The sequence below is a fragment of the Macadamia integrifolia genome, unplaced genomic scaffold (assembly GCF_013358625.1).
Source record: "Macadamia integrifolia cultivar HAES 741 unplaced genomic scaffold, SCU_Mint_v3 scaffold1661, whole genome shotgun sequence".
In the NCBI taxonomy this organism is placed as follows: Eukaryota; Viridiplantae; Streptophyta; class Magnoliopsida; order Proteales; family Proteaceae; genus Macadamia; species Macadamia integrifolia.
Window position 1 is genome coordinate 1 of NW_024868294.1, and position 67,009 is coordinate 67,009.

The window sequence follows — 67,009 nt, forward strand, 5'->3', positions numbered from 1 at the left end:
TTAGAGATATTAGTTATGTTTCTCTAAGGGTATTTTAGTAATTTATCTTGTTATGTTTTATTTCTTTTTCCTCCTTAGGGAGGTATTTGTAATTTCCCTCTTTAGGGAGGTATGTGTAATATCTTGTAAATATATTAGTGAAGTAATATATTGGTGCATAGTTTTTAAGGCGCTATTAAGGCGACGCCTTACTAGCGCCTTGGTGTTGATGCGGTCTAGAGATGGTAAGGCAGTGCTCCGCCTTATGTGAAGTGACGCCTTGTGGGGTTTTTTTTTTTTAAACACATTTTAAAATTACTTGATGAAGATTCCAAATATAGATTTTTTATTGGTAGGTGTATGATTTTATTAACACTTGAAATGTATAGGATCAACTTTACTCCACCAAAAATAACCAAAACAAACAAAACAAAAACACGATTCACAAACAGGGTTTGGATTTCGTCAAGGGTTTTAAGAAAAGGCTTTGAGAAGGAATCAAGGAACAAGGAAGAAGGAAGAACCACTTATCTAGGTGACCATTTTGCTTTGGCAGCGGTGAGTTTGCTCCAACAATGGTGAGCTTCATTATTCATTGACAGGAGTAGAAATATAGCGGATGATCTTAGGGCTTAGGCACTCATTTTGGCATCATAGAGGTAAGTATAATAAATACTTATATTTTTTATGTCTTCTTTTCTTTATTTTTATAATCTTGCTTCATAATTATGTATTTATATTATATGTTAATATGTTATGATGATTGATGATTGATGATTGATGAAGATGCACTTAGTTTATTCACTTTATTGATTTGTTTTCTTGATGAATATCTTACATTGGTATGAATATGACCTTTAATATTTATTTAACATATGAGTAATAGGATTCAACTAGGATTTGAGCCAAATAGATTGGTTTTATAAAAAAATTACACAGAAACGCTTTAGTCAATAAGGCAACGCTTTATGCCCGTCTTATCGCTAAGGCGCTCCGAAAGACCCTCAAACGCCTCCGTCGCCTTACTGCCTTAAAAACTATGTATTGGTGTTAGTGAGACTTTACTCACAACACATTATTCCACCATACCACCGATTCTCTTCTTCTCTCTCTTCTACTTCTCCATCTTCTTCCTCATCCCTCATCTTATTGTTCTTCCCTCATCCTTATATTCTAACTGTTAATAGATGTATCGTATTGGAGAGACGCAAGATACGCTAAATATACACATGGATATGCTCAAGATACACACTAAATATACACAAGCCATGATGGAAGTACCAAGTTAATACTCTTTGGAAAGAATGCATATGGTGCATGTCATCAAAGAATTTGATTTATGTGAGGAAAAGTGGCATTGTGTTTGCACTATTTATCATTGAACTTCTAACATATTCTGTGAGGATTTTATAAAGCAATATCTTTGTTGATGGATTTCTTTTTTCCTCATTGTAATAGGACTCAATGTTTCTTCAAGTAAGTGCTAGTGAAGGAAAAGACGAAAATTTATTTGCCAATGGAGATATAAGATACAATAGTTTCCATTTATTCTTATCAGGCGATGACTGTTCACCTGTTGGAATGACACCAACTTCTGAAAATGTAAGTTCGTCATCCTGTTTATGAAAATGAATATTATCTAATTTATGATTTTGTTGGTCAATCCATTCCTCATTTTCAATGAATGAAAAGTTCATCATTAAATGTGATTTTCATTTTTCTTCCTTTCTTATTTGTTAAGTTATGAGTCACAGTTGGGGTTTCTCACAACGTGATGTAGCTATTATTCTGTTTCCTTTTCAAGTTAGACAAGGTTGTTTACTTTCCTAGTTAGAGTAGGTTTCTATTTTCTAGTTATATTGCTGTAAAAGGTACTATTTACCTTATTTGTTTGTAACTCTTTGGTTTATATATAATACAGTGGAGGGAGGAAGCAACACACAATTGGCTGCTCCTGTCCTTGCAGTCTCTCTTCTTCTCTCAATTTCTTTCTCTCCTCTCCGGTTACTGGTTACAGATCTTAGATTTATTTACATTATCTATTCATGCTATCTGGTCATATAAATTGATGTTTATGTAGAATTATAAGAATGGAACTTTTTTGCAGAAACATGAAGTTTGATAGGTGGTAAGCCTCCCAGCATGATAAAAACATTTCTCAAGGATCCTGATTACTAACTACTATTGCTGCTTTTTGAGATATGTCAGCTGTTACTGGTACTGAGAATTTCTTTTTTTATCTTCTTGTAAATGGTTTTCAGTTTATTGGAGAAAAATGAGATGGTTGCACCACAAAGCACGCTGCCCAAAGAGAGGCATTGCGAATCTATGTTACTTGGACACAGCGGTCACCAAAAAATATCTCTTTAGTGCAGCAAAGATTCCATTTCTTACATTCTAGAATTCCATTAGGTCTTCTTGTATACTTTTCTTACATAGTATAGCCTCTAATGGACCCCTTTGCTTCTAGGGTTCCAAGAGAGACTTGAAGAATGGAACCGGGATGCTTTGATTGACTCTCAAACCCTTGTACAAGCTCTGATACCAAGTTAGAAATAAGGAAGACTAGGGTTAGAGATGAGGGAAGAAGAGAGAAGAGAGGAAGGAAGAAGGAGAGGAGATGAGAGAAGGAGAAGAGGAAATGAGAGCAAAACGTGAATGAGCTCTTTGCTCATCTAACCAATATTAGATTCAAATAATGTTTTAGGGAATTACATATTCCTCCTTAAGGGACGTGAAGAGAAATAAAAGAAATTACGTATAAGGACAACTTAACATGGGACAGTTTTTAATGTACCCCTAATACATATATTCTAACAAAGAGTGGGGGATTTGGCATTGATTTTCCCTCAGTTGACGCCTTTTTCCTATATTGAAGACTGGCCTCGACAGCCTCAGATGGTCTGGCATCAAGCTTTCTTGGCACAATAAAAGGTCTGGTCCCAGCAACATCGCCTGTAAGCTTGACCGCATCCTAGTTAATGAAGCCTGGCTCTCCTCCTTCCCTTCCTCCCATGCTAATTTTGAGCCTCCAAGCTTTTCAGACCATTACCCCATATCCCTATTCATCCAACCCCTTATCTCCTTTGGTCCCAAGCCCTTCAAATTCTTTAATATGTGGATGTCCCACTGGGCTTTCTCTCTATTGTCCAATCTACCTGGGGTAATCGAGTCCCTCCTAGCCTCCCCCTCTTCATTCCTTTGCCCTCAAGCTTAAAAATGTTAAGCTTGCCCTTAAGGAATGGAATGCCTCTACCTTTGGCATCATTTCCAACAGGGTCTCCGATTGTAGATCAGCTCAACTCTTCTCTCGCCCTTGAAGAGAAAGAGGTTGCCTTGGGGCTGGCTTCCCTTCTTGCCCAGGAAGAAAGTTTCTCAAGCAAAAGTCCCGTATTAACTGGCTTAACCTTGGGGACTCGAACTCCCCCTACTTCCGTAAATACCTAAAAGCCAGAACAACCTTAACTCTTCATTCCCCTCCTCATTGATAGCAATGGTTCTACCTTGAGTTCCCCTGCTGCCATTAAGTTGGAATGCGAGTCCTACTTCAAAGGCATCTTCTGCTCTCCTGTCACCCCACTCCCTTCCCTCCTTCCCCTCTTCTCCTTAACAAATTCATCCCCGACCATCTCATCCCCTCCGATCTGGAAATCCAAGAGGCCATCCACTCCCATAAATCTAGCAAAGCCCCTAGTCTTAATGGGTTCAATATGCGGTTCTTCTCCTCTTGCTGGGACATCATTGGTGATGATCTCACCAAAGTAATCAAGAGTTTCTTCTTTAGTCCTTCCCAAGTCAGCCGCATCAATCACACCTTCCTTTGCCTCATTCTTAAGAAAGAAGGTGCCTCCTCTCTAGCCGACTTTCGACCCATCTCTCTATGCAACCTCTTGTATAAGTTCATTGCCAAAGTCCTTGCCAACTGCATTCAAAAAGTCATTGATTCCTTTGTCATTGCGAATCAATCTGCCTTCATTGCAGGTCAGAGCATCTTTGACAACATCATTCTCTGCCATGAGATTGTTTAAGGATTTGACAAGAAATCCCATTTCCTTGCCGCCCTTCTCAAGATTGACATCCATCAGGCTTTTGACTCCATCAGATGGGACTTCATCTCTAGAGTCCTCCTATCCATGTCCTTTCCCCCTTTGTTCACTGGATCCATGCCTGCATCTCCTCCCCCAAATTCTCGGTCCTCGTAAATGGTTCCCCAACGGGTTTCTTCTCCTCTTTTGTTGGCATCCACCAGGGCTGCCCCCTCTCCCCCTTCTTATTCTGTCTTTCCCTTGAGGTCGTCTCCAGATTCATTCAATTCAAGACGGATAATCTGCTCATCTCCCCCCATCCCTAAATCAAAGCTTCCAATCTTACCCATCTACATTTTGCTGATGATCTTATAATCTTCTCTAAAGCTGATGAGAGCTCCATCTCTTCCATCATGGCTTCCCTTTATCTCTTTGAATCTCTCTCGAACCTCCATATCAATCTGCCTAAATCCCACCTCTTCCTTATGGGCGTCTCAGACTCTTTTAAAGCCCATCTTCTTGAGATCACTGGCTTCTCCATTGGTTCTCTTCCTATTAAATACCTTGGCCTTCCCCCCTTCTCCTCCAGGCTTACTACTCATCACTGTGCCCCTATGCTTTCCCAAATCCACAAGGGGCTCCAGCTTTGAAAGGCAGACTATTGTCTTACGTGGGTCGTCTGCTTCTCATCCGATCAGTTCTCCAATCTTCCTATGTTTACTGGTCTGGAGTCTTCCAGCTCCTTGTGGAAGGGCTCAGATTCTTCCAAATTTTTCTCCACCCCATCCGTTGGTCCTTTGTTTGCCTTCCCAAAAGAGAAGGAGGCCTTGGTTTTAGGCATATCAAGGATGTCATTTCGGCGGTTATCCTCAAATTGTCTTGGAAAGTAGTCTCCAAGCTCCCAGGAATCTGGGTGTCCTGGGTTTACTCTTCCCTCCTTCGCAATGATTCCCTGTGGACTTGTCGCATCAATCCCAACTCCTCTTGGGTATGGCGTAAGATCCTCCTTGCTAGGCCTCTTGCCTTAACTGCTATCAAATCCATCATCAGTTGTGGGGCTAATACTTTCTTCTGGTTAGATAACTGCATCCTGCGGGTGTGCTTTCCCTTATTGTGAGTCATAGAGAGGTTTACTCTTCTGGTATCCCCAGAGACGCATTAGTATCCTCGATCATCTCCAATGGATCCTGGTCCATCCCTATTATTCCCTCCCTTCCCAACATCCATCTTTCCATCAACACCATTCCCCCCCCTCTTCTAGTGCTGATAGAATCATCTGGTCCCCTTCCCCCTCGGGCCACTTCTCCTCCTCAGCTTGAAACCACTCCCGGTCCCCCAACCCCACTACCCCCTGGTATAAGGTTGTTTGGTTCCATGGCCACATCCCCCGCCACAGCCTTACTGTCTGGAGAACCCTCTCCAACTGCCTCCCCACCCAATCCTTCCTCATTTATCGCCATATTCCGGTTTCCCGGGCTTGTTGCCTTTGTTGGAATGGCATGGAAGACGCCAACCATATCTTCATTGATTGCCCTTTCTCCCCTCATATTTGGAAGCATGTCCTCTCCAAATGTTAGCCTGCTCGAAGACTTCCCCTCCCTCTTCAGAGAGAGTGAACTGGATTGACATGACCTTCTCTGGTAATTCTATTTGCGACGTTGCCGGCAAGTTGGCGTTCGGAGCTTCTATCTCCCATGTTTGGATGGAGCGTAACCTTCGTAGATGGTCTTCCAACTCTAGATCCTTTGACAAGATTTGGAGGGCCATCTACTTTGACGTCTCCTCCAAGCTGGCCTCTTTCCCCCATAGGACTATTGCGGATTTGTCGAGAAACAGGCTTATTGTTGTTTCGTGGGGTCTCCCTATTTCTAATTTATGCTTTCCCTCCCTCGCCCCCTCTTTTCCCTGTTTTATAGATTATCCATTCATCCAAAAATAAAACTTAGGGCAGTTGTTTGGTATGTGCCTGTCCATATTTGCAGGTTGTGATATGTTGGTTGGCTGGTTACTGGAAGATGGGAGTCTAAGTCCAAGAGGAAAAAGAACTCCACAACCTGTACAAGGAATGTTGGAAGGAGCAGGAAGTAGATGGAATATGGAGAATGAATATATGATCTGGACTGTCGAATATTGTTGTAGTTAGCTTTGTTGTGAAGCTGCTTCCTTTAAAAACTTGTGACCTAGGTCATATGGTTAGTTAATATCGAAAGAGAAACAAAAGAACAAATGAAGAAGCTTACTTGAGGCCTCCTTATTTTAACGTATGCCTAGATTGTCGAGCTCTACCATAAGCCTCAGCCTGTATTTACACCTGAAAACTAGTAACCAGGTTCTTAGATTCTTCATCTTGCCTCTAATTGTGTTGGTCTACACAAGTTTTTGTAGTTTATGTTCTATCCAAGTTTAGAGCCGGAGTTAACAACCTAGAAGATCCTACCATATCTTTCCTTCTCCATTATTCCTTCTGAGCATTTATGAGGACTTCTAAACTAATAATTTAGGTTGTCACACCTACCATTCTATGAAGCTGTAAATGGATGATTGATGGTGATCTTTTCTCTCTCTCTCTCTCTCTCTCTCTTTTTTTCTGATACTCAGGGTGTCCGGATCTTTGACCCGACTAATCCCTAGGGTCATTGTGATACCGCTTACATAGGACTGGGTCAGTCCGAGACGGAAACTCTCGTGCAGTGGCCCCAAGAAGTTAGGTGCAGCGGTGAAGGTTTGATCACGGGACCTCGCTTCCTGAGGCGGAGTACCGTGTCCCCTCCAAGCCAACTACGCTAAACCCTTGGGGTTGATCGATGGTGATCTTCATTGAAGAGAAAATTCAGATTTTTAAAACTAATCTCTTTATCAGAGTATATGAAGTTAGTCTTTGGTCCATTTGTTTTATATTTTCATATTTCTGATTCGTCTAATTTGGATATGTTTGTGTTGTTATTACTTGTCTTGGTTTCACATGATGATTTGGATGCTTTTTCTCGTTTCTTTTTATTGTTTCTCACATAAGCTTACCATATTTAAGAATATAGTTGGTTAGTTACTTGGAAGCATTGTTTTTCTAAGATGAACCTTTCAGATATATGGGTACGCTTTAGATGTCCTGAAATTTCATGCCCAGTTGGAAAATACATTAGCCACCATATTACTGTATGTATGTGAATAACCACCACGTGGGATGTAGAGTTCTTGATTTGATCTTTCTCCAGAAGGAAACAGCCTTTCCCCAAAGCAGGTGTAAGGCTGCATACATCTGCCCCTCCCCAGACCCTGCAGTAGTGGGAGCCTTGTGCACTGGGACACCCTTTTTATTACCTAAATTCTGGAGTCTGTTAAGTCTTTATTACAGAGGGTCAAATGTTAATAGGCATATGTGTGGCTGTTAAGAATAGCTTCTAATTTTGGCATTGTGTTTCATATAGTTAGAAGAATGACAACTGCATGAAATTGTAAGTGATCCCTCTGCTACATTCGCAAGGATATTTTCACTGAGCAGTGAGCACACAAAAAAAAAATGTTCACTCTCAAACTGGAGCTGATCTTTGATGAACGGAGATTTGTTGCACTTAAGCTCCTTCTAGTGCAACAATTTATTCTTTTGCTTGAATTTCATTTCATTTGGGAGAAGGTGTTATCTGGTAGTTTGTATTCTATCAATCCCAAAAGTCAATGTCCGGGTTGTGAAAGTGGTTTTCAGCTGACCTCTTTATGGTGTACTAAAAGTGCTGAATTTGAATATTAAGATCCCTTTTTGTTTTGCTTCTCTTTTCACTTCTACCTTTTGCTAGATGAAAGAATGTTAGTACTTTCCACTTCCAATAACACGATATGAAAATAGTATCCTTGATTCCTTATCACCCTTAACTTCAAGAACCTTTTTTTCCCTTCTGAAAAGTGATTTGACCACTAAAAGTAATTTGTATGTTATAGGCTCCTAATGTTTATTCTTATTTTTCTTAATTTTGTTTCCAAGATCTGGTAACCCAGGATGATTTTTATGCTTTCTATGGGGATGATTTTCTTGGATTCTTTTATGCTTATCTGTCACTAATCCTTGCCATCTCTTCTCTCTCTCTCTCTCTCTGTGTCTGTGTGTTAAGGCTTATGTTATTTTTGTTTTGTGGTTACTCATGCTTATTCCTGTGCTTATTTCCCTTTTCATATGAATACTCTTAAATACCTACAGAAGAGATTTTTTCCATTATTTTTCTTTCCATTCTCTCTCTTCTGCATACTGCATATAAGGTGAATGAGAGGAGATTTATTTATAAACTACTTTGTCAGAAAATAATACTATGCTTTGCAGCCACAAGGGTCTTCAATATTTCATTTACCTGCTGGTGATCATCAGGAATTGTGAAGAAAACCCTTACGAGCATTTTCCTGGGTGCATGCATAGCTTGACCATTTCTCACTGAAATGAGAAACTATGAAGTGGTATATATATATATATATGTGTGTGTGTGTGTGTGTGTGTGATTACCGACCTCCCAAAGCTGACCTCTTATGATCTCCAGAGATGAACTGGTCTTATGCTTGTGAATATGAGTTTATGATTCTTTTACCACTGTCTTCACTTTTCTATTGTATCAAATCCTCATTATAATATGAAGTTATGAACTATGTAACTCTTTCAAATCCTTATAATATGAGGTTATGAACTATATGACTCTTTCAAATCTTTATTTTATATAACAGAACATGAATTATATCTCTTTTGGCAGTTACCTCATTTCCATTTGCACCTCTCCTCGGATGGTATTTCAGAAAACATCGAAAGTCCCGCTGCTGATATATTTCAGTCAGAGAAGCATGAATCAAACAATAACTTGCCTCAGCAAATACTTCCTCAAACCGAAGTTCTTATAGATGACCAAGCATGCCATTATAAAATAGATGATATCACTTGCATAAACAATTTAATTCCCCCAATACCCAAGGCGAGGATGTCCCAGACTTCCGAACTTCAATCCTGCACCAAATATAACAGGAATGGTGGGAGAAAAGATGAGAAAAAGTTTCATGCTAGACAGCTTAGAAATGCTGATATTAAAGATGCAGTTGAACACTCTATTGCAGCATCTGAAGCATTGGTTATATCAGAGTTGATTGGGAGTGGCTCACCATCAGAAATTCTACCAGCTGCTGCAGTACTTGAAGTTGCACTTCAGGTAAAACAAGCTCGGAACCACTTGCGCCTAGATAGGTTAGATGAGGCCTCTGTTTGCTCAACTGAAAATGTTGATGAAACTGATCTGCTCTTGAACTTGGATGATGACTATATGGCGGATGCATTCAATGATGTAGGCTTATCATTTATGAAAGGTTTTGGTGCTTCTGATGATATGTGTGGCTGCAGTTCAGCTATAAAACAGGCGACCAGCTCATCTAGATTGTTTTCTCATGTTCTAGAGACACCGATCTCAGAAAATAATTATACATGTAATTATGAAGTCCAGAGGATAGAGGTTAGACCTCAAGAAGTTGATTTCAATGGCATTTCTGGACAGAAATTTGAAGACACTCTACCAGTGGATTTAAGAGAATCAAAGAATTCACCATTGGAATCCACTGGTGATGCATTGGAGAAGTATCATTATCGTAACCCTCCATTGGGCCCTTCAAGCATACAGGATAACTTGAAACCCCACCTGCATCAGTCAATCCATGGAGATTTAGATCTTTCCATAACAATCCAGGTAAGGGCCTCCGTAAGGCATCTTTCAACATAGAAGATTAAATTCCATAAATTTTTTTTAGGGACAATGTGTTCCAAAAACGAAGAAATTGAAGCACAATGATAAGAGTACACAATATGTTTCTACCCATGTGTTAACCTAAACTTGTTTTGCTTGCAGGGAGTTGACCATGGTATTGCTGATATAGACTTGTCTCAGGATCTGAAGTCAGGAAAACTTGGTGCTGTTTTGCTTTCCATCTACTTGTGAACTTTATCTATCTAATGATGTATGTCTGCAATATTCACCTTTCCTTTTCTATATTAGGAACTGGAAGCGAAATACTTGATGTAGCACCTGACAAATTCAGAAGCCGCTGGTTAGGTGGTTGGACAGGAAAGGTGGGAGACATCCTGTTAGGATTAAGACTGTTAAATTACTCTTATCTTCATTTTTCCACCTTCTTTTTTTCTTTCCAGTTTTTCTAAAGCAGTTTTTCCAAACTTTATAACATATATTGTCATATTAGGTGTTAGCTAAGGGAGTTCAATACATTTCTGAATTTGTGTTTTTTTTTTTTTCATCATCTGCTGGTGTGAGTGTGTGTTTCTGTATCCCTCTATGTCTATGCATGTGGATGTTTGTGTGGGTGGGTAGCTAAGAATCACTGTGCATGGGTTGCATAAGGAAAATCCATCTAATAACTTCCAGGAAGCTCCGGAAATATGGCACAGCAAGTCATATGGGATGGTTAAAGCATATCATGATGCTGTCACTTTGCCTGTTATAAGAATCTATTAGGTGGAACCCAAATAGCAATGGATCTTATATCCTGCTTCTCCAAAGATGAGCCATTCAATGTTATATGAGACAGTCATGCCGTGAATTATTTTGTGGAAAATTTCAAAAATATTTATCTCTTCTCCTCTACCACTACAATTTATGAGGTTTCATTTTTCTGGGATTTGTTCCTCACTGTGCCAGGTATTATATTGGTGTATTTCAGCAGCATAATCCTCTGTTTTTCTCCCCATAAGTGAGTGTTCTTTCCCCCTCTTTCTCACCCTGAATAGTTCATGCCCATTTTGCAGTTAAGTAAGGTGTGCTGATCCCAGTAAAGTTTTCACACCCACATAAAAATAAATCTTTCACAGAAAACCATACGCATGCACACACAGTTTTTCAAATTCATCCTAGCTTTTATCTTCGCCAGACATCAGCCTGATTGATTTGCAACTCTTGAAGGATGATTGTGCGTCTATGAACTTGGAGAGGAATAAACTGACAAAAATATGTGAACCCTTCGTTGGGGAAACCAGCTTTTTGTCTGAATCTGCTGATATTGCCCCAGATGAGAGTTCTTGTGTGCAGAAGCTGGAAACAGCTCCCAGCGTAGCTTCATTTTCAAGCATACCTTTTGAAGTAACGTGTAACACAGCGAATGAAGGAACATTACTTTCTCAAGATCTTGTGATATCTAGTTCGTCCTTGGTGGATCCTCTTTGTTCGATTGTTCCATGCAGTATATCTTCGGAAAAGGCTGATGTTATTCTAGCTGAAGATAAGGAAGATGGAGGAAATCAAGCTGGGAAGTGCTTGAATCCCTCATCAGGAACTGGGTTGGGGAATTCACAAGGGACACCAAAGACAAATGTTGAGAATGTGGAGTTTGCATACCAAGAAGGGCTTATATCCAAAGTAAACAGTGAAGGCTTATGGGATACGAGTTCTAGGAGGTTGACCTCTCTCAAAACTTATAGCATGGTAGTGCCTGCTCAGAATGTCAGTTCAATAAATGAGAATATTTATAGTAAGAAGCCATTCTCACTTGAAGGCATCATGGGGTTTCCACCGTTTGAGGAGAATGTAGATTGCCTCAACTATCATAATGATGAATCCACTCCACTCCTACCTTCAAAACCAAAAACTAAATATACTGGGGAAGATATGAGGGATCCTGCCAGTGTGAAGCTAATCAAGGAAACTGAAGGTCAAAGAGGTGACAGTAATGAGATTACAAATGAAGACAGAAATAAGATTACAAATGATGGGCTGGACTTGCAGGTTCACCCACAAGAGGCGAGGGCCTCACCTATTATTTTAAACTATGGATATTGCGGTCATCTACAAGCTTCCAAATTTATCACAAGAAATATCATTGAAGAAGTGAATTTCAAAAGCGTTTCAATACCAGAAGGGACAGAACCACAGAATTTAGTTGGCAGTGGAGATCAAAGTAATTTTATACCGATAGTGCATACGAAACCTCACAAAGATCATGTTTTGACAAGGAAGAGAGTTCGGTTCTTTGAAGCTGAAGTTGAGTTTCAACGGAGCAAAAGCAGTCCAAAGCTACATTCTGGAAACCGAAACCGTAAGACTGACACCTTGATTCAGTAATTAATCAGTTGAGTTATCCAACATGTGGAACTTCCTGACCATATTTTAGTGATTAACTGTATGCAGGTTCGACTACCAGAGCAGGTAAAAGATGGAATAGTTACAGCCCGAAGTTGGATGCTAAGGCTCGAGAGAGAAATAAACTTTTTACAGATATCCATATCAAATACAGAAGGATAATGATATTTCATGGATTAGAGTTCCTGCTGACTGGATTTGGTAGTCAAAAGGAAAAGGAACTTGAAACGTTGATTAGGAACCATGGAGGTGTTGTTCTCTCTGATATTCCTGTACCATGCCTGAACTTAAGGAGAAACAGAAGAGCAAGATGTAAGCTTCAACAGCTTCCTGTTGTGCTGTCGCCAAAGAAGGTTGTTTTTTCTATGGTCACCATTTATGAATTTGCTGATTATAGAAGTGCTATAGTGTCATCAGGATTCAGGATTAATTTAATGGAAAAGGCACTTGCTTGGATGAAGATACTCTAGGATAAAAAGGACACAATTTGGTTAAAAATATGAAAAAAAGTATTGATACAAAACTGGTGAGTAGAAGCTGACTATTCAGTAAAAATATGACTGCTTCAACGTTCTTATATGCTTTATTTTTCCTCCACTTCTTTAATAGGTTTGAAAGAGGGTCAGAACGTTGAATGTGAATGGTTGGTTATTTTCCATAGGATTTGAGAAATAGACAATAATCATTGGATTTTATTTTCTCTTTGACAGTGGTTAAATTCATTAATCTGACTATCTGACAAGATGTTATGTTATTCTTAGATATGTAATTTGAATTGATTGTTTGTATAAGTAATTGATACTGTTTACTTCTAGAACAGCATGTTCTTGCTTTGCCAGATTCAAATTAGATGCCCGTTTTTCTTTTAGTAATCTTTCTCTAAGTCACCTTTTTTCTTTTCCAACCTTTAAACATGTGAATGGTTCACAGCCTAAAACTAAATGCTAGTAATTTCTGTTGTAATAATGAGTTTTAAGGAAAGCGTTAGTTTCCAAACAGGTCCTTTGGTCCTTTGGTCCTTGTAATATTTTAGAACTTCCTCTCCGTTATTATAAATAAAGAGGGCTGGTGTCATACTAGACATAAAGTCATCACCCCATCCAACAGGTTATTAGATCCTTTGGATCCAATACCTTATGGGTTTCCTCCCTTCTCCATCTGTCTCCCTTTCTCCCTTTTGCTCTCTCCCAGTGCCTCCCTTCGTCCGTGCCTTCCTCCATCTCTCTTCTTTTGCTTCTCTCTCTCTCATTAGGGTTCCTTAAACCACCAAGAGACCCACTAGCTTCCATCCCTTATCTCCCTTAGGCACTTAGACTCTCTTCTATAATGATATGAGAAACCCAACTCCTTCTCCATTGATTTTTTTCAGAGTTTTTCCCCCTGAAATCGATTTTTCCTTGTCAAGGTGCTTTTTCCTTGCTCGATGCTCCGATTATCTTAATGTTTGTTGCAATTGGTGCTCCTTATCCTTGTAGTGATAATGTGGTATGCACTAGCCACTTTACCATCTTAGGACTCTGTTCTAGAGTTATCCCCAAAATCGATTTGTCAGGGTTTTCACCCTTTATCTTTTTTTGGGTTTTTAGCCTTTTTCCTATTTTTTGGTGCTTTTTCTACCTCCGGCTGGTGCCTCTTCCATTAGCACATCCCCCTTGAGTTGCAACTATGTCTACCAACTCTTCTGCTTCTACTGGTGGTGGCACTTCAACTCTTCCCACCTTTCATCATGCCATCAAGCTTGATGGCACAAACTACCTTATGTGGTCACGCTCGATCTGTATCTCCATCGAATCCTGTGGCTATTACAGGTATCTCATTGGAACCACTAAGCGTCTGATCATTGGTCTTGAGATTGACAAGTGGGAGTGTGCCAACTCTTTGGTTATAGCTTTCCTTGTCAACTCCATACCAACCATAACTTTCACATGGCTATCTCATTTTCGACTTTGCTGCAAAGATCTAGAAGTCTGTCTAGGATATCTATTCCCAGGAAGGGAAATGATGCTCAAGTCTTTGAACTGTGCCAGTTGGTTCGTGACTTAAGGCAGAGGGCTCACATTATCACAGTACTACTATGGGCTGCTCATATTGTGGACTGAGCTAGACATCTTTGAGGAGTATACTCCTTCCATCCCTGCAGATGTCACTGGTTTTCAGAAACGAGAGGACAAGATCTGGGTTTATGACTTTCTGGCAAGTCTGAATGTGGAGTTTGATTAGCTGTGGTCCCAGCCTCTTAAGTTTTGAGTCGTATTCCCTTTCCTAGATTAGATCAAGTGCACAGTCTTCATACCACTATGCTCCACATCTTATTGCCACTCCCACTAAGAGATCTGCACTTGTCTCTGGCACTTAGTCCCTCAGTGTAGCCCCACAGTTTGGTGGCTCCTCTATAAGATCTCCAGTAAAGTGCGATACTATGGGAAGGAGCGTCACACCAAAGAGCTCTATTGGAACCTTCATTGCCATCATGCTGATACATTTGGCAAAGGGCTAGGGAAGGGTCATCCCAGTACTCTTGACCAGGCCAACCATACTAAGGTCCCAGACTCTGATTCTGCTCCTAGCATCTCTGCAGCATCACTATCATCTGATGAGCTCATTGCCATCTGGCGCCTTCTAACATGTCCGAACTCTCTTGCACTAGCTATTGCGAGCTTTTGCTCATTCCACCCCTTTTGGGTCAGGTATCTCGTTTGTGGCAATACTATGTCTTTCCCTTCTACCCCCTGGATTATAGACTCTGGGCTTCCGATCATATGATAGGTTGCTTATCTCTTTTCTCCCAGTACACTACTAGTCCTAGTAATTGTAAGGTTAAGTTGGCTAACGGGATTTATTCCACTATTTTGGGAAAGGGCTCCATAGTTGTAATTTTTCTTTAGCCCTCTTTATTGTATTGCATGTTCCCTCTTTTCCTACTAACTTATTGTCCATTAGTAGTCTTACTTTTAGTCTTAATTGCAAAGTCACCGTTTTTCCGTCTCATTATGTTTTTCAGGATCTAGTTTCAGGGGCAACGATTGTCTCTGATAGGGTATATAGTGGTCTGTATCTGCTTGATTATAACTTGGCATTGGTCTCTGGCCAAGCTCTTCAGACATTCTCTACGTCACCTCCCATCTCTAAGTTATTACACTGGCATCGTTGGTTGGGATATCCTCCTTTGGGAACTTTAGTTAGGCTTTTTCCTTCTTTTAAAAATTGTAATTCGAGTCATCTTTTTGTGAGGTATGTGTATTGACCAAATAAATTCGGATCATTTACTCTATTTCAAGAAATAAAAGTGCCACTTCTTTTTCGTTGATGCATTCTTATATTTGGTGTCCATCCCACTATGTGTCTATCAATGGGTATCGGTGGTTTGTCTCTTTTATTGATGGTCATTCTCAAACCACTTGGGTTTATATAATGTGAACCAAGGGCGAGACCTTCCATTGCTTTTAGCAATTTCACCGCATGGTTCATACTTAGTTCGGTGTTACCATCAAAATCCTTTGAAGCAACAATAGCTATGAATATTTCGAAGGGTCCTTTCAGGTATACCTTTCTGAGCATAGGACGATCCAACAGACTAATTGTGTAGATACCTCGGCACAGAATGGAGTTGCTGAGCAGAAGACTCGCCACCTTTGTGAGGTAGCAGGCTCTTTTATCTTTGAGATGCATAATCCTCCCTAAAACTGGAGTGATGTGATTCTCGCTATTGCCTTTTTGTTCAACCCAATGCCTTCTTGGGTTCATTCCTTCTGCTTCCCTTTGGATTATTAGTAGGGTTTTGTTGCTTTTCCTATTCCTCCCAAGGTATTCGTCATGTATGCTATGCTCATAATCATCATCCTCACGGAAAGTTTGATCTTCATGGTCTTCGGTGCCTTTTGCTGGGGTATGTTCATACTCATAAAGGCTATCGGTGTTTTTGTCCTCCTACTCGGCATTGATTTGTGACTATGAATGTTGTCTTTCACGAATCTGCGTTATACTATACTGTGTCACCTCTTCAAGGGGAGTCTCCTTCTACTGTGGAAGATGTGCCGCCTCTTAAACTTGCTATCCTTGCTAATATCCTGTTTCAGGGGAGAGTAACACTCCTCCTTTGCCTTGGCCAAAGATACATATTTATAGTCTTAGACAATAGACTTAAACCACTACACATCCTGCATCTACCCTACCATGCAAGTTCTCTTGAGCCTGATCTTGTCCCCTTAAAACCAGGTAATTCTCCTTCTCCTTCTATTGAGCTGTCTCTTGAGTTTCCTATTGCTATTCATAAAGGCACTAGGTCTTATACTTACATTCTATTGCTAAAATTGTTTCTTATGAATCACTTTTTCCTTCTTACTATAGTTTTGTGTCTTCTTTATCCTCTGTGTCCATTCCCTATACCTGGTAGGAAGCGAGTGCAGACTCATAATGGTAAGCAGCTATGGTTGAAGAGATGTATGCTCTAAAGAACAATGACACTATGTGATCTAGTGTGTCTTCCCTCATAAAAGAAGACAGTTGGTTCTAAGTGGGTCTTCATAGTGAACCATAAGGTTGATGGTACAGTGGATCGGTACAAGGCTAGACTTGTTGCCAAAGGCTTCACTTAGACCTATGGGATCGACTACCAGGAGATTTTTGCTCTAGTTGCTAAGATAAATCCAATCCGTGTTATCTTAGCTTGTGCAGCCAACTTAGATTGGGATCTCCAGCAGCTAGATGCGCAAAATGCCTTTCTTCATGGGGGACTTGAGGCAGAATTGCATATAGACATTCCTCCTGGGTTCACTTGCTCTAAAACTCAAGGGAAGATATGCAAGTTGAAGAATGCATTGTATGGGCTGAAGCAATCCCCTCATGCTTGGTTCGAGCGTTTCCACTAGGCTATGATTGCTACAGGCTACTCTGAAAGCAATGCCTACCACACTCTAGTTAAAAGCTTCAATCAAACTTCAATTCTTCAAAATTCAAAAACTGAAATCTCCATTGTCTTACATGACTACTTAAAGGAAAATAACATCAATTCATAGAAACTAATTTAAAATATAAATTAACCTAAATTAGCAACTGAAATCTAAAATTGAATCTCCCTACTAACTTGACCACACCCTATACTAACAATAAAGGAAACAAATCAATTTACTAAGTTAATCCCAAATCTTCCCATGCCCAACTGCATCAACTTCAATAAAGCATCTGGTCTGTGTTGAAAGGAATTGTTCTCAATCATGCACTGATTCTTTTTAATTTAATTTTTACACAGTTGCAAACAACGAAGTTCTTGTATGGATGTGCGGTAAATGCCTTCCTGCTAAAATCTAGATGGCTTACTGCTTCAATTAAAGCGGGTTCCATATTACGCCCTGACAAGTGAGTAAAGGCTTTTTATATTTATTTTAATATTGTTTATCTACATAATAAATTTTTTAATATGTAGTTTTGCTTCTTCATTTAAATTTCATTTTGTGTATTTAGAATTATGTATGAACTAATGTTGCATTGCTAGTGGTAGTTCTTTTTGAAGGGTTTATGGTGGAGGGCCAGTGAGAGAGGGGAAGCTATCTGAGAAAGGACTCAGAATTCTAGGGGAGAAAGAGCTTTTTTTTTTCACCTCGAGTAAAAACCCAATACCAGGTTTCTATTTTCAAATCTGTTCCTTTCATTGGGTGCATGCAATTATATAAAGGAAAAAAATAAGGACTCCTAATCAGACCCTAAAACTGAAACTAACTTGCAATTAAAGTCTTTCTCTTATTCCTACCTACGTATCCAACTCAAGCAAAGCATGATGAAAAGACATAAAAATTAACTAAACTACTACCAACCCCAATAGACCAAAAACCTGGATTGGGCTGGTTCCATCTAGGTTTGGGTTTTCAAACTCGGTCATATTGGTCCAGCTAGTTGAGTCTACTGCATCAATTCTGCTCCTCAAGAAAGAACATGACTATATTGAGTTTAGTTAAGGACCAAAGAGACCATCTAAATCAACACACTTAAGGAGGAATGATCCTGCTATCTTCTTGAGCTTAATGTCTAGGAGATCTTAAGCGGGGAAGAAACTTCATTTCTTTGTCGCCATGCTTGAAAGAGTAGGTATTTGCATACCCACAATGTTGTGCCTTCTTATCAAACAACCATGTTTGACTAAGAAGAATATGACACCTTCAAAGGTAGGACGTCATATTATATAGTATCCATGAATCCAACCATAAAGTATATGAGAAAGCACATATTAGTGATCTTACGATTAGTGTTCACCCGTGCAACTTTATAGGGATTTAGACATGGTCTGCAATCATATCTTAGGAACAATGCCTTCAGAGACGACATTAGTGAAACTACCTCCATTGATCGCCATACTACATAATTGGTCATTGATTGCACTTCACGCTGGCCTGGAAGATACTATTGAGGCAGCAATCTTCATCCTCAGATTCTGTATGAGTGGCCAAAATAGGACGAAGAATATAACAGGGGTGGTGCTCCTCATCACTTTCATCGTCGTGGATGTCACCCGACTCACACTCTACTTCCAAATTAATTATCTCAATATCCAGGTGCTCTTCTGGGACAGAAGGTATAAAATGATCCTTATCAATATAAGCTACCAAATAATTGGGACACTGAGCACTAATATGACTGTACCGGCGTACCCTTTGCATGTAAAATGCTGAATGGCAACTTTGGCACCACAGGAGGTCTTTTAGAACGACATTGAGGTGGAGAATATGGTCAGTTAGATCGTGAAGATGCTATAAATGAGCCACTAGCATGTGGTTTGTTGAATGACTCTTCCTGGGGAGAAGACTGCTGGCAACTAGAACTATCACCCCTAAGATTTTCTAAATCTAGATAACAAATGAGGCCTTTAAAATTGCAACAAATTCTAAAATTTCCCTTACGTCATTTTTTTTGCCTAATTAAAATTTTATATTTTAAAAAATTGTAATAATTAATAATTCATTAATCAACAAAAATTAATTAAAGAACATCACATTATTAATCAATTTCGGATGAAACAAAGTTTCAATACCTTCACTCCCCTACGCTCACCTCATATTTAAAGCCCCTACCTGGAATTTCTTTTTTGATTCCCCCCAGAAAGAAGTTCCACCTCTCCTCCCCCTGATATTTTTAAATTCTTAAATTAACCTTCCGTCCTGGTAAATCTGTCGTTAACAATTGTCTAGTGCAGTTGGTGAGGTTGTGGTGTGTAAAACCTACTCACTCACCAGGAGGTTTGGAGTTTGAATCTAAAAATATTGCATTAACCCCAAGGGGGTAGCCAAGTTGGCAAGGGACCTTCGCCTCAGGAAGCTTTGAGTTCGACTCCTCTTACCTCCTTGGGGCCACTCACATGGGGGTGTTTAGTGCTCTTCATTACTTTCAGTGAAAGTTGAATGGTTCTAATTCAATCTCAGTATGACCCAATTCATGTGGTTGTGGGGTTAGTATGGACCCGCAGTAATAGTTATGCCAAAGGCCTAGATACCCTTCGTTACCAAAAGAAAAATAAAATAAAAGTTAAATTTGTTGCCCTTTACTGGCTGCCTCCCCCACCCCTCACCCCTTGTCTCTATCCTAGTCTTCCATCCCCCGCCCCTCCTCTGGAACTCCCTCTGCACCCCACCCCCTCTCCTCCCTAGCCCCCCATCCTGCAACTCACCTCCCACCCGCCATAGCCTCTATTCCCCACCTCTGTTCCCCCACCTCACCCCCACCAACCCCTTGCCTCCCTACCCTACACCCACCCCCACCTTCCCCCACCTCCGACATTTCAAACCAATTAGAAACCAATAAACCAAATAAACCGATTAAAACTTGTTTATACATTAAAATAATAATATTTTAATGTCTCGAGTATTCCATAGTTTTCCTTTCTGATTCTCTCTCTCTCTCCTCTCTCACTCAGCGTTATTCCCCTGAAAGAATCGTCGGTCATGATACTGCTAGAACTCAAGGCCATAATGGGATGAATTATGAAACTACAACATCAGAGTGGTGATAACTAGGGGCTTGAGGAATTGAACAGAAATATGGGTTTTGGACTTTTGGGGAAGCATCAGTGGCCATTAGGAGGGACTAAGTATGGAAGGCTTGGGAACAGAGGGAGATTTGGAGAAGGTTGTGCTTAGAAGAAAGTTTGGACTCTGGAGAATTAAGGGCTTGGAGATCTCTTTCAGATTGGGTTGAGATGGGTTGTCTTTTGGGAAGAAAGGATGGAAAGAGAAGGTTGGGTCACATCTGAAAAAAAAGATTTATGGGAAGACTCAAAAGCAGTGCTGGTGGAAGGAGCTTTCTTTGTTTACCCCTCTCTCACAGTCTTTCTCTCTCTCTCTCTCTCGGATACTTGTATGTGTCTTTGTGGAACCCAAAAAAAAAAAAAGTAGTTTATAAAAATACTGTTCATCTATAACCTTTCAGAAGTTATATCTTCTCTCCTCATTTTTCCTTTCTTGATGAGATTTGAAGGTGAAAGAGAGACTTCTCGAAATTGTAAAATGGCGTGCAGTTTTGATCGCTCAACCTCTAACCTTCTCTGTGCTGGAGAAAACAGCAGTATCATGATTGCAGATGTTGGGTATGATGGGGTTGTGGAGGAGTTGGGTGGTGGGGATGCTTGGCTGTTACAGGACCATTGTACACTGAACCAAAACCAGAGCTTTCATGGAGGGGATTTCTCGATTGAACTTCCCTTGCAAACTGAGGAGTGTTTCAGTTTGATGTTTGGGAAGGAATGCCAGCATTTACCAAGAGATTATTACATGAAGAGGTTGCAGAGTGGGGACATGGATATGGGTTTTAAAGGAGAGGCTATCAATTGGATTTGAAAGGAAGGTGGGTTGCAGCATTTTTTCTTAAATGAAGCTGCTGTGTTATGGTTTCTTATTTTCTTCTGTTTTTTTCCCCCATGCTTTTATCGTCATTTTGTCTTATCGAATGGTCAATGTCTTTAGTACGAGCCATAAACTCGGATGTCCTAAGTTCGACTCCCACTAGGCACACCTTGGGCCACTCACATGGGGGGTATTTAGTGCTCTTCATTGCTTTCAGTGAAAGTTAAATGATTCTCATTCAATCTCGTTATGACCCGGAGAGAGGGTGGGGTGGGTGGTGCACAGAGGGGTGGAGCGGGAGTTACGCAGAGGGCTGGAGCGGGAGTTGCAGAGAGTGGGGTGGGACGAGGATGGAACAAGTGGTGAGGGGGCATCCAGTTTGGGGTGATGAGTTATCTGGACAGAGGGGTAATATGGAAATTTTAAAATCAGGGGAGAGGTGGAACTTTACTTTGTGGATAAACCAGAAAAGAAGTCCAAGCTCGGGGACTTTGAGTAAATATAGGATGAGTGTAGGGGAGTGATAACAATTGCCCCTATTTTGTATGTTTTAATATGTTGCAAAGTCAATTTACCATCCTCATAAATCTACGCTTCGGTTATATTTTTTTTTTTTTTTGGGGGGGAGGGGGGGGGAGTGGGAAATTATCTTATTCAAAATTTTCTTGTTACCTTTTATAGTTCTACTCCTAAGTCTTTTGAATTAAATATTATTCTTTTTTTAATAAGAATGCTTGACTTGAGGCTCATGTTATTTTGATTCTTCAGCATGAATCCAAACTGAATGAAAAAAAAAAAAAATTGTTTAAAGGGGCCTCATTAAATGTTTGATGTTTTTTATTTCAGTTAATGAGTTGTGCTGGAAATCTGTATTTGAAAATTTTAGCATATTTCAGTCTCAAAACCTCCACTTGTGCTGCATTTTGATGGAAGTAAGCCAGGAAAATGACTTGAGAATGTTCCCAACTCAGTTCTCCTCTCACATTAACCACACAATCACTTCTACGACAGTTTATAATTGTATAGACATTTATTTATGTAGTAAGATGTTTTAATATGAATAAAGTAGGTTTGTCATATGTGGAGCTATGTTTGTCATCTACTGATGTCCATCTGTTTTTCATTGCCAGCCGAAATATTTTATTTGGAATACAGATCTGCAAAGTCAATTTACCATCCTCATAAATCTATGCTTCAGTTCTTTTTTTTTGCTTGTGTGTGTGTGTGTGTGTGTGTGGTGGGGGATGTTAAATTGTATACTTTAATTCAGTTTTTTTATGTTTTGTTGCTTTTTGACAGATACATGGTTCTATCATATCAAGCCAATGTAAGGAGCAAGAGAATTGGTCAGCCAATCTATTGGAATAACATTACCTACATATTTGACAAAGTGGGGATTATGCTCCATGGAAAGCACAGTTTCTGCACCAAATTGGAAAAGATTGTTAAGGTGAGGACAGACATGGAATTTGGGATAGGGAAAATTCTTATTGTTTGATCTTAGTAACTTTGGCTCATCTCGTGCTTGAGCTTCTTCCCTCCCCTCCCCTCTTTATGATGACTATTTATTTCTATAGAATTTACTTCAATTTGTGCTGCAGAACTACAGTTCTACAGTTTGTCTGTAACAGCCCCATTTCCCCTAGACCTGGTGGGGTCCACAACACCGGGTGTCCAACTGGGATCGCACATGGAAAGACATACATTGTCAAATCATGATCCATGTCATAACATAGTCACAGATCCTTCTAAATTAAAACTTTTCATTCAAGTAGAAATGATATGGATCGTTGCCCTCAGCAGAAGACTTAAAACCTTACAAAAAGGGAAATAACATACTACCAATAGACATTACGAAAATAAGTTTTCCATTATCAAAGAGACATTGTTAGAAAACTAGAACTGTCTAGACATAATAGAAAACTTGAGTCATCAAATACATTCATCCATTCCTCAAAATAAAAAGCTTCCATAATACATAATCATTAAACTTCAAAATTAAAAATTAAGGGCGGCTGCTCTTGAAGTCCTTCCTAGTTGTGGATTGCAATCCCCTGCCCTTGTCCTTCTTTACTTGATCTATATAACATTCATATTGGAAGAAATGAGCTATAAGGCTCAGTGAGCAGTAAACCACTACCATGCTACATCATAAACATAATAACATAATAGACTATAATAGGAATTAGATTATAGCATTGGATCTATTGTTCAATCAACCATTCCATAAACACAATAATCGCGGTTTTGCATGTTTAGTCATATAGTCAATATGGCATACATTACATGTCACACCTTGTCCTCAATATGGCACAGGTATGCCGGCACTGGACACCTCACCGCATCCAGCCAGCTTGTTTTCCCTCAAGATCCAGACTCCGAGTAATCCACAACACCACATAATACAACTACAGATCAAAGGTCTCACATATATCACAGTCACAAAATAAAATCCATCTATGGTCTCTAAGTGATACCATATTTACAGTTATCCATATATTACAGTCATCCAGAATAATTTATAGCCAAAAGAATATGTACACAAAAATATAACGAATCCTATGTAACTTATCCATTAGTGAACTCAAACTAGCAAAAAGTGAAGTCCTTGCAAAAGCACGTATATACACCAAAGAATAGTCAGTGGTAGATCTACTCCTCAGAAATACTGGCCTCCGTAGGCACAGTCATCACAGTCACAGTCACAGGCGGGTCCGTGGTCGAATTCATCTTCTTGAATATAGGCCAAGTGATCCATGGCCACTACCTCATGATCATTGCCAGGAGTCGGAAAAATACCGCCTTCATCATCGAGAGGATCAAAGTAAAAGGGGGTGAACACGTCATGCTCAGTGACAGGATGGGGCAAGCAAGCACACGCAATACAAATGATACAATGCATGTTCCACACAGTCAAATGATGTTCATTAATCCATTTATTTATTTTACTACTTCCTAGTCCATTACTAAGTCTGATGATAATAGGTATAGTGCTACGCAACGTAAGTGGTATTCCCTACCCTATACGTTGGGCCTCCTCAGGAATACAAGCTCATTGCAAGCAGGAGCTAGTCAGTCCCAGTAAGAGCTTCGATCCCCCGGCTAACCCCTAATTAGTAACCCTGTAAAAATATACTCACCAGGCATACAGTACATCATATCCTATCCACATCTGTCTCAGGTACAATACGTCTTACCATGGAAAAATGCACTGCTGATCAGGCAACCACATATGTCGGGATTAGTCCATACCTAACCCCCTACGGACAAGGGGTTGTAGCACTTAGGGTGGTGATACCTAGCCTAGCATACTACATGATGCACATCCATTCACCACATTCATACAAAATCATGGGCACTTGCACGTATCCCATCTTACCTGACTTACCTTTCACATCTCAAGTCCACCAATCATTGAATAAAAATATAATGCACATCCAAAAACAAATTATGCATGAACATACAACGCAGGAAAAAAGGAAAAATGTAAGAAACACTCTAAAAAAATAAGTCAAGGCACCCACTCACTTTCGTATTTTGAATTATGTAACTTCCCTTCTAGTACTGAACAAGCTCCCACACTACTAATCAGATTTCCTAAAACCAGAGAATATATAGAGTATTAAAAATAAAACTAAATTGAAATGAATTTACTTCCCATAGGGTCATTTCTGGCTTCCTTTATTTGTTTTATAGATCCTCTATAAGTCCAACAGGTTTCAGATCAAATCTGGAACCAATTCGGTCTCTAGAAACCTAACCGGCTGGAGACATTGGAGCCAACTGGCCGGCCGGAGGTATCCCACCGGTTGTCCCAATTTTGCAAAATCCAATTCTGTTGGTGCCCTACTGAACTTTACTTCTGTATTTTGGTTCTCATATCCCCTTCATGAGGTCTAAATCACTAAATAAAAATGTGAAAACTTAAATTGGGTCTTCTTTTAACCCATCCCTGAATTTCCATTGTCCAATTCTTGGGCTGCATATGAAATTGATAGAAACATACATCTTCTATTTTTCCATAAAACTCTTTACCCACCTAGCTCAAGTTAGCTGGTACAAATGGGGACGGGGGCCATATAACTACATTTACAGCCACAGTTTTATAAACCATGAACATGCTTTTGATTGTTCTTCACACTGAGATGGTATTGAATTTGGGGATGGAGGGTGGGGTTGATTTATAACATTAAGTATCTTCTATATGGTTGCCTAATTTAACATGATGAGAGAAATTGGTAAGTGGGAAACATACCAGCCAAATCTACTTCTTCCTTACTAGAAAGTCTGACAAATTGTTATGTAAGGATTGCAAGGTTATGCCTAGAGAGAGCTTAACATCTCAACATAGATTGTTGATCCTGGATATGTACCACAATGTGTCGAAGCTTAAGTCAAGGAAACTTATCTGCCCTAGGGTAAAATGGTGGAGATTGAAAGAAGAGCCATTGATGTCCTTTACTGATAAAGTACTGAAGCTCGGAAAATGGGATTTTGAAGGGGATGATAACACGATGTGGACTGAGATGATAAATTGCATGAAAATGTTGCTAAAGAGGTTTTAGGGGTGTGTAAGGGTACTCGGCTAGCCCCTAGAGAGACTTGGTGGTGGGATGAGGAAGTGCAAACAACCATTAAGCTCAAGAAAAATAGTTTTAAGATTTGGCAAAGGACTATGGAAGCCGAAGATTAAGAGAGAGATAAGGCTGCCAAAAGTGAGGCAAGAAATATTGTGGGGAAAGCACAGGCGAAGAAATATGAGGACTTTTACAACAATCTAAACACTAAGGAAGGGGAAAAAGATATTTACAAGATAGCTAAAATTTGAGACAGGAAGAGCAGAGATTTTGATAATGTTCAATGTATTAAGGGTGATGATGGTAGAGTACTTGTAAAGGATGCATACATTAATAGGGGATGGGTTGAGTATTTTTGCATCTTACTAAATGAAGACAACACATGGAGGAATAATGAGAGTATACATTATAACAACACGCATCATAGATATATTCGTAAGATAGGAGTGACTGAGGTTAAAGACGTCCTAAGTAAAATGAAAGTAGGTAAGACACGAGTCCCAAATGAGTTAGCAATCAAAGTGTGGAAGGGTTTGGGAGTGTGTGGGGTTGCTTGGTGTGACATACCTCGCACATTGCCCTTCATATGGCACAGGCATGTCGGCACTGGATACCTTACCATACCCAGTTAGCCTGCTTACCCCAGAATCCTACTCTAGAAGTCCACAACACCACATCCAAATGATATACATAATCGGAATAAGAAGAATTTGCAGCGGATAATATAAAATCAAGTAAGGATAATACTCACCCAATGCATCTAAGTGGTATCTGATAATGTGTACAAAAATTTCAAAATTTACTTACAGTGATCCGTTATAATACAATAAACCAAGTATCAAAATATATGTACACAAAAAGAATTCTTCCACCTATCATACCATCAAAAAATGGTCTCTTCCTCCATCCTCATAGATACACAAAATAATCATAATATCATATCTCAAGAAAACTACCCACTATATACACAATCATCGCACTCGCAATTAGGTCCATGACTGAAATCATCAAAATCCGAAGTACATGCCAACTGATCCGTAACCATAGCATCATGCTCAGTACCAATAGCCTATAGGTGACTTCTCTCCTCATCTATAGATCAAAGGAAAATGGGGGGTGAGCACTGGTAATGCTTAGTGAGGGGTAGGGTAGAACAAAAACACACATCCATATGCAATGCATGCTCCACATATAAAGATGATGCTCATGAATCCATTTATTTAACTATACAATTTCCCTAGTCCTTTACTAAGTCTCATCACCTATGGGTATAGTGATACGCAACAGAGGTGGCATTCCCTACCCTGTATGTTGGGCCCTCAGGAATACAAGCTCATTACAGGTAGGAGCCAGTCGGTCCCGATTAGAGCCTCAGTCCCCCCAGCTAACCCCTAGATGGTAACCCCATATAATAATATCCACCAGGCATACAGTACGTCATATCCTGTCCAAATCCACAACTGATATCACACATCTCATCACAAAGTGCACTGCTGATCAGGCAGCCACATATGTCGAGATTAGTCCGTACCTAACCCCCTACGGACAAGGGGTGTAGCACTTGGGTTGTGATACCTAGCCAGCATACAAAATGATGCACAACCAATCATCTAAACCACGCATGCATACATGGGCACCTGCTCGTGACCCATCTCACTTGGCTTACCTTCTACATTACCATCACTATCAATTTTCATCACACCACAAACTTGAAAGTAGATGCAAATGAAGAAAATAAATGCATATGTACAAACACAACAGGTAAATCATGAACAACATAAATAAACATACCAAAAGAAGTAAGGTAGAGGGGCACCCACTCACCTGGACAATTTGAATCAGTTTCCACTTTTCCAGGTGCTGAACTTGTTCCCTCACAGTTAATTTGAATTCCTAAAAATCAAAATTATATATATATATATTTATTAAAATAGACTTTAAGTTAATTTACACCCTAATTGAGTCACTTTATATTCCCCTATAAGCCCTATAGGTTCCATCTCCGACCCACACTTTGCTGTCAAAAACTGGGCAAAATGGTCTCTGGAAGCCTAACTGGCTGGAGACCCTTACCCGACCGGTCGGCCGGATGTCTCCTACCGGTCGTGCCTTTTCTGCAGAATTTCAATTTTGTTAGCTCTCCTTGCAGATTTCTCAATAATTCTGGTCATTTTTGCCTTGTTTCTGTACTGAACTTCCACAACAGTAATACATTACTTAATTTCTATCACTTTATTAATCAATTCATTAATCCACTAATTAATTTTGATTAATTATACAATTCAGCAGGAATCTCCAAAATCATACCTCATATTTCCATAATCTCATTCACAAGTATGGATTAGAGTAAAAACTTCATAATCATACCTAAATCTAAGGTTACATGCATGAAATTGATCTCTAATTTCACTTTGCATGTAAGAAATAAAACCTCAATCATCATGCATGAACTCTTACAACCTTAGAACAGAAATTTAAGGTAGAATTCCTCTAAATCCACATGTATTATTTCTGTTTTAAGAATCTGAGTGAGAATCCTCACTCTCAAGTCCCAATCGGCCATGGTTAGTGTGCATCCTTACACATCTTCCAAATCAGTTCTTCAAATCAGGAAATCAAACTTCATAAGATGCGGATTCTGCTGAAATTTTTCCAGAATTCCTTCCTTACAACAGAGTTCAGTCCTACCCCTCTCTATTTCTAAATTCTTTCTTACTACAGGTTCCTATAAGGGAGAAGTACCTACCTCTTTGCTGAATTCTGCAGTAGCTTTCCAAGTAAGTCAATCAATTCTCCAATCTTCTTCTCTTCTCTTCTCTTCTCTTCTCTTCTTCTCTTCTCTTCTCTTCTCTTCTCTTTCTTCTTTCTTCTTCTTTTCTTCTTCTTCATTCTTCTTTCTTCTTTCTTCCTCTTGCTGTCCAACTGATTTGTGTGAGAATGTGGTCAGTGGTGGCTCTTATATAGCCCCACTAACCCATATTATATATCATACATGTATATATATATATATATTTATATTACTTATACAATATGATGTATATATACATAATTACATAATTAAAACTAATTATGTTCTGAAATTAAATTAATTTTATGATTTTACTAATTAACTCACTTAATCATGTCAAACTCATGAGAATAGGTCCACATGTCAAATTTCTAAGGGTGGGACCCATTTCAGCCAATTCTGGCCATTCTGTTCACATGACAAGCAGGCCTGTCATATCCAGAACTCTCTAGCTAGTTGAGCCAGAGTTGCTCCCCTTTGAGTCTGTTGTATACCCTATCATATCCAATCTATCTTAAGGGTTAGTAATCACCTGTTGGCCCACTTTGCTCGTTGACTCTTCCAACTATTGGCAGGAGGCACAGGTATATGTTGGGTCATCCTTCCCTTCTTGGCATTCCACTGCTACCAGCCAAGCTAGTATTGGGCTCTCCAACCTGCTACTCTTGCTTGTTCGCAGTCAATGTAAAGAAGTAAGATTCGGGGTGTTACACTTGGCTAACCAGGTTGTTTAACAAGATTATGAATACGAGAAAGATGCTTGATGAATGGAGAAGTATTGTAGCTCCAGTCTACAAAAATAAAGGCGATAAATAAAGCTACAATAACTATATAGGCATAAAACTTATGAGTCATATTATGAAACTATGGGAGAAGGTCGTCGAAGTCTACATAAGAAGAGAATCTAGGGTCTCGAGGAACCAATTTGGTTTTATGCCCGAGAGATCCATAACAGAAGCGATAAACCTTCTACGGAAACTCATGGAAAAATCAAGAAGCTACAAAAGGATCTTCATATGGTCTTCATCAACCTAGAGAAGGCCTATGATAGAGTCCCCAGAGAGCTAATCTGGCATGCATTGGAGAAGAAAGGGGCGTCTAGTATGTATGTGGACATAATTAAAGACATGTATAAGGGTGTGCTAACTAGTGTGAGATCTGTGGGAGGGCATAGTAATGAGTTCCCAATTACCATTGGGTTACATCAACGATCCAGTTTATGTCCCTATCTATTTATGCTTATCATGGAAGATTTAACAAAGAACATTCAAGGAGAGGTTTTGTGGTGTATGCTTTTTGCTGATGATGTAGTTTTAGTGGATGAGACAGTAGCGGGGGTTAATGATAAGTTGGAGTTAGGGAGATCTACCTTGGAATCAAGAGGTCGTAAGATAAGTAGAACAAAGACTGAGTATATTGTGTGCAACTTTAATAGCTCAAAGGCTGATATTGATGTGGTGAAACTGAGGAGAGAGATTCCGTAAAGTAACTGTTTTTAAATATTTGGGGTTAAATTTTAATAAAGATGACGAGATAGATGATGATGTCTCTCACAGAATTAAAGCATGATGGATGAAGTAGAGAGGCGCATCTTGAGTGTTGTGCGCATAGTTATTAAGGCGTCGCCAAGGCACTGCTAAGGCGACACCAAGGCGTTAAGGCGGTATAGGTAGGCTAAGGTGGTCTTGCGCTTTATGGGTTTCACATAAGGCGATCGCCTTAATGGCCAAAGTGACGCCTTAGGATGCCTTATTGCGCCTTACGACACCTTACAACGAAGGCAGACACCTTTTATGTTTTTGTTTGTTATTTTTCTTTAATGTTTTACCCATAGGTTCCATATCTTTTGTTGTGATTGGCAAGTCTATGGGGCTTCTATACACTTGGGAACTATGGGATCAAATCTATATAAAGTCAAAAATCATATTTTGTGGTTAAACAAATCACAAATTGGAAAATCCTTTTGGGTATTTTCTTCTTTGTTTGGGAGACCTAGGCATCGGTGTTCCTTCCTCCATCAATTTCAGCTCTTGCAACTCTCCTCCGACGATCCTCAGGCCATTCCGGCTCTGGCAAAGTACTCTTCTTCTTCTTCTTCTTCTTTTTTTTTTCCAGTTCTCTGTTACTGAACGGAGATCTCTTTCTCATCTGTTTTTTCTTCTTCTTTCTTTCTGTTCCTATTCCCTTAATCCCTTCTTCTGCTTCCCATTCCAACTAGACTTCCCTTCTCTTCTTTCACTCTTCTTCTTTCTTGGTTTTCTTTTCCCATTCCAACGATACTGACCTTAGTTGCAACCCTAATTAGACTAACAGGAGTAGAAATATAGTAGATGACCTTAGGCTCATTTTGGCATCATAGAGGTATGCATAATAAATGCTTACATATTTTAACCGCCCGTTTTTCTTTATAAATGTTATTTCATAGTTATATTAAATGCTATGATAAATATGAACTTAGTTAGTTCTTTACTTTATTATTATTATTATTATTTTTTTTTTTTATGAATATCCTGCATTGGTATGAATCTTTAACCTTTATTTAGCATATAAGTAGAATTATATAATTTTTACTATGCTATTTGTGCCAAATAAAATGGTTACATAAAAAAACAACACTACAACGCTTTATTCGCTAAGGCGATGCCTTATGCCCACCCTATGCCAAAGCGCTTCAGAAGACCCTCAAACGCCTCAGTCGCCTTCCCGCCTTAATGACTATGGTTGTGCGATCAACATATTCCTCTCTAGCTTAAAAGAAAATTCTATAGGATTGTCGTAAAATCGGCTATGTTGTATGAGACAGAATGTTGGACAGTCAAGAAACGTAACACAAATAAGTTGAGTGTTGTAGAGATCCGGATGTTGAGATGGATGTGCGGCAAAACTAGGAGAGATAGAGTGAGAAATGACAAGGTAAGATCTGAGTTGAGAGTAGCCCTGATTCAAGACAAGCTTCGAAAATGTCGCTTAAAGTGGTATGGCCATGTTCAGAGGAGGCCTTGGGATGCTTCAGTATGGAGTGATCAGATCCAATGGGAAGGTATTAGAAGAGCTAGGGGCAGACCTAAAATGACCATTGATGAGTTGGTAAGGAAAGACATGCAGAAGCTAGGCCTTGACCTAGTATGACATCAAATAGAACTGTCTGGAGGGCAAAGATCCATGTTGCCGACTGCTTTTAGGTGGGCGGGCCTGGAGGTATTGCATTGCCTTTGTTTCATTTCTTTTCTTTATCTTTTCCCCTTTCCCTCTTCTTTCTTTTATCTTTCTCTTTGATTGTTCCATGTAGCTGACACCATTCAGTCGGGAAAAGGTTTAGTTGTTGTTGTTGAGAGAAATTCGTAAGTAGCATAAATAAATTGGCACAGAGGTAGTCATCCATCTTTGTATACATAAGCTAATTTCTGACGATGAATTGTATAAGCAATGGCAGAATAACTACTCCGAAAACCTCCTTTTACCTCCTACTTTTGATATAGCTGTTACCCTTTGTTGCTAATTCTCATGTACTTCCTTTTAATATGATGAATACCATATTCGTCTTTGGTTCTCTTTCAGCATGGGGGTGGACAGGTTTTCAAAACTCTACAGTGGTTGGTCCAGAGTTTGAAGACTGGAAAAAATTCTGTTGGGGCAATTGTTGCTGAGGATGAAGGAAGGGCATCTCGTCACTTGAGACACTGTGCATTGGAGGAAAAGCTACCTATGGTGGTTAGTATTTGTATTCACTGAATAAAGTTTTTTCTTCTCTTCTTGGCCTGTTTAGACACAAATATCTTATGATTTATTTGGTTTTTTTTCCACAAATCCGCACAATATCGTGGGGTTTTTTATTTTATTTTTATTTTTTTTATATACTTATTTACCGATTCAATTCACTTGTTGCAGCCGGCAAGCTGGATAATAAAAAGCTTACATTTAGGAAAGTTGCTTCCTTTCACAGAGGATGACCAATCTTCTGCTTGGTCTACTATTAAGATTCCAGACTATCGCACTGCAGTAGAGTTCAGTGAAGAAATATGATATTTGCTTCTTTTCTAAAGCCTCTTGAAGGAATAATTAGTATGTTGATGGTATCCTTGGACAATTTCACATTTTTGTTTGCTTTTGCTTATAAAAGTGAAATAGAAATGAATGCTAACTTGTTCTGATGAAGATTTTATGCAGGTGAATCTATTACAAGCATTGAAGTTGAATGACATTTCCTGAAGATTTTTGCATTCTCCTTTCATCAAGTTGGAGGTGAATATGCATTTGGTTTGTGTTAAAGCTGATTCCTCAAATTAGTCTGATCGTCTAACATTATCCTTATCATCTTTGGTTTGGATCTTATCCAATTGACAATCACCAATACATCTCATAAATATTTTTCGTCCTAAATAGTGTTTTATCTTCTACAGATTTTGATTAAACAAAGACGGAACAAGATTTTGAACAAGCTGCTGAAACTTTGGTATAGATATTTTAAGAGGAACAAATGACTTACAGATGCCAAATTATTGCTGCTGCTGCTTGGTTGGAGAACTGGAGCCACAGTTGCTCCATGTCAAAGCAATAGTATTGAAAAACTACTATAATTGTAGTTCGCATCCTGAAGAAAGATCTCAGTCAAATCGATATGAAACAGAGGACTAAGTATGAAAGTGTGAGAAGATGTACATAAGGAGACATCAGAAGCTCTCTTGAGTTACCTTCAGTCGGTATTGAGTTCCAGTTCAAATCTAGTGGTCATCAACAAATAGCAGCAATCCTGAGACATTTTCAAGTATATTATAATCTTGTTTCATGTCTGAAAAAATTATGTAATATCAAGATCTTCCTGGCTTTTCCTGTCATTGGATTTCAAGGCTGCCTTCATCATAGTTCTAGTCACTGCTATGGCCTAGAACTATGGAGGAGCTCCGCGGATATTCAGAGGCTGCTGTCCCAACATCAACTGTGGCCAAGACTTGGAACCTTCAAGGACAAAGTACCAAAACTGCTGGAATGAGTACAGTGGTGGGTCATTTGTAAGGGGACTGTAATTAGATATGGAATCTTATGTAAAATATGATCATGTATGTTGAAAATGTTAGATGAAAAAAGCATCTTTATACATTACACCTTGTCAATAGAGGTTATTTGAGCTTTGAAAATAGGAGGTTCTTGGGCGATAGTGCTTTTAGTCTTTCCTGTTGGATGGGAAAAAAAAGTTCAATATATATATATATATATATTATAACGGCCTATGAACGTAAATATATTCTTTATCAAAAAAAAAAGAACGTAAATATATTGAGAAACTATATGGAATTTAGTAATGTTTTTTTATTATTTTTGTTGGAATACTTTTCCAGTCGAGAATCATATTTGCGTTTTAGGTCATGTTTGGTGTCACTTTATTATTTTATTTTACTTTTTCATTCCAGGAGCAAAATCGATCGTGTGATGACCCTCACTTGCTCCACTTTAAGCGACGAAGCTTAGGTACATTACGCTATGGCTCTCAGTCCTCGCTCTCCCCTCTGATTACCACCAAACGTTCTCCTTTCTTGCAGTACTTCGTTAGAGTAGAATTTGTAGAAGTTTCCTTGGCACGTTTTGGCAGATTTTTTGCTTCAGCCAAACATGGCCTGATTGCCATATGTTATCTTGTATTTTAGGGTAAATCCAAATACCATCTTGTGTCGTGTTTTAATTTGGGGAAAAGGATAGGCACAACACTCTCTACCTCTCTCTTCCCCCTTTGGAAAAATCACCCTTTCCCCTCCCCCACCCCCTTCCAGCCCCCCATTGGTTGAGCCACTAGTGTGCCCAACCTACTTCATTTAATTTTTTATTTTTTATTTTTATTTTTATTTTTATTTATTTTTTTTTTTTTTTTGGGGGAGGTGGGGTGTGGGAGTGGGTAGGGTTTGTATTCGGGGATGATCTTATTGTAACCAAACTTGGTGAAAAAATTGTGAACTTATATTTTTGCTTTATTAGTATAACACTTCTTTTTTTTAATGAGGTTAAATCCTATCATTTTACAGGGCAATTACAACCCTTGAATTTTTTTTTTTTTTTATTCAAGTCTGAAAAATGACATCATGAGAAGTTGTTTTTAAATTAAACATAAATTAATTTTGAGAATAAGACAATGGACAATCAAAAGATCCAAGGTTACAATATCTCACTTCACCACATTGGTAACAACAAGGTGCATCTAGGAGTGTCAATTGCAGGCCAGCACCGATAGACCCAACTGAGCCCAACATGTTTATGGCCCGATTAATAAACGTGTCAGGCTTGAGCTCGACACATGTATAAGCAGGTAGTGCACGGTGCAGCCACCTAGCCCGACGGGCACCTGACCGGCCCGACACATTTATAAGCTAGATTTGAACTGACTCCTTTAAGCCCGACTAAGCCTAACCCTTTTATAAGTATTTTTTTATTTTTTTAATATTATTTGCATTTAATGCTAAGGTTATGTGATATTTACAATTAAGATGGTGATGATTTTTATTTGAACATTCATCTTTTTTATACATTGTTTAATTAATTTGAACTTACTAAACTTGGGTTGTGTAGGCATAGTTTAATTGATTAGAGTTTTGTGGTGTTAAAGATCGAATACCTTAGTAACTTAGTTGTTTAGCTATCTTTGGCTTAATCCATTTTAATTATGGGATCTTTTTTGCTATGCCCATCTTTGCCTCATTTTATTGGTATTCCTCTTCAAGCACATTTAAAAGATTAATTTAAAAGAGAATCCATTTAAAGCTCGTTTAAATTTAAATAGGTCTATAGCTTAGTTAATGCCTATTTATGGCAGCCCAATTAAAGTCCGAGACCGACCGGCCCGATTATTAACAATACCATGCTCGTGCTAACTAAGCCCTTTTAGTTAAAAGGGCGTTCATGGCGTAGCCCTTGAAATTGGCTAGCCGAGACGGGCCCAGCCTGACCATTTGACACCCCTAGGTGCATCCATTAATTTAAAGGTTGATAAAAAATAATTTTGAATTTTTGTACTAGGCAAGATGCTTCTCCACTAGAGCAGTGGAAACACAACTTCAGCACAAAGCTTTTAAAGATATGGGTATTGTTGATGTAGATTCCCGTTTAGTGAAGATCTACAATCAACAGAGTAACTATGCCTCGAGGGGTGCTCCAGAAGGAGTCTTCTATGCCTAAGTCAATAATGTAATTGGGAAAGGAAGAAGGAGAAGTAGAGTTCAGAGTGTTTTGGTTGTGCACACCCTCAATTTGGCTAACTTTCCCTTTAAATATTGGTCGGTGGTCGTGCCTATTTGATGGTTGGTCACTTTCTCCTTTGATGTAGACCCAACCGCTATTGGTGGACAGGTCACTGTCCTGGTTGAAGTATCCAATCTCATAACAGTTAACTTGACCATAGTTACTTTTAGATCTGATAACTACCAACTCGACCATGGTTGGGTCAGTGAATCATTATTATGCTTACAAACTGTTATGGTTGTCACTATCCTATAAAGGGGAGAGGTATCTTGGTGACACGTGGTCAGTGGGGATAAGTTTCATAGGTGGGACACGTGGTCGTTACAGATGGCATTCTTTAGATAGATCGGTGGTCGTGAGGCTTTGGTCAAGGCAGATTTGAGGAGCAACCTTGTTCTTGGGGGACCAATTGGCTTCAACTGTGTGGGGATAACCAATGCCGTAGGGTGGCAGTAATAGTCCTTGGCTGGCTTCTGCCAACCAAATGTGGTTGGTGACATAACTACCTTATATTCGGCATATGTGTCCACTTCCTATTGGTTGACAGTATTTTGGTATATAATATGCCCCCCACTCCCTTGGGCATTAGTTAGAGGTCAAGGGAGTAGATCGAAGAGATGCTCTTAGTTTGGGTTGATTCGTCTTCTCGGTTTCGTGAGTGCTTCCCCTTATAGTGTGATCGTCTACCTTGATGATTGTCTATTAAGGTGATTCCTTGGCTCTTCTTGGTGCTTTGGTGTTAAAATTTCAAAATTAAGAAGGTTCCTTAAGGGTTTGTGGCTTATTTAATGCTGATTGATGTCACTTATAGTCAACCATGCCTCGAGACATGAGTTGTCATGTCATAGCAGTGGGAATCATTAACCCCCTCGATTCCCCTAATTACCAACTATACCTTGGGGAGATTCCGATTATATGGTATTGAGGACGTACACCTACCAAATCCATAGGGCGTGGATGGCCATCCTGAGGATTGATGGCCTTCCCTCATCCTAGTCGTTGCTGCCTGTTGGTCTTCTATGGTGTAGATGCAATATATGTTTCTTCATTGGTATAAGTGTATGGAGAGGAAGGGTTCTTATGATCTCTCACTATTCTCTGTTGGTTGCTCTCATCTTCTTTGTCTCTACAACTCTTTTTAGTAGTGCTGTTCCGCAAGTTCACCGTTGCTCTTCCCTGAGTTCTTCCATTGCCGTTCAATTCTTGCCTCTCGTATTTGCCACCTTCTCTATCACTTGAATCAGTAAGTTCCTTCTTTTTCTCTCTTTATAAAAGATTTCCTATTTCTTTCTACTCTTGGTATGGAATCCTCCTTGACCGCCTCTACCTCCTTTAATTTCGGCGACCATTCAAATTCCCACGCCGAAACCTCAATTCTAAGGTCCTCCCCAGGTATAAGACCTCCGCCCTATAGGCCTTGCACCAAGAAGATCCTTGCTTAGGGAAGTTCTAGGTTCAGTCTTGGATATACCGCAAGATTGGACCTACCATTGGATTGTCTGTGGATTAGGTGGCGTTTAGAATGTCTGCTAGGGAGTTAGAGAAGTTCAGGGAAAATTACCAAATTCGTGACTCGGTGGATTTGAGGCTCCCTGATGAGGGAGAGAAGGAAAATGGTAGTCGGGAAGGGGAAGCTTTCTTCTATGATTACTCATTTATGTTCAGCCCCCACTTCCCAATCCATGAATTTTTGTGTTGGGTGCTCTGATATTACCACATTGTCCTTACTCAATTCATCTCTGATTCTTAGGGTGCATATTGGGCTTCTATGTTAGGTGCATTAGCATAAAGAGAAGTCCAACCTTGAAGTTTTTTGTGAACGTCTTCATTTTGACTGGACACCCCAATTTTCTGTGATGGTTCTACTTCAACCATCGGGATAGAAAGCACCAGATCTTGGATTTCATGCCTACGTCTATTATGGGCCGAAGGACGAGTTCATTTTTGTAAATGACTCTAAGCCATTTAGTTTCCCCACTGTCTGATCGGTGGTGAACACAAGAGCGGCCCATGTGGTTCCTACCATGGGGGCCTAGGATTCGGACAACCAAGAGCGGTTGAAGATACCTATTCATGTAGTCATTGATTCTTAGCTTTCGGATCACTAGGTTTTGGCCAAGTATAGTCTTAGTCCTGGTGAACTCTGCTACAAGCTCTACTCTACTCTTCTTTTCTAAGTCATATTATTGACTTATCTCACTCTCTTCTTTTCTTGTTGTGTTTTCATAGTAGTGCCTATAGAGTGAAGCCTCCTCCTCTAGGCAATGGAAAATATTGGCCCGAAGTGGGCCAGAATGGAAAAGGGGTTGCTACCTTAGTGGCCTAAAAGGACGACCACACTATGTCCTCTGTCCTCCAATAGAAGGGCTTCGATCTCTCCTCTAATAAGCAACCCCTACTCATACGAAAGCATAAGCTTGATGAGAAAGATGTTGGCTCAAAGAAGAAGGGGACTATAAGTGGTGAAGGAGAAGGCTCTCGAGGGAACCTTCCCCCGAAGGGAGCTCATGGTGGTTCTACTACTCCTCCCACTGATTATGATTCCAAGATGTTGTTGTCTCCAGGGGAAGTGACAACAGACGAAGTCACTATTGTCTCTTCCCCTGATGTGGGTCGTGTGGACCCGAAGGTGGGGACGAAAGGGAAGGCTACTCCCCTTACTATGGGGCTACGTGTAAGCAATCCATTTTCAATGATGCCACCATGACCTGAGTAGTGGTGGTTGAGGGGGCTATGCCCAAGGATAAAACATATCTTTTGGGCATAAAGTTTGGTACTCTACTAGAGATGGGCTATGCCTAATTGGTAGGATTGAGTTTGGTCATTATCTTGTTGGGAAAATGTAAGGGTAATGATCGGGATTCAGCCCCCTTTCGGGCACATCTGTAGGCCCCACATCATCGCATCCCCTCCCAGAGATACGTGGGGGCCTATTTCATAGACGACCTCTTTCACTTAGGGGTTTGTAAATGAAATATTAGTAACGGTCCAATATCAAGAATTAGGAAACATAAGATATGGAGTTTCCTCCTAGGATTAGGGCCTAGGACCTAATAGATGAGCTCAATCCATTGAAAATTGCCCTAAAAGATTGGTCTGGTCTAGAGATGAGGGTAAGTGTCAAGTTACGAAGTTGGGAAGGTGTTAGGCACCTACTCCACCTGGTCGAACCGATCTTCCTACCAGATGCTTAGAAAATGAATATTCTCCCTATGTAATCCTTTGCCGCACGTAATTGCTAAGCTATCACTACACTTCCATGTACATTACGACATATGAGTTGAAAGTCAACATTTTGTCTACTGAATTAAGAGTTTATACCTGCACTTGACCCCTATTTCGGGTCAAGAGGGGTGGGCCCTTACTATTGCAGACACGATCTATAGTGAGTGTTCTCTCGGCTCAGGAAAAAGTGGTCTTGACCCTTAGCTTTCCTTCTTTGGAGAATTTGGTCTTCTCACAAGTCACAACCCTTTAAAGTTCCTATCAGAATTTTGGTAGAGTTCCGAGATTCTTGGATGATATTGATGGAATTTCCAAGGATCATGAAGGGAAATGACCTTTTAAGGCATTCCTAAAAGTTGGGGATTTTCCTGGATGTTTGGTATTTTTTTTATTTTTTGGATTTTGGCACACAAATAGAGGTAATTTGACTACCGAGTCTTTTGGCATATCTTCGGCTTGCAAAGGTTAAGATTGGAAAAAATAAAGGCTAAAAGGCTTTTCTCCACAGCTTAGGGCACTTCGGTAGTAGGGCAGCTCACTAGGAGAAGGGTAAGTAGGTAGGTGAAGATTCCTCTCTTTGGGATGAGTGCATACTCCCCTTTTTATAGATTTTTGAACCCAAAATGGGGTATTTTCATGGGGCCACCACTTTTTGGCCAAAACTGTGCAGGGTTGCCACTTGTTGGGCCCCACCACTTTTTCACAAGGCCACTAGATTTTCGTGGGGCCATGAGAAATGGAATATTCTCTGAATCAATCAAATGTTGACCAACCTTCCACAAGACTTCTGACTTTTGGGTGTGATCCCAGGAGATCTAGTAGTCTGATTTTGGCATACCATACGTTATTGGAATCGTATTTTCACGCACTATCCATCAGTACGGGTTTCAAGCCTCTTTTTGGCTTAAAATGGTTAAGAACTCACAAGGAAAGGCTTCTACCTATTACACCATGGGGATGTTCGGAAATCTTTTTTCATACGGTTCCTGCACTTTTGAAGAGTACTTGGACTCGACTCCTTAACGTATAATGTGTTACTACCGAATGCCACAATATTAGATTTGTACAGGTTAGAGTTTTGGGTTTTAGATGGATGAGTTTCCAAGCTGGGCCTAGTTGCTTTAAAAGGTTGACTTCTCCATTGATTGAAAGCATAGATCGTGTCCATATCCTATAAATCATCATAGCCGGGTGTGGATGGTAAAATTGGGTGTCTATAGATAAATATAATTGTTTCCTTTCTCTTATTATTTGGTATGCTTTCTTTCTTTAACAGGGGCAAGTCATGCTCGGTGAGGTGCTTATACGTCTAGAGTATTATCAACGGATGGGCAACAGTCATGAGAAGAAGTTTTAGAAGCCTAAGTATGAGAAGAAGTTTTAGAAGCCTAAGGCTAAGGCCAACGACTATGTACTCCCTATTGGACAACAATGAAAAATTTCAACAAACACACACTCCCAGTGAAATTTCAACAAACACACACTCAAAACCTGAACAAAATACATCTCTAATGGAGTTGCTAATAATAACCCTGGCCCCTATGCCTAGATGGGTCTACCAAGCACTAGTCAAATTTAATCTCTATTGGAGATAATGGTAAGACACTAGTCGTAACCCGCGCAGCCTATGCAACGACAACTTAAGCATTCAAACCCAATTTAAGCATTCAAATGGTGGTCTCGTATAGGTATGTCCCTATGATATTTAAAACCCTGAGGTTCCAAAGCCATGTAGCTGGCAACGGGAATTTTCAAAATTTTATCATTAAACCGTAAGGTTCTAAAGCCATACGGTTGCCAGTAGGGGCTTTCAATATTTTCTCTTCAAAACCTCAAGGTTAAAGCCATACGGATACCAATAAAGATTCCTCAAAATTTTATCCTCCAATAAGGTTCCGTAGCTATATGGCTGCCAGTAGAGATTATTGTTGTTTTTATATAATAGCCTGGTCTAATCTAGTTTCTATTTCTACTGATCAGGCAAAGAGTTGGAAGTGAGAAGCACCTCTAAAGGTTAGTTGGTGGTGGGAGAGTGCTTGGAGGTCAAAGATGACCTAATTTGCCAATGCACCTCCTGCCGAATTTACTAGAAAACCTTCCATGAGTAATGAAATCAAAGGTAAGTAGTCAATGAATGCTGATTATAGGAGCCTGACACAGAGTGTGGGCAGCTCGGATTGTTTAGCAGGCCACCGACAGGTCACCATAGGCTGGAGTGGAGTTGAAAAAATTGTATTGAATCTCTGTTGTCCATACTGTATCTATTATGTCAGATTTCAGTGGGCTCCACCAATTGAAATTAACAATTAATTTTATTTTTCAGTTTTAAGCTAGCTCAGCCAAACAGGCCTTAACGACCCTTTTGGGCTACACCATAGAAACCGAATTCAAGCTACTATTACCATTTTAAGTTGGGGTCTGTGCACGGGGTACTGTGGATTTGTACAGTTCAGTATAAGGGTTGTACAGAGGTGTATGCCTAGGGGTATACTATGTTTTTATTTGACTGATTGGTATACAACTGAATTTGGAACTTAACTTAGCCAGCGAGGATGCGCCGCTGAAGGGAATTTACCAAACACAGTTGAATTAGGTACTAGGTGAGTGGGTGTTGATTTTATCTAGTGGGTGTGAAATTAAGATGATAGAATTTGGCCAATAGTGTAGGGTTAGCGTAGAATTAATTTGGAAGAAGGGAAATAGCTTTAGGGATCCAATTCAGCTCCCTATAGCTGAAGTCCTAATTTTGAGACCCGAATTGAGACCCAATTGGTAGTAAGATTGTCCCAATAACCCTAGACTAATGGGCTTTTGCCAATTGGGAAAAATTGACTGAAATTGAAAGTGGGTTAATACCACACATATCCCCAATTTTGTTTGGGAATGGGCAAACAATGTAACTGGGTCATCTAGCCTGGAAAATTGAGAAATTGGGACCCAATTGGTTCTGTACCCTATGAATAGATTCAAATTGGAACTGTACAAAGGTTCCATTAAGTTTAATAAATCCAATTAAAGGGTAATTGTGTAGTGAATTGAGTGGGACAAATCTCTGTCTGCTCAATTGGACAGTAATCCCAATAAATTCCTAGAAAACCTAATTGGTACTAAATGAACGCAATTATCATTTAGAGGGGCTATAATCAGTCAAATTGACACCTCACCCATGTGGTACATAATATGAAGGAATTGTGGAACATAAATTCAGGACCGGAACCCGGGATTTGGTAGTGGGAGATTCGGACCATGGAGAAGGCAGAACTCTATTTTTTGCAGACCAATTTCGGCAGGTGGCTGTGGCTAGACAGTGGACATAGTCCAAACCTGTCGATGGGGGGTCCAAAAGCACTGCTGGAAACCCTTGTTGTTGCTATGTGATTTTTACTGCCCCGAACATGCATAAAGGACATATGGCAGAATTGAATCGCACAAGAAAGGGGGATATTTTGAAAAGGAAAGAATGGAGAGAGAGATTGTTTGTAGGGATCTCATATGTGTAAGGAACTCAACTTGGTCAGGCAAGGGCTGAAGAAAGTTATAGATTACCTTAACTTGGTATCGGGAGACCAATATTTAGTATCTTGATCATATTAGGGAGGTAGATAACTTATAGTTATGTGAGTTAGGTCAGATACCTACATAGGAGATAGAAAGCTAAATTGACCAATTAGGTTAATTGGGTGAGAGAGAGATACTAAACTAGGGTCAGTGCCTCTACTCAACAGTTGCTTCAGATTCCGATGAGGGAAGGATTTTAGGAGTGAAGCTGTCCTTGGACAATAAAAGAATAGAATTAACTCTAAAATATTGAATTTCTAAATTAGAAATCTAAGATACTCGACAAGGATATGCATTATTGAGAATCCAGCGGAAGGACATCTTCGGGTATCAAGGTGAGTGATTATTTGATTTATTTTACAAAGTGTTTCTATAATTTCATTTCAGTTTGCCCACGTGTAATGTGCTAGAATCCTTGTTTTGGATGTATTTTCTATTTTAAGTATATATATATATATAGTGCCATAGTTGAGTGATAATGATTGTAACATTGACGGTCTAAGGCATGGTGTGGCTGATGGAGGATTCTGATACATGGGTTCAGAGGCCGGTATTATAATTATGGTCGCACTTAGATGATTGGGTGCTATGGATTGCTGTGGATGCATGTAGATTGCATATAGTTTAGAACACAACCCAGTGCTATAACCCTTTACTAATAAGAGTTAAGGTATTGGTTAATCTCACTTGGTGGTAGGTCATGGAGGACTAATATGCCAAGATACGACATACTGTATCCTTAGAGGGCACAACATGGTACGATGTACAGTACACATGATTATCGGACAACATAAGAGACCGATGGCGGTGTAGGATTTTGGGACCATGGCTACCAGGGATATTACTATTTAAGGGTTGGTTAGGGGACTGAGGTTTTTCCTTGGACTGGCTGACTCTTGCTTGTAACTAGTTTGTATCTTTGGAGCCCAACGTACTAAAAAAGGGGATACCACCTTCTTATACCACTTATACCCATCATTGAGACCTAGTACTTATAATAGATATAATATCAGTAAATTAATCATGTGGTTATGCATATGTGACATCATGGTATGGTTGCTTTTGTGAACCTGTGTTTAGCATCATGATTGGATGTGTGTGCTTGCCTGTTCACCTCTCATTGGGCTTGTGAAGTTCACCCCAAGTGAATTTATGTTTTCAGATGGTGGAACCGGAGCTAAAGCGGACAAGTGATCAACAATGATTGTGAGGCCGTGTCTATGAGACACAATGGAGAAGATTGTGATTATTATTGAAATGATTGTAAGGTTTATTTACTTATGTAACCTATAGGAATAAATTTAATATTGGGCCTATATTAATGATTTATCATTGTAGACTTGATCACCACAATTTATATTAATTTATGAATTTTGTATGCGTACTTTGATTTGTAGTAGACGATTCCATAAATTTGTAAGGTAATAGACTGCTTATGTGATCCTGGTGGAGGTAAATTGACTAGGTTGAGAATCTAGTGCCACTGGGCCTATATTTGAGGTAGGGTTTGACACTTTTGCCATGATCAGACATGTGGAGGTCATTTTGGCTTGAAGAAGACTATAGCCAAAGTTTTGCAGTGCTGATTTTATTGGCCTAGTCTCTTCAAAGATGCATTTGAATATTGCAAGGCATGTAGTGCATGTCAATCTTTAGGCTGCATTTCTATTTCTGGAGGTTGAGGTTTTTTATGTTTGGGGCATCGATTTCATAGACCCCTTTCTGAACTCTTTTGGCAATTTATACATTCTGTTGACTGTTGACTGTTGACTATGTCTCAGAATGGATAGAAGGCATTGCTTGCAAGACCAATGACCATAGAGTGGTTTGTTAACTTTCTTAAGGAGAGCCTTTTCTCTCATTTTGGTACACATCGTGCTATCATTAATGACAGGGGCAAGCATTTTTGCAATAGATCGTTTGAGGCCCTCATGAAGAAATATCGGATCACCCATAAGCTAGCTACACCCTATCACCCTCAAACTAGTGGCCAGGTTAAGGTGACCAAATGTAGATTAAGAAAATTTTGAAAAACACTATCAGCCCTAATCACCAGGATTGGTCTCTTAGACTTGTGGACGCTTTGTTCAAGATTGATCTCGAACAATCTCCTTACCACCTTCTGTATAGGAAGACATGTCATATTCTGATTGAGTTAGAGCATAGAGCCTTTTGGGCTATGAAGAAGCTGAATTTTGATCTGCCTATTGCTGGTACTAATAGAGGAATCCAACTAGATGAGTTGGAGGAGCTCTGTAATGATGCCTATGGCAATGCTAGGATTTATAAGGCAAAAACCAAGGTTTTTTATGATAAACAAATCCTTAAGAAGTCTTTCACTCCTAGTGATAAGGATTCGCTCTACAATTCCCACTTCAGGCAAGTTGAGAACCCATTGAGATGGTCCTTATGTTGTACAAACTGTTTTTTCTCATGATGTTGTTGTGGTTTTGAACCCTAGCATTAGTGCAATTTTTAAGGTCAATGGTTAGCGTTTGAAGCCCTACATTGAGTTGTCATCTTCTGGTCTGGAAGAGGTCATGGATCTCCATGAGCCTCTATATTCATGATCATATATCTTAGGAGTTTGAACTTTGTGTGTTAAAAAATCTTTGCAAATACTCACGAGACACCACTTTTCCACTAGGGTAACCTAGGATTAAAAGCTTGTTGAACATACTAAGTGCATTCGTGATTCCTATGAAAGTGAATTAGTTTTTCATTTTTTTTTTTTTCATTATTTTTCTTTTCTTGATGTTTGCTTGAGAACTAGCAATTTTTAAGTTATGGAGTGATGTTTCCACTTTTTTTCGTATTTCCATTATTTGTCTAGTTGAAGACTGTAAACTTAGCACTTATGGGAGGTAACCCACCATTTTAATTTAGTTTTTTGTTTCTGTCCTTTAGTAATTTCTCCAGGTAAGGAGAGATATTAGGCGTAGTTAGGAGCTGATAAATGGTAGTCGCACTTTAATCCACGAGGTTGTATTACTCTCGCTCTTGTTTATCTTTGTTTCTCCCTTGTTCTTTATTTTCTATATTATGTGCATACCATTGGGGGAGGAAAAAAAATAAACACAATTTTCCCTTTTTGAGCATGAGAGTTTCATTTGCTTAAGTTATAGTTTGGATTCTGAGATTTTTAAATTCCTTTAACACGTAGTTACACATACAACACTAGTCTTCTATTGTTTGTTGAGCTTTCACTTGAAATTTTTGAGTTTTTCCATCTCTTGTAAGATGAAGATGTTTCAACGAATCTACGAACGTGTAAATAAAAAGTTAGTATTCATGCAATCAAAAAGATCGCCTTTTTAGTAAATGGGTCTTTTTGCCATAAGCATTGAGCTTTGCATCAAAAAGTTGGGATGATAGAAAAAAAATATTTGAGATATTGCTCATAGTTCAGTTTTGGCTTGTAGTCTATTTGGTTTGAGTTAATAAGCTCTAGGGGTGTTTTAAATTTAGTTTCTTAAAGCCATCTGGTTGAGAGTAATTGGCTTAATGCTCGCTACAAGGACCATTTAGAAAGCTTAAGAGGCTAGGACATTGCACCAACCTGAGTAGCATGTGTGGAAAAGAAAAGAATTGCATAAAATAAAAGAAAAAAAAATGGGCTGAATAAAGTACTTGAACATTTGAAGTGTAACTTGAGATGGGTGAACTTAAGTGTAAAAGTGAGAATTTTCTTGACCTGAAAGATTTATTTATGTTTGCGTTCAAAAAATTAACAAGCCAGACCGCATTTTATACATCCATTGTCGCTTTGACTGAGTATCTTGATTCTAGATCGACGATAAAATTTACTACATAATGTGATTTTCTTACATGTGCAAGTTCATGTGCATAAAAGATACTAAATGGGGGGAATCGATGCAATCTAGACACCAGTCTACACATGGATTGACTCATATGTAATCGAGGGAAAGATATGAAGAATTTTTACTGAAGCAATCAAGGGCAAAGGGGGAATTTCATCTCAAACTAGAAGTTTGAGAGGAGAGTAATAAATAAGAATCGAACAAGGGAGGACTTGCACAAGTTTGAGAAGAGAAGTGAAGGTGCATGATAGTAATTTTGAAAGTTGAGGAGTTCTCCGAAACATATTAGATATTGGGTTAGTTGCATTCGTAGTTTAAAATGATGCATCTTTAATTCTCGGGTCGGATTAGTACGGGGTTAAGATGGAGAGATATAGGTGAAAAAACCGTTTTTGATTAAGTTGGAATTTAAGTTGAATTTAGAATTTTAAAAAATAAATTCAACAATCTCTCTCCTCTCTCCCACACATTACTCTCTCTTTCCGATTCCTATTACTTCTTAGTTTTTTTCTTTCTTTCTTTCCCTCTTTCTTCTCTTACAAGTGTCTCTCTCTTTCTAAACTATTTCTAGCACTTTCTCTCCTTTAAAAACTTGTTTGAGATTTTAAATGTAACCGTAAGCATACGGATCAGTGTAGCTACGGGTCGAACTCAGCGAGAGCAAGCACTTTATTTTTATTTTTTTAATAATACGAAAGTGAACCTATTAATGGTTGTGATCTAATTCTAACTACCGTCCTAAACATATGTATCTAAAATAACGTCCTAACCATTCGTCATCTAAGAATTTAAAGACACAAGCCACGCAATTAAAATTAAATAAATAAATAAGTGAAACTAAACAACCCACGTAATTAAAAAAAATACTGAAATAAAAATAAAGTAAAAGAAATGGGATAAAGCTAGAGAGAGACTCACAAGTAGGTTTCTCTACTTAGCCCGAGGGATGCATCATAATATGAACTTTCCTACTTGACCAGAGAGTTACTCTTACAAGGGTTACTCTACTTGGCTTTAGGGAAAGGGAGACAATTAAAATAAAAGCAATAAATTGATGGTTCTATGGCTAGGAGGGGCAAAGCCAACACATACACTAGCCATGAATCTTGGGAGAAAGGGATAGCAATAATATAACGACTGAAATTAAAATCCTAAATTAAGAAAGAAAGGGTAGTCAGAAGAGGGAATGAGAGGGGGGAGAGAAGACTATTGAGGGAGCCTACTTACTTGAACTTCAATGCTTGAACTTGAAGCTTGGGTGATTTGAGATACTACCAGTACTAAAAACCAGATCTGGAATAAACTAAATCTAAAATTTTTAGTACTAGAGAAAACAAATCTTAAAAAAAAAACTGACTTGAAAAAAAAAAGATGCTCCATGGCTCGTGATCTTGTCACCTAGATCTAAGCCTAAAACTATAACTTTAAAAATTACAACTCAATTGCATAGATCATAAACATAAAAGGCTGAATAAGAATAAAAGATACTTGCATTAATTGACATAAAAAACTATTACAAAAGTGATTAAAGAAAAAATAAAGAAAAACTAAAACTAAAGAGAGGGAGAGAGGGAGAGAAAGAATAAAACTAAGCATAAACTAGAAAGTAAACTAAGGAGAATAATAAATAGGAGGGGGGAGGAAGGGGCTTTTATAGGGTTTTTTTTCTTACCTCCTTCCTTCTACAAACCTTCTTTAAGAAAAGAAAGAAAATAAAATAAAATAAAATCTTGATAAAAATCCTCATTCTCTGAGATATTGTGTGAGGAAAGAGAGAATCCGTTTCCAAAATTAACAAATTCTATTCCTTCCTTGCAATATTAACTAATATCTTGCAATCTTGATTAAATCATAAAGGAATCTCTGCATAGCATCTTTAAGATCTTGTGAGGTGGCAAGGAGAGAGAATAATCTTTAGGATTTTGTAGGAGAGAGAATGTGGTACCAATGAGTGGGTCCCACCTTTGGATTGGTTTTTGATTCACTTCAAGCACTTTCTCTTGTAGACTTGGAAACTGAAAAAAATAAAAAAATAAAAAAAAAATAAAAGTAGTACTATCCAAAGTGGGGCAAAATGTACACTTATATCCCTAAGATTTCACACATTATTGTGCTCATCACCTATATACAGGAACCTAATTCACAACTTGGGGGATTACTTTTAGAGAGATTTTTATTAAGAGTTTTTTTTCCCCCCCTTTTGAGCTGTAAGTAAAGACTGAAGTTGAAGTTTGTAGTTTTTAAAGCTTGGATTTCTACAGTACATATCCAATAAAGTATTTATTTATATTATTTTCTTAATTTCAGATTTAATACAATATTATGCCTTTTCCATCTTCTAGTTATTCTTGCCTCATCCCCATGGTGAACTAAATCCTCTAAACTTAGGGATTGGATGATGAGATGAAGAACAACTTGTAAGCAATTCATGCCCATTTTCTTAATTTTATATAACCAAACCCTATTGCAAAGTTAAAATTATGAATGTCATTGATTACCTTTCGTATGCATAATTTCTAACCTCTTATAAGTCTTTCTTATAATCTAATGCTATATATGTATTAGATAACTCATGTGATATATTAGATTAAAAATCCATATTTCCTATTGACCTATTTAAGCATGCGATATAGGGCTAAATTGTTTGTAGATTATTCATAAATTTCATAGTGGATTCTAATTCCTAAGTGCCTCTCCACATCATTATTTCACACATCCTTAGTGTTTGCATAATTTTAAGTTCATTAATTCATTATTGCCTTAATCTTAGTTTCACTTTATTATTGTACATTAATTAAGTCAATTTAATTTAATTCCAAAGTTAATTCTTACCTTTCACCATTATTAGTTTAGTTTACTTTAATTGTGACAGCTCCATTAGTTAGTGCATCCTTCCTAGGTTAAAATTGAAATTGTCATAAAGCTCACCTCCCTGTGATCGACCCGCATCTACACAAGACCTGTGCGTTTGTGGTATTACTTTATTTCTCAATCAAGTAGTATCTCATTGCGATGCACATGTGCTTGCTAGGTACAACGTCGTCGTGATTCGGAGATCACAACCCATGTGCCGAGATCTTCACACATTTCATGCACTTCCAAGTCTAGTGTCGTAGTGACAACATTGACATGGTTTACCTTGTGAACCTACATTCTTCTCCATGCACATGTACAATTTACCATACACCAGGAGCTCCCATAGTCAATCCCACATTAGCCAAACAACCAGCAACAGGCTTGGGCACAGTACAACAATAGTTCTGGGCAAAGAAACCTCCACCGGCAAGTCAGGTACCCTGACTAGCCATCCGGTGGCTCTAAATTCTGAGTTTTAAAACTTAGTCCAAGAGCCACTTTCTTCAATTCAAACTTGTAAATTGGTGAGAGTTCTACTCTGACTTGCCGCTCCAACCCTAGAGAAACCTACTTTGGTGATTTCCTCGCCATACAATGGTCCAAATAAGTGTGCTACAACAAATTTCTCAGTTTTACTATCGAAACCCTCTTTTTGGGACAAATAGTAACCTCAGGTAGATTTTTACTATTTTTCTTCAATCCACCCTATGCATATTGCTAATTTTGGTTTTATTTTTGTCCATGCATGTAGAGTCTGCACACTATATGGCTCATAGTAGAGCTACAAAAATTCCACAGGAACAAGTTGCCCAGATTCTTATGATGTTGTGTGGTTTTGGTCGCAAATTGATTAAGAAAATTGGGGCAAATTTTCAGTTAGGCAAATGGCTCTTGAGAGACCAATCATGACAGTCGACCTTCACTCTTTCGGAGTTCAACGAAGGTTCGAAGGCTTAGGATGGGAGGCTATGCTCAAGCCCGAGGAGCAAGCATATCCTCTCTTGGTGCATACCTTCTATTGTAACCTTCATGGTGAGCATTTGGGAAATGGAGAGTTCTGCATCACCAGTAGGGTCAAGGGAATAGATATTTCACGACTACAATTGAGTTTGGCTAGTTCTTTGGGGTCTCAAGTGAGGGTGATAAAGCTTATTGTGCCCCAAAAGACTGAGTCCCAGTATTTCTTGGCTGATGATGAACGTAGCCACATGATTTGTCACACCCCACCTCCACTCACCTAAAGGCTAGTGACCTGGACACACAACTGTATCTACAATCCATCCAGGATCTCCGATACATTACTCTAAGTTGCAATTTATTAATGAAACTAAAACCACAAGTATTTAATAGTCAATAGAATAATACTATTAATGAACTTCTAGTGATAATACCATATTTACACAAAAAAGTTTAACTTGCCTAAACATAGTTACAAGTGATCACCTCTTAGGGTTACATCCAATATTTATACCAAAATAAACAAAAATAGAAAATGACAACATTATCCTTAGGGTAAACCGAAGGCACAGTGATCACACATGCAACCATCCTCGTGTGCAACCAATTCCTCGACCCAAAGATTGTCTCCATAAAGAGCTGGCTTCTCAGAAGCAGTCACGGGATGGCTCCCTGGATCAACATCTAAAAGCATTACAACAAAATGGGGGAGCTTCCACGAATCCCAATGAGGGGTGGACATACAAGCAATCACATCCATATATGAAATGCAAAAGTAAGAAAGATGCTCAACAACACCAGATGAATGCGTATTAAATGAATGCAATATCATGATTCAGTTTATTATCACACAAACTTAGTCAAAAAAATCTAAGTCCATAGTGGATTTTAGAGCTATTGGAATATAGGAAGTATCCTCAGTCACGAATGTATATTATTGGTCCCCAAAGATATATGATAGTTGCGAGTCAGGAGTATATCGATCCCTACATGACTACTTCAGTACCTGATAAGTCCTATTAATAATCCCCATACATACCACAACACCAAAATCCAACCTTCGATGATGGGCATACCACAACATCGGAATCCAACCTTCGGTGATGGTATACCACAACACCAGAATCCAACCTTTGGTGATGGGTTTTATCATGACATTGGTACCCCCACCTTGATCACTGAAAATTCCCCAAACCTCAGTCTATCGGATTGTGGGATTAGCCAATACGTACCCCACAACTGGAAAAGGTTGTAGTACCGGGGTTATTCTCCTAGCCCGATGCAATTTAACATCAGACATGTCAAATTACAATCAAACTCACACACACTATTGACAAACTGAGATGGAACCCAACTTTCGATTACCCGGTACCTCACACTCACACACCCAGTGGCATAGAGTGTCAAAACTCAACCTTTGGTTACCCTGCACCCCAATCATCCATACACCCGCACACACACCAATATGCACATTCAATTTCATAATAGTAACAAATTTTAATATGCAAATGCTTATGATCATACGTACAAGTAAGTACGTTATAAACACTCCATAAAGCATTCACAACACCCACTGAGCTCGTGTTCCTACTTGTTGAGTATTGCCAACACTATTATGCTGAGTTGCCTCACTGCTTGACAACTCTATTCATAGGGAATACAAATGGTTTTCAGGTCAAGCTCTATATACTCTAAGTTCTCTTCTATGGTGTTAATCACAACACCATCTTATGGTTTTCCTAATTTAGGTAGGAGAAACATGTTAGGGTTAGTGTTTTAGGGTTAGAATTCATGTATACAACAAATGCAAACACTAATTAGCTTACAAATGTAGGTTAACAAATTTTAGGAAATCAAATTGGGTTTTCATGCATTGGGTCCTAGACCTAAATGTAGTCACCGCAATCCCTTAGGGCCCGTTTGGTATCGTTCTAAAAAAATGTTTCTGGAGTTTTTTCGTTCTATTGGAACGAAAAAACGGAATCTTCTGTTTGGTGCACTTATGGTCCGTTTTTATTTTTTTGGAACAAAAAGTGAAAAAAAAAACTGAAAAAACACCATTTCCCGATAAAAATCTGAAATTTTAAAACACCATTTTTTCGTTTAAAAACTGCGTTTTGACACAGAAACTAAAATTTTCGTTTTTGAAACGAAACGGCGTTTCTGGAACAGAAACGATACCAAACAGGCCCTTAGTCTAGGTCTCCTTCACCAATTGCCCAACCTATAGTTGAGTTAGGGTTGTAGATGATAGAGGATTTGATTAATTTAAAAAATTTGGGGTTTAGGTTACCCATTTTTTGAGAAATTCGATTGGGGCTTCATGCATTGGTCTCTAATTTCATTTATAATCACCCCAAATCCCTATTTTTGGTTTACAACATCTTTTCTCCAACACAGGGTTATATGAGGGTGGATGATTATAGGAGATTTGGTCAATTTCTCAATTTCTAAGGTTTTGGATTGCCTAAATTGGGGCTTGTCATGTGGGAGGTCTCTCCACTCAAATGTGAGTGATTTAATTAGCTATATTAGGTCTCATACACAAAATCCCCAACTCAATAAGTATATTGAGTGGGTGCCTAGAGAAGAGTTCGGTTAGGGTTTCTAATTTAGCTTGGGCAAAGAAATTATGTAAGAGAGAGAGAGAGAGAGAGAGAGAGAGAGAGAGAGAGAGAGGAAGTCACCTTTAATGGGTAGGTTACCTCCCTTGCTCCCTTGCTCTTCTTTTTCTTCTTCTCCTTTATCCCTTGTCTTGCTCTTAGCTTGGTAAGAATGAAATAAATGAGCAAGAAGATCTATTTATAGTAACTTAAGTCACTTAAGGATTTTGGGGGAAATAATAAGGTTTCCTAATGACTCATTATATGGTAAATAAAGTTTATTGAGGCTTGTTTGGAAAATAAATGGGTTTTCTCCCATTATTAGGTTAATTCCCTAATCAACCCTAGTGGACCCACCTTTGAGTGACCTAACACATTAATCTATTCATTGGTTGGTTATACCAACTATTGGAGGTAGTCTTAGGTGCCCAGGCCGCATGACCAAATAACCTATTTTGTTATAATATCCCTACCAATGTGGGTCGATTGTACCCAACATAGTTGGGGCAACTTCACCTTGTTGCATTGGGGGTTTTTGGGGCCTGTACAAGGTTGTGAGCCCAACTTCAGTGTAAATAGTTTCTCGGGTTCAGGTAAATCCCATTAATGGGAGAAGACTTATACTAATTTCCTTAGAGATTTATAACCCTTCCAATTGTCCTGCCATGAATAATACTTGCATGTGGGATCATTCCGTCCCTCGTGGCAAAAAATTGTTACTAGCCAATAATCTTTGATACTGTCTTTCTCTTATTGTTCATTTATAGTCAGTCACATAAAGAAAATTAGGACACATGTGTAACATGAGTGGTATAGTGATGGATGGAGGTGAAAATTAGGCTCTTTTCACCAATTGGCTTGAGTCCAAGGTCTTATGCCGCATAGTGCAATACAATCTCGCAACAACCAGCGATCACACGGTGAAGTTTTAGTCCTGCAAGCTTTCACATCCCTCTGCTTATATATTTGAGAACGAGTCAGCCTTACAAAAATCATGATGAGACACATGACGTACCATGCTAACCATCTAAATAAAGGACACATGTTCTATAGGAGAACCTTGACGAAGGTATTCCAACATTTTGGAATTAGCTTCGCAAATGAATAGCACAGTGGAGTTACTTCTACTCCATTTAACCGGGTTATTTTGAACAAGATGCATTTGGGACTATAAGCTAGTAGTGATGGGGAAGCACCTGTACCTGAACTAATTCATGAGCAGAATGAGGAGCACCAGCACATGGAGGAGGTCAATGTGGATGAAGAAGATAAGTCTGAGTCAGATTAGAACTCACAGCTTGAGGACACAGATAGAGAGGGTATACATGAGAATGTACCACATTATAAAGTCCCTCAGGATACTTCCACATTACCCTAGGGTAGTATTCTATAACCTCCATCACCAGTTAGGTTTGATCTGGTTACTTTTACGGCTACCAACCCTACTTCAAAGTTTGATGTTTTGTATCTACATCTTTAATAAGTGAGGTGAACATGATGAATGCGATGTTGTATGTAGAGCGAGGCTTCTCTCACATACACTCTTTGCACTAATGGTGGAGCTAAATGCATAGCAAGGGGTGTTGGTTGCACAAGTAAAGGGACCATTTGTGTTTCACTAGCTTGGATGGTAGTAGCAATTTGAGTACGTATCTCATTTATAATATCACATTGTTGCTACTGAATTCATTGCATCATATCATCCATGACAATCACATCCTGGCTGTCATACCTGGTGAAGTAGGGGAAGGAACTCCAGATACTACGACCTCAATCATGTCTTCACCTTTAGTTTTGAGTGATGGGGACCTATTTGGATTGGCCCTCGTGACACGGCAATGCCTTTACGATTTCGAGTCATCTCTGATAAGATTTCTCTTTGACGCCATTGGAAAATCTTCTTGTAAAATGAACATTTTGGTTAATTTTTCAAATTTACCAAATTATACCATTTGACTTCACAACATACTTTATATCTTGTATAAGAAGTAATTGAAACACAAAAATATTAGGGTCATCTGCTTAGCCCACTAGCAGATGGTACTAATTAACTAGCAAACCAGCAGCCCTAGGCGTTACAATTCCTAATTCTCAAATCTAACCACGTAGTATGTCCTTTACACTTGTATGGTTTCAGTTGATATTATCTTATTATTAGTATTATTATTATTATATATATTTTTTTAACTATGTACAAGCTTATGCTCTTAATGAAGTTATTACTAATGTTCAGCTTTTGCACGTAGGCTAGTCTCATAGGTTGTGTATTAAAACTGATTTATTTATCTTGAAGATTTTAAATTTAATCCTAATCACCACCAATATGTTTTAGGATCTTGTGCATTTGAGCATTAAGGTAGAGTTTCTCGCTCTGATATTACTCTGTCACACCCCACCTCCATTAGGCTAAGGTATGCCGCCGGAATATCCTTATCTAGTCAACCAAAATCATCGGGCTCACAGATGTGGTAACTTATCCACAGATGCCACAAAAATCAACTAAAATCCGAGTACTCATATAAAATCATACACTTACTATACTACTGGTGGTTCACTAATAATTACAAATATACAAATCTTATTTGAATTAAAAACCACAGGCTTTAATATTTACATCTTACACTATTCATAAATGTTTACATAAAAATAAATAACTGAAATAGCAGTAGCGACGTCCATCAGCATCCTAGTGTTCTGTAGACATGAGCCTCACAATTACCACTACAAATCCAATCATGGCTTAGCATCGGTTCCACCATCTAAAAAGAATAATCCACATGGGGTAAGCTTCACAAGCCCAATGAGGGGTATGCATGCAATCACACGCATAACAAATGATGCAATGCATGTTCCACACAGTTACATGATGTTACATGAGTTCATTTCATTTCACTACTTTCCCTTATCCATTACTGGGTACATATTTAGGTTTTAGTGTTACTGCAACATAGGTGGTATCCCTGGTCCCTGGAAACCCCATCAGTTACCCAGTGATATAAGCTAGTTGCGAGTCAGGAGCCTGTAGGTCCCAAGAAATCCATCAATCACTCATGCTGCATCTGCCTCTGTATAGTATATCGTACTACAGACATAGTATTCTCAATAAAAATACCACTCCATGGGGTTAGCCAGTACCTTACCCCCTACTGGCAAGGGGTGTAGCACTAAGGTTATTCTAAGTATATGCAATCTACATGTATGCATAAACATCAATAAAAAATACACACACACACCTAAGGGCACACGGTACTGGAACACCCTCGCCCACACCGTGCCTCTCACCATTCATAACCTCATCTCAACAGCATTCTCACTTTCCACAATCTCAACAACATATACTTATCAATCTCACATTCATATAAATAATAAAATTTAAAATTCACATTTATATGTCATCACACTATGAGCGAGCACATATAAAATTAAAGACAGAAACACTCCGCAAATTAAATCACTCAATCACCTCTCGCAGTCTCGCCTCTACGAGTCATGTATTATCGGTGTTGTCGTGCCACATAGTCTCACCGCTTGACGGTTCTATTCATGGGAAACAAAGGAAATTTAGGTATGGGGAAAAAAAGTGTGGAAGAGGTCTTGTTATAGGTCAATTGACCAACCAAAAAGGAGGTCTAAATTTGGTTTCAGACAGCTCACTAGTGGATGCTCACCGCTTAGAGGTGACCCATCGACTGGCTAATCGACTGATGAACCCGAGGGTTTAGAAAAAGCTACAGGGTGTACACTGGTGGATGCTCACCAGCTGATGGTCATCCTCCAGTGAGCATCGATCAAAGAGACTAATTTAACGGGGTTTCCGCCCAGATCCACTCATCTGAGTCCTTCGTTACATTTCAAGAATGGAGTTTGGGTGACATAAATTAGGGATAAATTATGGAATCTCACCTATAGTTCTCCCCATTTCAAATGTAATCCTCCTACTTCACCACGTAGGTTCCCCTACACTAAATACCCCACTTATTATGGAGTTAAGAGGGTAGATCATGGAGATCTTAGGTAGTTTGAGCCCATTTAGTTAAACTAGAAGATCAAAGAGAGAAAGAAAGAGAGATTCACTCACCTTTATGTAGGTGTGGGTAGGTAGTAGCTCCTCCTCCCTTAGCTCAAATCATCCTCTCCTTCCTTCTTTCCTTTCTTCCCTTCCTTTCCTTCTTTCTTCTCCTTTCTCCTCTTCTCCTTCTTTCACAAAAGTTGTATGGTGGTGAAATAAATGAGTTAGTTAACTCTTTATATAGTAAACTCAATTCACTAAAGCTTATTTGAAATCTTAATGTAAATCCCCATTAAGTGATTTAACTCCCCAATTAGCACAAGTGGGCCCACCTTTGGGCGACCTGGTACATTAATCCCTCATAAGATGTATAAACCAATGGAGGTGGTCTGAGATACACGATTGCGAAGGCTAGGGCCCAATGGACACCACCAATCGGTGAGCATCCACCAGTAAAATGCCCATTTCTGTCGAGACTTCCTCAATAAGCTGCACGGATTGCCCCTAGGGCCTATGTGTGATGGTATGCTCATGTATATAAGATAAGTACATGAAGTCAATAACACTAACCACCAAGGCTCTAAGGGTTTGAATCTTTTCCAATACCTTAACATGATCTACACTAACACATAGGATAATCCTTCCCTTCCATGCATTGAGCCGGGGCATGCCATAAATTATGAGTGGTTATCACCTTGGGTGCATCACCTGTGTCTAGAAGTTAAAACTAGTCCGAGTTTTCATGCCCGGGTGTCACAGGGGTGCTAGCTACTTGTCAACCTAAAGGAGTTGGGGGACTCACATATGAGACCAACCACAACCTGGCTACGACAAGCATGGTGACAAGCCATAGAGCAAGCTGGTGTTTGCGAGTTCCAACTCCTCTCCAACACGTTGGGTGCCCAACCAGGCAACGGCTGGGAGGACCTGAACACGCACCTCAACACATGGACGTGTACCCCTAGATCCTCCCAACCATAGGATGTCGGGTTGGGCACCTAATGCATTGGAGAGAAAATTTTTCCATGTCCGCGATAAGGGAATAGACGCGGTAACAAAAATGACTTCAGCTACCCAAAAATAAGAAGGCCATCCAAAGACGAAGCTAAGAGCAAATATATAAAGTCATTGGAAAATTTTCGGGAATAAAGAAATAAAAAAATTATTTTGGAGGAAAACCAAACCTCATGGTTGAGTTAGATGATTAAGGTGACGCATACCCCTAGGTCCTCCCAACCATAGGATGTCGGGTTGGGTGCCCAATGCATTGGAGAGACAGTAACAAAATGACTTCAGCTACCCAAAAATAAGGCTTTCATCCAAAGAAGAAGCTAAGAGTAGATATATAGTCATTGAAAAATTTTCGGGAAGAAATAAAAAAATTACTTTCGAGGAAAACCAAAACCTCATGGTTGAGTTGGATGATTGAGGGTGCCTGGTTTTGAGAAACATGCCTATGTTGTTAATAATGTTAGCTCTCTCTCTCTCTCTCTAACATGTCAGTACGTAGTCAAACGAATGCGCGAGTAGTTAACCATATCCATCAGAAGCCACTCCCATTAGGAATACCAATAGCTTTAGAAGGTCAAAGTTACAAATTAAGGAAAGGCCTTGCAATGGAGGGGAAAATTTATGTACAAACCATCCACATGAACAATGACCAAACAATCTGAAATTAGAACCTTTGCAAGTATACTAATCACTGTGACTGCGTAATCGTTTTAACAACCAAATTCTTCTTAGCCTTTCGTTTAATTTTAAGAACATCATAGCCTTCTTTTCATCAACGGAGAGATATTCACAGGCTTCAATGATAAGATCGTCGTCAAAACCTGGAATCTTCTGAACCATATCAAACAATTCATCGAAGTTCACTGTTCTGCAATTTTGGCCCAGCGCATCTGCTATTCTTCCAATATTTGCAGCCATAGTACTCATGGTTTCCAAAAGCATATCATTGGCACGTTTCTTCCTTAAGGGCCTTTTGGAGCGTGATGACGAAGCAGGTTGAGCTCCTGTCTGCTGGGATGACTCTTCTAGGCCCTCACCAATGTCACCATGTTTGATATCATTATCCACTGACATACACTGATCCGCAGCCTCGACATGTTCCTCATTGTCAGCTCCATTTCTAGAAAGACTTCCGGTTGTCTGATCATTGCCAAAGATAATGCATAACTCCTCATAGTTCTCAAAGAGTTTCCCTCGGATAACCCTAGCATCTGGATGTTCCTGTGGGTAACAAAGGTAAGCAAGCAAGTAAAATATAATCATTGAGCATCTAATATAAATTACCAGACTTGACCAAAAAGCAGCACCACCTTGAGGTATTCATTCCATATATAGTCATGTGCAACAACCATCTTTCGTTCATCATCCCACTGGAACCCACTCAGAGACAGCAGTTCCTTCAACATTCCATATTGTTTCTTCCAAGTTTTAAGCCTATTTCTCACATGGTCTTTGCTCAAGTTGAGAGAAAATCTTTCATTTATTACTTTTACAGCAGCTAGATATGCCTTGTTTAAAAATTTCTCTTTTTTGTTCCCCTTGTTTACTTGATTTACCAATATCTCGGTAAGGCAACGGTCCATTTCATTTGTCCAAACTATGTACTTCCCTTTCTCCTTTGGGTCATCACCCCGGGTCTGACATGTATCAAAAGTCTCTCCACCCTCATTCTCAGCAGGCAAGTAGATAGCAAGTTCCGTACCATTTCGAGAACAACTTTCTTCCAACTTATCATTGCCAAAAATGAGGCACAATTCATCATAGTTTTCAATGTACCTTGCCTGGAAGGCCTTGGCATCAGGATGTGTCTGCGGGCATCCAAGTTCAAAGTAAGCAATTAGAGGACATTACGTTGAAAGTGTCAAAACACCTTGGCAACCCCAGGTGTTTCAAGCAGGGGCAGTAGGGTTCTAGGCAAGGCACTGCCATGATATTTAAACAGGCCAAAGTTTGGACTAGTGTTTGTATTTTGTACGCCCGCCCTTATGACATTCTATATTCTAATATGGGGGGAAACTGACAGTCGGCCCATGGCACTAACCTTGTTCTGTTTTATTCCTCTTTCATTCATGTAAGATTTCAACATTTTTTATAATTTAAATGGTAATAACCTTGATATTGATAATTTCAACATTTGAAAGAACAGCAAACTCATCAACACATGGCAAACAATAAAATACTAATGTGCAAATGCATACTTATAATACACATGCATCAGAACAAATAAAGAACAATGGAGCAACTAAAAACATTTTATGTACCACACATATACTCCCATTAATCTAAAACATTGACCTACACCTAACATACCAGTGACCATTCATGCACACTTGAATTAAGGGTCGGCCTCATATATCCTGGTAAATCTTAAGGGGAAAACATTTTAATGATTTCTTACACTAATTGATTTGGGTGGTGTTTGCAGGATTTTGTGCACCAATTACGTGGTCAACTACTGTTTAATGGTTGTTAACCATATCAGGAGGATCTACGCTTATCCTGCATGATGTAGATCAAAGCATAAAGAAGAGGATAAAAATAAAATTCAGTTGAAAAAAAAAAACATTGTTCACAAGTAACAGCTCAAGTGAACAGTAACACATGTTACTATTCACGTGAACAGTGATTTGATCCATATTGTTTCCTTTTAAGTTAGTTTCCTTTTTGTTTTATTCCTTCTTGTCAAGAAAGTAAAGTCAGAGTTTAGGAAAGTCTTTAGGAAGAAGTAATTTCTTTTTTACTTGGTTTCCTTTTTGTGTAAGGCTCTGACTTGGCCTATTTAAAACCAACCATTGTAAGGTTTTGAGACAAAATTCGAGTAATGAAATTTGAAGAGTTATCTTCCTTAGCTGTGATGGGTGGGATTCCAAACCAATTTGAGGGGTGAGAGGCCTGATCCAATTCATTCTTCTTCTTTCCCCTTCTCATCCTTCCATTGAATTCTCTTTTCTCCTTTCTTTATTTCTCTTAGTTCTTTGAGTGTTTGAAGACCTATTACAAGACAAGACCATCCATTGCTGCTTTTGGAGATCTGAGAACCCCATTCACAGGCTGCGGCACTGCTGTGTCAAGGTTTTCTGGGTCATAGTTAGGAAGGATAAGGCTTTGTAACAACATGGACTCTCTTTTTTTCAACCAGCCTTGGTATCGTCTTCTGCATTTCTGACATTCTGGAAGACATTATCAAATACATTATGATTCCATACTTTTGAGTCTTCTTCTGCCTTCTTCAATCATCATTCATCTAGCGGTTTCTCTCATCTGCCTTCTATGCATGCCTTTGTGGTCGTTAGGGAGCAAATGTTATTTTACGATACAAAATTTACTTCAAATAGTTATCCCAATAGAGTACTTTTATAATATGATTTTTGTCAAGGCAGTTTGCCTGGGTCCTAGGCAATTGTTGCCTTATTGCACTGTAAGTCACCTTATATTTTGGGACTTACTTATGCCAACTATCATTTTAAGTAATTACTTAATATATTATTCATAAAGAAAAAAATACCTCCCTATTTGAATCCAATAAAATAGTTTAAAAATCAAATTCCAAAAGGATAAAAGCCATATCCTATTGAGGTACGAACAAATCCAATGAAGGTACAAACATATCCATTGAAGGTACGAACATATCTTATTAAGCATTGATCTGGTGAACCATAAGACACAACTTGAGCCTCCCTACTATTATTAATTAGGGGGTCACTAACTCTTAATAATAAGCTCAAGAACGCCTGTTAGTTCCACACATACCACTGAAGTGCAGCTATGGTGATGAAGAAGGGATGATGTGGTTAATATGACCCTGAACATAAGTGGTGGTTATTGGAATTGGGATCTCTTCTTCTTGACTTGAAAGATCCATCTCTTTCTCTCTCTAAGTTTGTTTGTTTGGAGACCAAAAGAAAGAAAGAACAAAGGCAGAGAAGACAATTAGAGGCCAAGAAGATTAAGGATAGAACTTGTATTTGGTCTGGGATTCATGAGAGTTGTCTTCAGGAATGTCCCCCTTCTTGGTTTCCATTTCTTCCCCCTCTTAAACGGTAATGACCCACTAGAGACTTACTACATCAACTTCTCTCCACAAAACTTGAACTGAAAAAAAAAAACACATTCTACAGCAAAGACACGGGTTTTAAGAAAAAGGAAGCATAACAAAGATGCAATAGATCAATGGGAATTGATAATAAAAAGGAAAAATAAGAGCTAATAAGAAGCTGAAGGAGTCCAAGAACAAAAACTGGATTTTTTGTTTAAGGGGCGATTTTCAATTTCAAACGCTGAGGTTTTTCTCAATTCTGAAAATTTTATAAATCTTACCATGGTAAAACATTGTTAAAAATCAAAAGTCTGAAAAATTAATCTTTTGTTTTGATGTCCATAAAGTTATTTTCATTCAGGCTATTTTATCAGCATTCACACACTTTAAAATATGTTTTTGACAGGAACATAACTTTGTAATTACAACTCAAATTTAAGTATCTTAGACTTGTTGGAAAGCAGGTTTTGTGCTATATACCTAATACAAAAATTCACGTAAAAATAAAACCATTTGATAAGTCAAACTTATTATAGAACAAGATGCTTTCTCTAAATGTTGATTTTTTTTTTTTTTTTGTTTCTTAATGTTGATTTTTTATGATTTCATGCAACTTACTATTGATTTTTGATGACTTGATGTGGCTTAATATTGATTTTGTATGATGCAAGGTACTTGTAGTATACCAAATAATGTTAGAAAAGAGGGGAAATAAAAAATAGCACTTGGTTGCCTTAGGTGCCTTGTTCGCCTTAAGGCGGGTGCCTTGGTCACCTAAAAGGTTAGGGGGCCTTCCAACACCTTGGTGCCATGACAACTACGTATGGGGCTGTCACCAGCAACCTAGATCTCCCTGCTATTTGTTCCCTTGAAGCTCATCTTTTGAGGATCCATTGGACCCCTAGGAAGTCATCTTTAATCTACAGATCAGGCCCTACAGAAATCCGCAGCCTTGTTTTCTATAATTTTCCTAATTGGTAACCTATCTTCCGTTCTCCCAAACCAGCAAGAAGTTGAGGCTCAACTTTTGAAAGACAGTAAGGCATCATACAAGGGACCTTCAATCCAATTTTGAGGACCATCTGAAGCTGCTACCCAAAGTTCTTGGGGAAGTACCAAAAGTTTCCTTTTTCTTGCAACCAGCAGATCTCTCAGTTCAGCCATCAGAATTTGATCAAACTGTTGTGGTTTTGATCATATACACTCGATCCAAAATTCAGGGTCTTCTGAGCCCTACTGTGTGAGTTACAGGTTACCCTAGTTTGACCTAATTTGTGCTTTTTTCTCAATTATACTTGCTCCCAAATCTGGGTCTACTGTTTACATCCGTAATCTTCCTTACATCACTGCATCAATAAATAAGAGCAATGATAGCACCAGCGAGGGATGATGTGTTGAAAGAATCCAAAAGCCCAAGAAAATTTTAGGTTGAAGTCGGTCAAGAAGAAAATGACCCCCTAGATAGATTGGAATGGCAGCACAGATTAGCATAGCAATCCCAGTACTTGGGATAAGTCTTAAGTTAAATATTCTTGCAATAGTTTATCAATGTACAAAATAGGGTTAAGGAGTCGAACATTGCTGGTATTGTTAAACTTATTTCGAAGATCTCTTCTAGAAGAAAAAAAACATCTGGGTTGACTGGGTTTATTCCAGATAGCTCAAATCTGATCCATTTGGACAGTCTCTACCCCTATGGATGCTTCTTGGGCTTGGAAGAAGATTCTTAAATATAGACACCTTGTTTCAAAATCTATTCAGTCCTCTATTGGTGATGGTTCTAGCACTTAGCTTTGGCTTGATAATAGGAATCTTGATGGTGTGCTAATTTTATAACATGGTGATAGAATTAGATATAATGTGGGATCTGATAGGATGACTAAGGTTTGAACCATTTTGAGGGATAGTCTTTGCCTCCCTGGCCTTAGAAATTCGACTTCTCTCATAGAGGTTTGGGGGAAGTTGCAGAGGGTTAGCTTGAGATCCATAGGTAGCAGGGATACTGTCCAATGGGTTGTTAATTCTTCCAAAAAATTCTCTTCTTCGGCTTGGGATTTGGTGAGATCGACAGGTCCGTCTGTTCCCTGGTATAGGTTAGTTTGGTTTAGCTCTTTTTTCCCTTAGCATTGTTTCACTATTTGGAGAGCTTTATCATACCCAAGAGTTCCTCTCCTAGAAAAATCTTTCGATCTTTAATTGTTGTCTCTATTCGAATTCTATTGAAAGTGTTAATCATATATTCTTTTCCAGCCCATTTTCCAATGTTGTCTGAAAGGTATCCTTAGAGAGTGCTGGCTGATTCAAAGAGTAATTCTTCCTTTGATAGAGAATGGAGGTGGGGTTAGGTAACCTTCGGAATAAAGTCCTACACAATTGCGTAGTATGCCCTGACTCAAAAATAGTAATAGGCATCTTTCCCTCTCTTCAAACCTTCATCTCATCGCTTACACCCCCCCCCCCCATTTTTTTTATGGATGTTTTAGTTGTTTTGAGTAAGGGCTTTCCCATGGTTTGCCGTTTTGGCTTGTTGATTGTCTTTTTTTCTTTCATTCTAATAAAATTTTATATTCATCCAAACAAAATAATGTGCAAAATAGGTTGATCTATCATGTACATGATGAACTCTAATAATGAAGATATTTGAGCATAAAACAGGTCATTCAAGAAAGTAAGCAAGCAGACAGCAGACTCATAATTTATATCCAATTGGCTATGCTTCAAACCAAATATGGCACCATATCTTTGAGAAAATCTTGTATCGCTTTGCCTTAATCAGGATATACAAGAAAAGTATTTAGGGTAGATAACAGGGGACTGCTTCTCATATGACACAAGTTAGTAGCTTGGTGAAGCTTGCACATGCTTTTCTGTTCTATCATATACATGAACACACCATATCAGTTTATTTCATATTATAAACAGAATCCATCCAATGTGTGAAAATACAAGTGCTTAGTTCAAATACGGAATATTCTAATCATTTATACTCCATCAGTGCACGTAAACAATGATATAAACAGAAAAGAAAATAGAAATTATGGATTACACAAAATGAAATCGGTTTTCCCATTCCAATAATACATCAAGAGCGCATTCATTTTAAGATTATTAATCATGCAAATATAATAATCAATGTATGCATTTCATAACTGAGGAAAATTCTCAATATTTCACGCACCTTGATGTAGTCATTCCATACAGAATCCTCCGCAATGACCATCTTTTGTTTCCCATCCCACTCGAACCCACTCTGAGAAAGAAGTTCCTTTATAACCCCATACTGTTTCCTCCAGGTTTTAAGCCGATTCCTGACATGGTCTGTCATCAAGTCAAACCTGAAATTTTCATTTAAAGTAGTAGTAGCAGCAGTAGTATATGCTGCAATATTCAGGACATTGTCATTTCTGTTGCTCTGTTTCACTAGATCTACTAGAGTCCTGGTGAGGCAACAGTCCATTTCAGTTGTCCACATCATGTTTTTACCCTTTTCTTTGGAGCTGCCATTGCAAATTTGAAACATATCAGCATTCTCTATATACTCGTTGTCATCAATAGTCAAGTCCACATCAACTTCAACTTTGGTCCTGTAAGAGCTCACAGTAGGCTGATAATCACCCAATATCATACACCAGTCGTTATAATTTTCTAGGAACCTCGACCGAAGAGCCTTGGCATCAGGATTGGACTGTTAGGAATATAAGTTGAATTAGCATGTAATCATAATCAGTGTGTGATTTTTACAACAAATGATAGAAGATTTTTACCTTGATGTATTCATTCCATACAGAATCATTTGCAACAACCATCTTCTGTCTCTCATCCCACTGAAACCCATTTTGAGCTAGGAGCTCCTTTAATACACCATATTGCTTCTTCCATGTCTTGAGCCGATTCCTTATGTGCTCTTTGTTCAAGTCGAGTGAAAATTTTTTATTTAATAGTTCAACAGCAGCTGTATATGCAGTGGATGTTAAGCTTTTATCTATTTTATTTCCCTTTTTCACTTGCTGTACAAGAGCCTTCGTGAGGCAACGGTCCATTTCATTTGTCCACATCATATTTTTTGCTTTCTCTCTTGTGTTCCATTTCCGAAGCTGAGATGAATTAGAATCCATTCCTGAAAATCCACATATGAAGTAATGAACAAGCTATGTTTACCATTAAAAATGGGTCAGCATAACAAAATATTCAAAAGGTAAATGTAATCTGAGGTCACATTGCTCAGTACCTCAGTTTAGAGATCTTTAGTTGTCTAAAACTGCCAGTAGTGTGCAATAAGAATCTTCTAGCTGAACAATTATAAAATTGAGATTGTCTGTGCACAGACTGGGAAAAATTAAAACAGAAATGGAAACTTTGGCTACAGTACAACTAAACTTTTGGTACATGATATCAAAGTTGGTTCATATGCATCGCATTCACAAGACCTAAGCCCTCTTCATGATATATGATGAAGGAAGAAAACAAAATTAGACCTATAAACAATCTTCAGTCTCACCACCACATGTTTAGCGAAAGTGTTAGCTAAACAATCATTGACTATGCATCACTCAAGTCTTCCTCGTACTCATGGTATCAAGTATTGATACAACATGGACCAATACGTATGATATGTTTTCGAGATTGTTACAACTGCTTATCCAAAAAGCTCAACTCTTAAGTAAGGGCAACAGCTACGGTATATCAACACCCCCCCCCCGGCACATGCAAACCTGTACACATACGGCCCAGCATGTGACACGCACTCACGCATAAATACCATCACATGGTCCTATGGGGAAAATGTGTCAGGGAATCATGTTGCACTTCTCAGGGATCAAACATTGGACCTCCCTGTTCCGATACCATGTTCCAACCGCTTATCACAAAAGCTTGAGCTGTTTAGTAAAGGCAACAACAATCTATACAAACACTTCGTTGGAATAACGTGTAAATATAGGGAATACCCATGTAATGTGTATGGAATAAGAATCAAGAGTTATGTATGGGAATAGGAATTAGAGTTATGTGTGGGGGCAATCTTGTAATTTCATTCTCTTATGGCAAGTAATATATAAGGGAAAAGGCAGTAGTGAACTGACCAATCTTCCCTCTCTAATCTCCTTCTATACTATGTATACCGCCACAACTCTCCCTCTTAGGCTTTGTTCTGTTCTATACAACAAAACTCAACTTGGTATTAAAGCATTCAGCCCGACTCAGGATCGTACATGGACGGTAGTTGGAGTCGGTGGCTCTCCTAGGGTTCCCCCATCTGGGATCCCTGGGGAAGAGGATCAAGTTGGCCCTTGAGAACAGCTTGATGCACTATCTCGCTACCTACTTAAAAACCAATAAACCTCAATTCCAGATTGGCTTTGGGCCTTTCCTCATAGCTTAGGTGGAGGGCAAAGAAGGCCTCCTTCTGGGGGGACTT

At 38.9% G+C, this 67,009-nt stretch overlaps 2 protein-coding genes across 8 annotated transcripts in view; one reads left to right on the forward strand and one right to left on the reverse strand.

Annotated features, from left to right (window-relative positions):
* The first annotated feature begins 1,301 nt into the window (after positions 1-1,301).
* LOC122064461 lies at positions 1,302-33,393 on the forward strand. Of its 3 annotated transcripts, XM_042628165.1 has the most exons (13): positions 1,304-1,581; positions 8,732-9,178; positions 9,518-9,706; positions 9,866-9,926; positions 10,013-10,086; positions 10,931-12,059; positions 12,152-12,456; positions 17,352-17,458; positions 22,228-22,378; positions 31,852-32,004; positions 32,182-32,355; positions 32,450-32,535; positions 32,694-33,393. In XM_042628165.1, exons 1-11 carry the CDS (start codon positions 1,444-1,446, stop codon positions 32,314-32,316), a joined length of 2,889 nt encoding a protein of 962 aa, XP_042484099.1. In that variant the 5' UTR covers positions 1,304-1,443; the 3' UTR covers positions 32,317-32,355; positions 32,450-32,535; positions 32,694-33,393. The 3 variants fall into 3 exon arrangements, with proteins under 3 accessions (XP_042484097.1, XP_042484098.1, XP_042484099.1); XM_042628163.1 differs by having other exon boundaries at positions 1,302-1,581; positions 8,732-9,706; XM_042628164.1 differs by having other exon boundaries at positions 1,302-1,581; positions 8,732-9,706; positions 32,461-32,535.
* A 24,683-nt stretch (positions 33,394-58,076) lies between these two features.
* LOC122064463 (L10-interacting MYB domain-containing protein-like) overlaps positions 58,077-67,009 on the reverse strand; it is a 34,051-nt gene continuing 25,118 nt past the window's right edge. For 2 of the 5 annotated variants that reach the window (XM_042628168.1, XM_042628169.1), the window contains exons 3-6: positions 65,358-65,710; positions 64,772-65,278; positions 58,868-59,365; positions 58,077-58,778 (exon numbers count right to left, since the gene is read on the reverse strand). In XM_042628168.1, the coding sequence (XP_042484102.1) occupies positions 58,242-58,778; positions 58,868-59,365; positions 64,772-65,278; positions 65,358-65,708 (1,893 nt within the window). In that variant the 5' untranslated portion in view covers positions 65,709-65,710 and the 3' untranslated portion in view covers positions 58,077-58,241. Of the gene's footprint in view, positions 58,779-58,867; positions 59,366-64,771; positions 65,279-65,357; positions 65,711-65,821; positions 65,909-67,009 lie in introns of all 5 variants that reach the window. The other 3 variants (XM_042628171.1, XM_042628170.1, XM_042628172.1) reach the window with 3 other exon arrangements.

Coding starts and splice junctions, on each gene's coding strand:
- LOC122064461 (XM_042628163.1), top strand. CDS start 1,444: ATGTTTCTTCAAGTAAGTGCTAGTGAAGGAAAAGACGAAAATTTATTT. Junction 17,459..22,227: donor TCCATATTACGCCCTGACAA/GTGAGTAAAGGC, acceptor GCTTTTTGACAG/ATACATGGTTCTATCATATC. Junction 32,005..32,181: donor AGGAAAAGCTACCTATGGTG/GTTAGTATTTGT, acceptor CACTTGTTGCAG/CCGGCAAGCTGGATAATAAA.